The 69,973-nt window shown below is 51.5% G+C and overlaps 1 protein-coding gene across 3 annotated transcripts; it reads right to left on the bottom strand.

Moving 5' to 3' along the window:
• Nucleotides 1–12,725: 12,725 nt before the first annotated feature.
• Nucleotides 12,726–38,212, bottom strand: MASP1 (MBL associated serine protease 1). Of its 3 annotated transcripts, XM_074834557.1 has the most exons (11): nt 38,001–38,212; nt 35,924–36,149; nt 27,437–27,614; nt 27,041–27,172; nt 26,344–26,540; nt 25,880–26,027; nt 25,253–25,371; nt 24,314–24,392; nt 19,653–19,790; nt 18,546–18,620; nt 12,726–14,047 (listed from the first exon to the last, which is right to left on the bottom strand). In XM_074834557.1, the coding sequence occupies exons 1-11, from the start codon at nt 38,003–38,005 to the stop codon at nt 13,152–13,154; spliced, it is 2,193 nt and encodes a 730-aa protein (XP_074690658.1). In that variant the 5' UTR covers nt 38,006–38,212; the 3' UTR covers nt 12,726–13,151. The 3 variants fall into 3 exon arrangements, with proteins under 3 accessions (XP_074690658.1, XP_074690659.1, XP_074690661.1); XM_074834558.1 differs by lacking the exons at nt 12,726–14,047; nt 18,546–18,620; nt 19,653–19,790 and adding an exon at nt 22,484–22,692 and having other exon boundaries at nt 38,001–38,087; XM_074834560.1 differs by lacking the exons at nt 12,726–14,047; nt 18,546–18,620; nt 19,653–19,790 and adding an exon at nt 23,641–23,740 and having other exon boundaries at nt 38,001–38,087.
• Between the last annotated feature and the right edge of the window lie 31,761 nt (nt 38,213–69,973).

Below are 69,973 nucleotides of genomic sequence, written 5' to 3'. Positions count from 1 at the left end.
TCCCGCTTTGTGGTCCAGCCTGGGGACCGGGGTTGAATGTCCCTTTCTGACCCTTCCCATGACTGCTGGCAGGATGGAGCCACCTGGGTATGGGGTGACCCCAAAGGGAAGGGATGGATGGCCCAACAAGGATGGGGCACATGTGGGCCAAGCAGGGTCCTCATGGGCAGTGTGGGCACTTTGTCCCTGGGTTGGAGGGGTGGGGGACAGGGAGGCTGACACACAGCGAGAGATGGAGAGGAGGAGAAAGAACTTTGGGAAACCTTGCTCCTCTCACCTGGGCGGCTCACCTGGGGGTTGGAGCTGAAGTCAAAAATAATTTCAGGCTGTGCAAAAGTGACAGGGAAATTATCACCTGGGCTGTGCCTTGTGTTTGCCTCCTTCAATCATCCCATGGAGGAGCCAAGACCAGCATGCCAGGATGGAGAGGACTGGGAGGGTCTGTCCCCATCAGGGGCTGGCCAGCCCAGCGGGGTTGTGCTGGGACCAGGACAGGACTTGTCCCTGGTCCCTGCCGAGGCTGGGCTGCAGGGGGACCTGCAAGAGCAGGTTTTGTTTCCAGGTGGGTGCTGGTAAGCAGCAAGGTGCTCGGGCAGAGCCAGGAGGTGTGTGTGAAGTGGAACAGGACGTCAAAGCAGTTTCGGCTCTGTGGGTTGTTCTGGGAAAGTCCCTTTAGTAAAAGCAAGTCAAAGGCTTTAATAGAGGGACCAGCACTGGGCTCCTTCTCAGAGGTGACTGTGAGGGCTCGGCACATCGTGAGTCGTGATTTGAGTTGTGTTGCCATGACGCAACAGGGGGCTGGTTTCCATCACAGCTGGGTTTTGGAGGCAGGGGCCCATCCCTGCGCCAGAGGTGCCATCGGACCCCCATTGAGCAGTGTGCCTGAGGGGCAGCGTTTCACCCCCTGGGCCGGGCAGCGTGGGGAGCAGTGCCTGCCTTGTGGGCAGCATCCCTCCGGCCCGTGGCAGCAGCCTTGGGTAGGAAGGGCTGGGCTGAAACCACAGATCCCCCAGATGAAGTGATCGGTTTGTCTGGGTGAATATGAGAGTGCCAGGAGAGAGGGATGCCTCTCTGGGGGGCTCCTCTTCCTCAAAATAGGCTGCCCTAGAAGTAAAGGGGAGATGTCAAAACCCTTAGGTTTTTCCTGCGTTCAAACCCGCCAGGGTAAATCTCAGCCCCTAACACAGAAGGGTCTAAGGGGATGGGCAGATGCTGCAGGGTGGGTGGCCCCATCCTTGTCACTCTGCTGCTGGTGGCTCCTCACATCATGCTGGTCACCATGCTGCCAGGCACTGCAGGGTGCCAGCAGTGAGGACAGCTCTGCTCCCACTTAGGTCCCGCTTTCTGCACTGGGAGATTTGCAGCCCTGGAGACCCCTCTGTGGCGGGGTGCATGACGGGGTCTTCTATAATGAACCTATGGAAATGGGGGCCTGTGCTCTGGGAAAGAAGTGGGAGGGGGGCCAGGGACATCTGCTGCTCCCTCCCCCTCTCCACACACCAGACTAGAGCCAGGGATGCCCCCCAGTCACCACCTGCGAGCATCAGAAACGCTGGTGGGATGATCCCTCCTTCACTATCCTGCTTGCAGGCCACTGCCCCAGCACAAGTGGGACTTCATGTCCCCATAGCAGAGCTGTTGGGCAGGGTGTGACTCAGGTCCTATCCACAGGACAGGGCTTTGCTAGCTCTCCATAAGGATCCTGAAGACCTTTGCTTGGCTCTTCTGCTTCCAGGAAACCTTTCCTTCCTTCTAGTCCTGCTCCAGATCATAGCATCAAGGCATAATTAAGGGTGGAAGGACTTCAAAGCAGGGAAGAACCTCAAAGCTGAAGATGGGCTCTGCCCTGGGACCTTGTCACCTTCCTCCTCTCACAGGAGGGGCAGCACACATTGAGAAGGTGCTGGAGGGCTCTAGGTACCAATGACTCTCTGGATTTTTCCTTCCAGCAGCAAAGACTGGAGGCTCTCTGCCAACCTGTGGTTACTGAGACTTATCTACATAGCCTGCCTCCCTTTTGGGATCTGGAGGATGAGCCTGATGTGCTGGTGCCTCTTAAGATCTCACAGCCGCTGTCATGTACTGCCAGAAGCCACCATGCCCCTCTTGCAAGGCCACAAATGCCGTCACCTACATCCTCAGCAATCCCACGCCCCCAGCTGGCTCCAGGGCAGGGCCAGCCGCTGGCACTGCTGCCTGGGACACCTGGGCTTTTGGGGTGTCAAGCCAGAAAAGCTGCCACAGGGACATACTTCATTTGAAACCAGTGTGAAGTATTTTAAGCCTGATTCCTAGATTATTCTGCCCTTTTTTTAAACAGAGGTCTGTCCCACTGCAGCTTTTAATATCCTACAGTCTTTGTATTAAAACCTCCCTGTTTCTGGGTGCCTGAGTGCTGCTCTGGGTATTCAACACGAGGAGCTGCCATAACTTTCCACGGTGGCTTCATCCTCAGCAGCCACCCAGCACATTTCCTCCAAGACCAGGCATTTTGGGGCATTTTGTGTCCTCTCTGTGCACAGGAGTCTCCTCTGAAAACTTCATGCTAAATGAGATGATTTTATTTCCATGGCAAGCTGACCTTGCTTTATCAAGCTGCAGATCTTCCCCTAACTCAAGATCAGTTTTCATATGGCATCTTATCTAACCTGCTCCCCACCCTGCATCACTCTCCATGGGATGTCCTTGGGGTACCTGTGCACCCCAAGAGGGTGAGCTGGGGGCAGAGGGCTGCAGACAGCCCCAGCCCCACTGTTTATACCTTCTCTGGGTGCTCTCAACTCAGAGCACACCTCACCTCTTTCGGTTTTATGTGCGGTGCTATCCTCCCCGACTTTCCACCCTGCGGTTTCACATCAGGCCTTTTTCTGCTCGAGTTGGCTGAAAGTTGTTAAAAACAGCCAGTGCTTGGTGGCAGCTATCGAGAGAGATAAGACTACCTGGGGCTTTATCAGCTGCTGAGTCCTGCATTTTCAATGGGTTTTGCTTCCGTTACTTCTATGCTGGGTGCAATCTCTGCTGGTTCGCCCTCGTTGCTGTGATAGTTAGTGATGGGCACGGACAGCCTGGCAGGGGGTTTCGTTTCCAACCTCTCTGCCTACGGACAGAGTAGCACCATGAGAACATGGCTTCAGCAGGGTTGGGGGTTCATGTGTGGGGCTTAGGGAAACCCACCTTGTCCTTACTTTGGGGGACATTTCACCCGGCCAGGACCTGGTGCAACGTCAGCAGAGCCTGTTGACGCAAGGATTGGGATGGGGCGGTGACGCTCACGTGGGAGCAAAGGTTCTGCTCTCCAAGCACAAAGACATTGTGCAAAGAGGAAAAGTTGGGGGACAAGACAGTTGCACACCTGTATCAGCACTGAGAATCTGCAAGCTTGACCCACAAGCTTGGTCACTACCTCTTCCCCAGCTCCAGGTGGGACCATGAGGACCTGGCAGGACATTTTTGCGGTGAAGATTGCAGATATGCACTTAACAGAGCAGTGGACACTTCAGGAGGATGATACCCTGCAGGTCCACGTCCTAAAGGCTGGCTGGAAAGAGTTTGTGCAGCACCGTGCTCTTGGGAGGTAGGGGGCTGCCAGCTTGGTCCCTGTTGGAGCGGGACCAGGGACAATGGGCTGCCATGCGGACGTTTCCCTTTCTCAAAGTTTGCTTGTAGGAAACAGCTTTTGACATGAAAGAGGCAGTTTGGAGGTGGGTGTGGCTGGGAGGGGCTTTCCCATTTTGTTCCAAGCTTGGTAGGTTATTGCCAAACTTGAAAAAAAATCACAATAATTGGAGGGGAGGGGAGTGCAGAATCTCCACAGGGCCAAAGGGCAGCTGGTATTTGGCCAGAGTTTCTCCATGTTGGTGTCAAGTTACAAAGAGCTCCTCCAACGAGCAAGGGTAGTTATACCACTCTAGAGCTAAATCTTCTGGATTTGCACTCAGAGGATGAGGAGATGGGAGAGCTGCTGTCTGCTGGGACGTGGGGTGATGCCTCAGCAGTCCCTGCATCTGCACCAGGCTGCGGGGCCCTGGAGCAGAGAGAGGCTGTGGCTCTGCATTGCTGATGAGAGGCCCCATCCCAACCATTTCCACCCCAGGCAGGACCCTGGGCATCAACCAGACACTCTGCCTGGGTGGCAGCTAATGGAGATCTTGGCTGCCAGGCCCCATGAAGATTGTGCAAGACGAAGAGCTGAGGGTTACACACCTTTTGGCAACTCAAGATATCTCACCTGCCCTGCAGCCGCCACCCACACCTTCCTTCTACTTTTTTCTTGCTTTTGACTTCCCCATCCCTGGGCTTGACATTAGCTTTCCACTGAGCTGTGACGAGCTGGTATGGGTGAGGGGCTGGAGCCCCAAATAGATCTGGGGCCTGATGCTTCCCGCCCCAAGGACTGCTGCTCCTGGCAGTGGGGCTGGGATGGGCTAGGAAAGAGGACCAGGATGGTCCCAGCAGGCAGCCTGGGTCCTAAAATCTTTAATGTGGGGCTAGCCCTAAGTTCACATCTATGTTGAACTCCTCAGACTGGCATCATGCTGTTAGGGGGAGGACAGTTTATTGCAAAGCTTGCATGAGTGAAATTAAACCATCAGCCCTGGCTGCCCTGGTTCCTATTGACTGTGCAGAAAGCTGCCAGCCCAGCACAGGGAGCCTGGGTTGAACTGATCTCCTCTATGCCCTGGCAGGTTTCAGTGCTCCCAGTGCTTTCATGAGTGGTCTTTGGCCAAAGTGCACGTCTTGTTCCACATGTGCCGCCAGCGCCTGGGCCAGGGCATGGTGTGGATGCGAGCCTTTCGCCAGGCATGCAGGCAGTGCCCCAGCCCCTGGCTGGAGGAGCCCACGTTCAGCCAGGAGACTGTGGAGAGGCTTCTGCACAACCTGGTGCTAAAGATCCTCAAGTACTTCTACCATGTGCCCGTCCAGCCCTCTGACCTCCTGGAAGTTGTGGTGGATGCACTGGTGGCAGGGCCACATGGCAGTGCCCGCTGCGAGGGCTGCCAGCTCGGCATTTGCAGCAAGTCACGACTGGCCCCGGCATCAGATGTCTGGCAGCCCTTGATGGATGCGGACAAGGCCAGGACCCATCGCACCCCAAAACACAAGGGCATGAGGCCCTGTGCAAGCCGAACCCACCACCCCTCACCCTTTGATAACAACTTCCCCTGGAAGTGCTGCTGCTGCATCGGCAGCTCTTTGCTCTGTGTTCTGGCAGTGCTCCTCTTCATCCTGCTTTATTTCATCACGAAGTAGTGGGAGCTGGGGATCACAAAAAGCAATTGGAGTAATGGCTGGGGGTGGGTGATGGAGGACCTGGAAAATTGGGTGCTTAAGATTAGCCCTCACTCGTGACATGGTGAGGCTTCCCTGGTTCCTGGGGATATGGGGACACATCGGAGTGCCTCAGCCTTGTCCCACAGCCTTGGGGACCCTGGTGAGTCTGATGGTTTCTTATGGGACATATTCTGCATGAGGATGATCCTCAGCTGCCCCCATGCAAAGGATGAGTGTACTTATAAGAATAAAACAAGCTCTTTCTCTTCAGCTCAAGGATGCATTTGAGCTTTTTAATTTCTCCAAAGCCTTTTCTAAGAACATATGAGCAGCTTGGAGGGAAGCTGGAGGCTGCCTTTATCTACCAGCTGTGCTCAGCTTCCAGGGAGACACATCCCCATTCTCCCCCACCCTTGGCCTTGATGGAACTGGACACTCAACGCAGCTGAGGAGCATCTAGACCTGGAGGTTTGTAGCAAAGTCACGGGGAGCTGCCTCCTGTAAGCGGTGTACAGCAGAGTCTGCTCTGGCCCCGTGCACCAACAGATGTTCCTTGTGTCACCAGGGGCCCAGAGATTGCATCTTCCTCCAGAAACATCTGGGTACTGAGCTTTCACAAGGGGACTTTATCAGAGACTGTAGTGATAGGGCAAGGGGTAACGGTTTTAAACTGAAAGAGGGTAGATTTAGATTAGATATAAGGAGGAAATTCTTCCCTGTGAGGGTGGTGAGACACTGGCACAGGTTGCCCAGAGAAGCTGTGGCTGCCCCCTCCCTGGAAGGGTTCAAGGCCAGGTTGGACGGGGCTTTGAGCAACCTGGTCTAGTGGAAGGTGTCCCTGCCCATGGCAGAGGGGTTGGAACTTTAAGGTCCTTTCAACCCAAACCATTCTATGATTCTATGGCTATGAAATACACCCTGGCAAACACAAACCCTTCCCAGGTGGCTAGGCACCCTGTGGTGGGGGCAAAGGGTGCCCAAGGTTGGCAAGCACAAGAAGGCTGCAGGAACAAGTCCCAAGTCTCTGCCCTGTTAGGTCAATCATGGGGAAATTGCACTTATTGGACTACAAAGTCTGGGCAAAGGGGAGGATGCTGACTCCTGCCTGCCCCTGCAGGGCTCAGGGTACCTGATGGTCTGCATAAATTTGGGAGGAAAATTGTCTCTCTGCAGCCTGACACCCCTCAGCCTCTTACCTTCCTTACAGGACTTACCCATGGGGACAGCATGTCCTGTGGGCATGAATTTGGTGCAGAAAACCAAGGTGAAATTGGTCTGTAAATGCTTACAAAAGCTTTTGAAATAATCTGCACATCATAAGCCTCAAATACAGGTCCATCTGCCCTGGAGTCCTGGGGCAGGCAGGTAGTGGGGAAAATCAGAATTGAGGCAACAGAGATTGGGACTCTTCTGATACGATCTCCATGTGACCTCAGAGCCTCTCTTGCATTTATTTTTCATGTAAACAGCCTGATTGCTCTCCTGACCCCACTATGCATCCCAAATCGCCTGTGTCAGGGAGTGCCCCAGGGTAACCACGTTGCTGAAATGCTTCTTTTTGTTTCTTCCTCTTTGTGTGTTGTGGTTGCCTGAGTTTTTCTGTTAGGCAAGACTGCCCCCCCTCCTCTATCCCTGGTGGGTGATGCCCTGTGGGCAGCACCTGGGCAGGGCCAGGGACCCATTGCTCCTTGCTGTACACAGCAGGTGGAAAAAGACACACACAAGCTGGAGAAGAACCATTTGGGCACTGTGGGCAAAACTTGTTGTTTCATTTCTTGTTCTCAGGCTTTAGTTCCCTGCCTGGTGCCAACCTAGCCAGCCCAGCCCAGGATTCTGGCCCAGGGCAGGCAGCGGGGGCAAATGGGCATCCCTGGGCAGTCGCTGCCCCACACCTGAACAGTAAGCCCAGCCCCTAGGAGAGAAGGACTTGCTGCGGTTGGACACCTGGAGCAAGATATTTTATGAACCGATAGATGAGGTGAAGCCAGTGGATGAGTGGGACCTGAAGATGGACCAGGGTCTCACTCCTGAAGCGCTGCCCTGGGGCTGGACACAGGTGGTGGAGAAGCGTGGCTTGGCTGGACGATGGGGGCAGCCAGCCCCGGCTTCTAGCAAGGGACGGGTTCAGAGGGCAGGGGGAAATGCTGCCTGTACATGCAGAGCCACAGGAATTACCTCTTTTACCTGTGCACTGCACCAGACCCCTGTTTTGGAGGTGCACCCCTGCTGTCTCCAGGGGAAGCAGTCTGCCTGTGCTCATCTCTCTCTGCCTGCTTGCCTGGGGTTTAAGGGACAAAACTTTGGGTCTGGCAGGGTCTCACACTCTCTCATGAGCTGTAAAACCAGTGTGGTAATGGGAACCTTCCATCATCTCCCATGCCTGACCCAGCCTTAGAGACCATCACATCTCAGGCAGCACTAGGCAATATTGTGCAGCTGTGCTGTGCCTCCATTTCCTCATCTGTAAAATGGCTCACAACCCTACCTGAGCCCTGGGGAACTTGGATCCTGCAGTGCTGTCAGCCAGGGGAAGAGCTCAGGGTACAGCAGGGCTGACATTTGGCTCACACTAGGGCACCAAGACAACTGTTTCATCCCCTCTGTGGTAACCCTAACCCTGTGGGGACTCTTTTGAGATGGGGGTTGAATCAGGTCAGCCCCTCTATCTGCAGCCAGCCAGGGTTTCTGTGCTGGGTGAGGAATAACCTGGGGCTGAGCAGTGGCATCCTGAGTCCCTCCTTGGTACCCAGAGGTCAAGGTGGATTTTGGGAGCCTCTCACAGAGAGGCTGGCCAGGGGTGCTTGGCTGGTGAATGACTTTTAACTCCATCAGCTTCCTGGCTTGCTCTGCTTTAGTGGCCCCAGGCACCTGACTGTGCTGGGATGCCGGCTGCTGGGGTGTAGTGGGGGTTTCACACACACCAACACACCCCCCTCCCCCTCACTGAGCTGCATGGCTCACTCTTCTCAGTTCATACACTGCCTGGGTGCTTGAGAAGCAAAAACACAGACATTGGGGGACCTGTTGCTCACCGCGAGTAGCAAGAGTGAACACTGCCCAAACTACTCCAGGTACTGAAATAGTTTTTTTGGGCTGTCTGTTAAACAAGTCCAGTGAAGGTTAGACCTGCAGAGTTGCTGAGACAGCTGCATCTGTCTCCTCCTCACTTTGCAAATGATTTTGTGCTGAAGATGGACATGATAGAAAAGATTTCATGACTGAATTAATGGAAGAAAGATGGGCTGAAGGAAAGGCAATAACCAAACCCAGTGTCACCAGTGAAGCTTGCACAGCATCAAGCCCTGGCTACGCAGCTTCCAAAAGGTGTTCTCCTCCCTGCTGTGTCCTGCAGGGTCTTACACTGCTCAGTGTGGGTTTGCTTTTATTGCTGGTTTAATATTCTCCTGTATTTTCAGATATGCAACCTGCAGGCTATTGGTTAAAAAAAATCAAAACAACAAGAAAATCCTGTGTGATCCAGGGCCCATGTGGATTTTGTTTCTTAAGCACTCTGACCTGTTTGTCCCACCAACTCTCCCCTTTTCCCAGCACCTTCCCTCCTCCGCAGCCTCTGCAGCCCTGGCCATGGAGCCAGCAGATGGAGCTGCAAGATCTCTGGCACTGCACTGGGAAGCACTGGGATCAGTGACCCACCAGCACTGGGATGGGCCAGCGTTCCCCAGATGGGGGATGCCATTCCCTCCATCCCTGTGACCAGATGTTTCCCTGTAGTGAGGTCCCCCCAAACCATATCCTATGTGGGTAGGGTTCTGGTCTGTGGATGGACTGGTCTCTCGCTGTGATTTTCCAGTCTGAGAGCACTGGAGAAGCACACATGGTGCGAAGTGCGGAGCCTCAAACCCCTTCTGGTCCCCAACTCTGTCTGGGGGACAGTGGTGCCACGGCAGCAGGGCTGGGGACCAGCATGGTACCACCAGCAGGGACTTCCCCAGGAAGGAGAGCCAGCATGACCTGTGCTCCTTGGAGTGAGTATCAGTGATGTCCCGAGCATTTTTTGCAGGGAAACAGTTGCTGAGGGAGTGCTTGGGACCCAAAGGGCCTCATATCTGAATGGACCCATCTTTCTGGAGGAGGTGTCTCCTTGTTCGGGGAGTCCGGGGCTGAGTGGCTCTGCTGGGGAGGAGGAGGCTGATCCTGCAGCCTGGACCAACTCCCTTCCCCCCTGCGTGGCTCTCCCTGCTCCGGGAGCAGCCTGCCCTCTCCCCACCGGCATTATGTCATGAAGCAGAGACATGGCCAAGTTTCTTGCTGCCATTGCCCATAGCCCTCTTCTTTCCATGCTGAGGTTTTCCCAGCCCCAGTCATCACGTCTGGCTGTCTGCAGCCTCTCCAGCCACCCATCTGCTGAGGGGGAACTCCCTCGCCTCCGCCTGGGAAGCCAGCTCTGGTGGAGACCACATCCCTGTGGGTGTCCTTATTTTCTTGCTTGGGTCTCTCTCCAGTTTTACAAGGGCAGAACCATCCTTTGCTCCCCTGCAATGTCTTCTGCACACACCCCAGGCTCCCCCACGCACAGCCTTGTGTGCATACACTGCTTTTTCCTTGGTCCGCTCCCTTCCACTGTCTGCTTGCTGGTCTGTCTCCTCATGCTGTGCGTGCATGTCCTCTCCATCACGCAGCCCCTTCATCCCCTCCCCATTACTCAGAGACACCCATGCATACACGGGCTTCTCATCCACGGCCTTGTTTTTGGGGTCCTTCCAGGATACCCCTCTCTGTCATACAGTTGTGACACTCCCACTTGTTTCTTAGCAAACTGCCCTTAAAGTGCTGCTTTTCATGGCTCTTGGCACTTTTGGAGCCCAGAGCAAGCCCCCACGGCTCAGCATAGCCCCTAGGGATGGTGAGTAGTCACCAGCCCTCCAGCTGGTGTGGTGACAGCAAGCCCATCCTGGGGAAGGTGGCTGAGGGATGAAGGATGTTCTCTTTCCCCGTGGGTCCTGGGCAAGTCCTGGCTGTGCCCCCTGGTCCATCTGAGGTTGATCTCTGCTGCAGCCAACTCTCAGGTCATGCCTGGCACTCAAATGCAGCAAGGGACAGGCAAACCTCACCCAGGGACGTTTAGCTGGCCTTTCACTGCAGCCAGACTGATAAATTGCTCTCTCCATGCCTGTCTCCTTGGAGAGAAGCTCTCACCACCCCAGCAGGTCGTGAGGTGCCAGCAAATGCAAAGCCTGTTGTTTCTCTTGCTTTTCTTGTCTGCTGCCCATTCCCAGCCCTCCCTGCAGCCAGCCGCAGTGGCTGCAGGGCACAAGGGGTTGCCACTCAGCAGCACGGCAGCTTGGTGAGCAGGGCTGGATTGTGTTGGGGATTTCCCGGCAGAGCTATTGATGGGAGGCAGAGGAGAGTCTGTATTTATGACTGATCTATTATAGGGCAGCAATATTTTTTAACTTACCCCAGAGCTGTCTAGGCTCAGATGGTTTAATGCTCAGGGGACCATGCCTTAATTTTGCTTTTTCTCTCTCCTCCCCTTCATCCCTCTGATGTCTCTGGACATGTTAGCAGACCAATGAGAGAGTGAGCCAGACCCACTGCCCTCCTCCCTCCTGTCACCCCAGTGGAGCTTGATGCTGTTATTTCAGTTCTGTGCCATATGAAAATAGGGATCAATAACCCAACTCTCAGCCCTGGGTCCAGCCACATGGTAGAAAACGGTGCCCATGATTTTAAGCTCTCTCCAAAGGCTGGATTTTCATGGCCTGTGATGTGGTGAAGAGATGCCTGGCAGAGCTGTGTCCCTGCCTCAGCTCTCATCTGTGCTTGCTGCAGAGCCTCTGCTGTGAAGACACACTCTCTCAGTCCAACAGCTAGCGGGGGCAGGCTGATTTTTCACCCCTTTTAAAGCAAAACTCACATACCTGTTATTTTTGCTGCATGTCAGTTGACCCCAGATTGAATTGCTTATCTCAGCATACAGGTTGCTGCATTCTCCTCCTGCCACCGCCCCCGTCTTCAGTGATGTGCTAAGGCTATAAATAATTGAAGGGCAGGATCTCATCTGTTGCTGTTTTTTGCAATTTGTATTCATGGCTGGTTGGGGTCTGTCTCAGCCCATGAAGCTGCGGGGGCCATGGCTGAGCAGTCGTCAGGGTGAGGGACAGTGTGAGAATCCCCCTGGGAGTGCAGGCACGCGTGGCAGGGACTAGCAACCAGCCTTGACTATGCCTCTCCTGGAATAAAAGCCTCAGGGCACAAACTCCGTACATATCAAAGTTTTATTTTGTTCTCAAGAGGAAGATTACACAGAACCATCCCTACATGACATCGGATATTTTACAGAATGTAGTATCAAAAAAGAAATATATATATATATATATATAAAAACCCTTGCAGTTACATCACCTAGCCAAGAGTACAGTTCTCAGTGTGTCTGCAAGTTCAACCTTCCTTAGGCCTTCTACTCCTCTACATGCTCTACAAATGGCTTTTTGGACGATAGCAATATGGCAGAGTGGCTCATTCACTGTTCCTTGCATGGCAAAACCAAAGGAGGAGGTGGAGAACAGGCCCAAAGGAGGCTACAGGCATGCAGAGAGGACAGCAGGCAATTTTTGCATGTCACTTACAGTTATAGGAGGGCTTTGCTGGCAAGTGAAGGAGATGATGTCCCCACTGAAGGAAGGTAAGCTCACCTGACCTTGTTCCTTGGTAAGAGCTTCCTTGTCTGCATGGGCCATGGGGGAAGGCTGGGGAAATATGAATAATTCTGGTGTGTTAGGTGAGTTGGGGTCAGTCTAGGATGACTTGGGCACCTGTAGTAGGCCAGAAGAGCCATGAACAAACACTGAACACCATCAATAACCTGTAAATCAGCCAAATCAATGGCCTTAAAAGTAGTTTAAAAGAGACTAGGTTCTTGCAAGAATGAATGCACTGCCATGCAGGACTACGCAGGCCCCTAAAGAAGAGGTGAAACCCCAAGGAAGGGCATTTTATCTGAAATGATTCTGATGAAAATACGTATTGCTTAGGTACAGCAGATGTGATGTTATCTTGTGTGCTGGAAAACTTCCCTTGGGAGGTCTGCTGTGGCTGGAAACCATTCCAAGAGTTAGTCTAGGGGGAGGACTGGAGAGGGCTTGAAGTGATGGAGGGTTGAAGAAGTTTTGGTGGCTGGAGGTGAGTGTGACACTGAGTCCAAACCTCGCTCCCTGTCGTTGTGTCCTCTGTGGGGCACCCGTTCCACATGGTGGGGTGAGGGTAGCCCATTTGGCTTCGTGTTATCTTGGCAGCCATTAGCTTTCCAGCCATGGCTGAAGTTTAGGGCTAATGTGGGTGCATCCTCACATCCCCAGGGTCAAATGGACATCACCTGAGATGCCATTAGGCAGGGACATTTGCTTGCAAATAAAAATAATAGCAAATCCCCAGGGGTCTCTCACTATTCCTTGCACAGGAGAGGTGTTCCACAGTGTAGGGGGCCTGTGAGGTCCAGGTCTGCCCAGCTGGGTTTCCTGCGCTGTCTGTAGCCTCTGTAGCTCCTGCAGTTGCGTTGTCTGATGGGAAGATCTGGCCGGAGAGCCCTGGGGGTGGGAGCAATTCTCTGTGTACAGCCCAAAGCTTTGGTGGCACAGATCCTTGGGACTGTGGGTGAGGTTTCAAGATGGGCAGCACAAGCTGAGGATGCTGGCTGAGATCTTGCCTTTCGCTTCCTTCCCCCAGCTCCCTAGCAAGCATTTTCTAAGAGCGCAAGCAAAGGGATGCAGGAGCAAGCGAAACAAATGACGTGTAGGGCTGGCAAAGGTCTGGTGTGCGCTGAGCATCGTGGCTACTGCTTGCGAAAGACCAGAATCTGGAGCACATTAAACAACAACAACAACAAGAAAGGGAGGTGCGGCAGCAGGCTGCTTAGTCACTCATCTCTCCAGCTCTGGGTCCAGAAATGTCCACCTCTCTGAGGAGCCTGTTTTCTTCTCCACCCAGTCCACATAGTTGGAGACTTTGGTGTACACACCGTATACCTGCTTGCTGCCGCATTCCTCTGGGCCACCCCATGAGACCAGCCCTTGGGCGACCCACCTCCGGGTTCCCGGGTCCTGAATGACGAAGGCTCCCCCGCTGTCTCCCAAGCAAGTGTCCTTCCCACCTTCGTAGTAGCCAGCGCAGAACATATTCTCCGTCACGCTGTAGTTCCCCGACCGTGACTCGTAGCTGGTCTTGCACTCTGCGTGCAGCACCACTGGCAGTTTGACGTACTGCAGGATGTCGGACAGTGTCCTCATGCCCGAGCTGATGATCTCATCCACTGTGATGTTGGGGTTGGAGATACCCCAGCCAGCCACCAGCCCCAGCGTGTTGGGGTGAGGCCCCTCCAGCTCGTGCTCAAACTGGGGCAGGCAGACAGGCATGACGTAGTTCCCCATGGTCACCTTCTCCTTCAGCTTGACCAGAGCGATGTCGTGGTTATAGTTCTGGATGTCAAACTCCTCATGGAGGATGATCCTCTCCACTGTTCTGTTGACGGCCTCCATCTTGTTCCTCACATCATGAAGGGCCAGGTAGACAGTGACATGCTCCTTGGAGACAGGGATGACAGTCTTGTCTCGCCGCTGGGAGCGGAGCACGTGGGCAGCCGTCAGCACCCAGGAGTCTGAGAGCAGGGCCCCACTGCCAAACCATTTGTCATTGGGCACCCGGGACATGTCCTCCACCACAATCAGGGCCTGCCAGGGGAAGAAACCAGGCTCTGCATTTCGCCCACCAATGATGCGCTTGATGATCCCAGGCAGAGGACGAGCTGGCCGGCCACACACTGGGGACAAAAAGGACCAACAGTTACTCCCAGCACTTATCTAGGGAACAAATGAAATGGGTCATCCCTGTAGATTATGCCACATGGCTGGTTATCTTCAAACTTTTTTTTCCATAGAGGGCAACTCTTCTTCTTTTCTCAGTGGATAAAGCCCATCCTCCCTGATATGTTTACTTTCTCCTGGCAGAGTGTGCTTCAGAGCTTGGAGCAGGCTGTGGATTACACCCCGTCCCCTACGCTAACAGGTCTTTGGAGGTATGTCTGGGAAAGGAACGCATCTGTCCTTCTGAAGGGTTTTGCTTCCTAAAAGCAGCCCCACTTCCTTTTGTGTCTTCCTTGCCTGGTGGAACCATTTCTGGTGGCAGTGGTTTGCCCTTCTGGAAAACGGGCAGTCTATTGCTCTTCCATGAGCGTGGTGGGGTGACCTTTTTCAGCCCTTATGAAGCTAGTCATGGACAAAGAGACCAGTCTGAAGCCTGCATGTGTTGTCCAGTTTCTTCTGTGAAGCATGAGCCACCCTATGTTTTGCTAAACCTGAGGGTTAAACATGAAACCAGGAGACTTCAGTGCTAGTGCTGCCTCAGTCACCAGTCTGCTACATGACTTTGGGCTCTTTCCCTCTCTCTGGTGACTGAGCAATACTTTTGGAACACAGGGCATGTTTCTTCACTCACAGCCCCAGGACAATTGGTCCAGCTCTCCAAGAGTCAAAAATAGCCATATCAAGCCCTCTGGATGTCCCATGCTTTCCATGGCCGTGGACAATGAGACATAGATTAGAGAACTGTCTTATCTATGGGTCAGTAGAACCTGTTGGTTTCCAGGATTTGGGGCCCCTTTCCCCAGGTTCCCATGGGAACCTCAGTCTTGGCAATTGGTCCCACATGGCACACTAGGAGTCCCAAGAGAGGATCTCAGGCAGCTGTCCCAGGAGGTACTGCTAAGCTTGTGGCATAATCTACCTGCAATGATGAATGCACATTGCTCAGCACCATCCATCATTGCACCTTTGCGGCCTAAATACCTTTACTCTAGGACAAAGAGTCCAAACTCCCCTTGCATCACCTGGAGTGTGGCTGTGTGCCTCCCATGGTTATGGCAGCTTGTCCAGAACAGGCCATTCTTCTGCTGGCAATGAGACAGGACTCAAACCAAGTTGAGCCACTAGACCCCATGATGGACCAAGGAAGGAAGCATCTTCAGAGCCAGAAGCTGCCTGCTCCTGCTGTCCTGGTTCTGCAGGAGTCCATCATGGGTTTGGTCACGGGCAGTCAAGGCCCAGTTAGTCCCAAAAATTTGCTCAAAAAAAGTAGTCTCTCAGCTGCCTTCTCCTTTCTTACCCTTGCTATATGCTGTGAAAGGAGGATGTGAATTCTCTTGGCAATGAGACCATGGACTCTCTAGGCACACTTCTGGCTATCAGCCCAGGAGGGTCTCAGGCTCAAAGAGTCTCCACTGAGCTTGGGAAGGGTCAAGCTCTTGGTACCTGTCAGAACAGAGCTGCAGCACATGTGGCACTTTCATGAATGGAGGTGGAGAGCCCTTGATGAAAAGGGTAGGTTTGTGCCATGGTGCCTTGTGCTGGACCTCTACTCCAGAGAGGCTGGAGGATTTACCCTGCAAATAACAGGCTCATCTGATGTAAAGAGTGAGCTGTTGCCCACTGCGCATGAATATGGACAGTCAGAATTGTGTATAGCAACTATGGGGCCATGGAGGCTTTCATCCAGGGCTAGCTATCCCAAAGCTGTACCAGATCTCCTGACACTGAAGTCAGGCATGGATTCAGCAAAACATGCAAGCCAGGGTGGGACTTCAAGTGCTCTAGTATCAGACTTTAGTCTTGGTTTACATCTATGTGATATGTGCTCCAGATGGGTACCATGGTGCTACCAGATTCCTTAGGGAAGGGCAAGTGGAAGGATCCTTCTGCTATCTTGAAGACCTGGCAGATGCCATGATTTCTGTCAAGCCTGAATTGCAGTAAAACAGGGCTGTGACTTAAAGGGTTGTTGTATAGTTGAGCTGGTAGGTGGGACAAGGAGATGGCTTGAGGGCCAGCCTGCACTTTGCAATTCCTCACTTTGCAGTTCAGTTTCTGGAGTTATTTGGCTGGATCCACACCACTTCAGAAGCAGAAAGGCCAAGTGAGTAATCCTGCAGCCTCACCATGCCCCATGAGCTTGCTCAGCCCTTCTCAGACCATTCAGCCACTTGTCCAGCTCCTGCTCAGTGTGCCAAGAAACCCAGGGGAACACCAGTGGGAGGACTGGAGCCTGACATCAGCCCGGCCTCACCCTTCGCTCTGAGACCTGTCACAAGGTCTGTGGTCTCACAGCCATGGCATTTTCCCTCCTGGAGGAGCTGTGGCTGGAGAAGCCTCGTCCATGGGCTTTACTCCTGCATCTCAAGCCCTCACCACAATTCTGGCAGCCAAACCAACATCCCTTTTCGCAGCTCCTCAACAGACCCAGAATTAATGTCTGAAGAGCCCTGATGTGCAGCCTGGTTTGCTTCCAGGAGCTTTATCCAGGTTCTATGACACAGCATGAGGAAGAGGAGGGACTCAGCATGCTGAAGGTGGCTCTGAGAGGGTTGGACAGGGTGGGCAGGGACAATCTTGCCCCTGGAGAGTTTAAGCCTTGGAACATGGTTGGTGCTGATGCAAGTTGCTTGGGGGTGCTGATGTCACTGGGAGGTTGTGGGAGCTGATTTGGGCTTGCCCTTCTACAGCTGGAGGAGTCCTGAATCGCAGCACCTCAGGTGCTGGTCTCATCCCTCCAAGTCTGCCAGGGGAACACACATCTGCTGTGGAAAGTGCCAGGACTCTGCCCTGATGCTCATTGTGCTGTGAGGGGAGGATGCAAAGCCTCACAGAAAGAGGGTCTGACTCCCCACAGTGATGGGATCGGGGCTGAGAGTCAGCCTTGCAACCAGGGCAGGAGCACCAGGAGCTGCTAGGGTGGATTTGTTGTGGCTGGGGTCTGCTGCTAGGAAAACTGTGACTCCGGCAGGGAGCGATCATGGTGAGTGTCTCTGTGTGTGCTCTGCTCCCTTTCCTTTCCCAGTGCTGCAAGAAATGGAAAACGTGCTCAGGCAAATAATTCCTGCATCCCAGTCCAGCCCAGCTGGTCTGCTGCACTGAAGCTGACGGCTGTCCCAGGGAGATGGTTTTAGAGGAAGCACATCCAGCCAAATATTTATTCTATTAAATTACATATTAAAAACGCTGACCGGGCTGCAAATGCTCCCACTAATGACAGAGGCAGGCGCGGAGTGGCCTGGAAGAGGAGTTTCTATTGATGGGGAGGTGGCGTGAGACACAGGGGAAGATCTGAAGAGCAGCTGGCCAGCTGCTGCCTGCAGATCCTGATCTCAGGAGCGTCACCCTCTCTCTGGGATTTTCCATTTTCCTGAAGTCTCTCTGACTTCTGTCACTAATCAGGAGGTCTGGAAATGGCCCATGAAAGCAGCTATGGCCCCAAAAGATGTCCCCATATGCTCCCAGCTCAAATTAGTTCAGGCTGAAACATCAAGGAGAGATGCAGGGAGCAGCCACCGCAACATGAGCAGCCACAGCCCTGGTCTTGGAGCTCCATGGGATGCAGGGAACCTCAGGGGGTCCCTCCTCCGGCCTTGCAGTCACTCAGCATGTCTAGAAAGCAGATACCCTCCCTGGGGCTAGGCCAGCTCCTGAATCCTGGGGTGGTTGCAGCTGCAGTTGCTGCATGGGAGCTGGATCCCTGCACCTCTCTGGAGACCCATCCCTGCACGTCCGACCACAAGCGCACCCGGGGCTGCCTCCAGCCCCACTGCCTGGCAGCCAGACCTGGCCCCACGCTTGGCTATGGCCAGCCAACATCCCAGGGATTTCTGTTTAATCCTGAGTGGGCGCCTGGCCTGGAAACTTGCTGGCTGCAAACATTTCTGCCACTGCTCAAAGGCTTGGGACTTTTCCTTCCCTATGAAGCCTCTGGGTTTTTCTGCAAGGCTTGGAGAGGTGCTAATTGTTCTTGCATGTGGACACACTGCTAATGGGAGCTGACAGCCAGTGGCGATGGGCAGGTAATGCTCTGCCGTTGGCTGGAGCCATCTCTGGTGATGCTGGGGGCTGAACTTGGCCAGTGGGGTCTGCCCTGGGGCTGTTGGTTTCCTTGTCTGCTGGAGCGGGGAGCTCTGACAGCAGGGATGGCTGTGACCCCACTGCTGCTCTGTTCTGCCAGGGGGACATGCCCTCATCACTGCTTCCCAGTGCCACCACTGCACCCTGACCGTCTGGGCCAGCTGGGATAGCAGGAGGCCTCTGTCCCCATCACCCTCACGGGCATATATTGCAGCAGTTGGTTACATATACCCAAGGCGTATGGCATTGTCATCAGGGAGCAGGGTCCCTGCCTAGGGAAGCATCAGGTCAGATCAGGCATGGAGGCATCCCTCTTCCCGCACGTTCCTGCTCTGCACCCCTTGCTGTGGGAACCAGCTGCCCCAGCACTCATACCTGGTCGGCAGGATGGCAGCTTGGTCCCCAGCTCCTCGCTCCTCCATACCCCTGATGCATCACAGGTGTACGTGGCTGGAAGAGAGCAAAGCATTAGCTGGGCTGTGGCCCTGGCGTGAGGGGGTGTCTTTTGCAGCGAGGAGATGTTTCCCAGCTGTCAGAACCTTTTGAACCCTTTTCCAGAGCAGGAGGTGACCTCCCTTTTACACTCTCTGGGCTCCGTTCCCTGGGGGGCCCTGGAAGCTCTGCCCCCATGCAGGGGACATGCCACCATCCTCGGTTTCATTGCCTTGAGTTGTCTGGAGAGCTGTGCTGTGCCCTCAGCCTCGGCTGGCAGCTGCTGCCCCATTAATGTTTCCAGTGACTGTTCCACTAATGCATGCGGGATGCTGTGACCAGATGCATGGGGCCAGAGGGTGTGCAGGGGGATATGAGCAGGGAGACAGGAATGTGAGGAAATCCTTCGGCTTTGCTCACTGTCGGAGGAGGAGGAAGAAGGGCTTGGGGTGTGTGCACACTTTTCTGCTGCCCAGAGCTGGGTCTGAAGGGTGCAGAGACCTATGGTGCTTGGCAAAGCACCTTGTGGTGTCTCTGTGGTTGTGGACCAGGGGGATAAGGGGGAAACTCATTCTGCCATGATCACCCTGCTATCTGTTCAGCTTTGACTACGCTGAACATTTGGGTGCTGGGATGGGGAGCCTTGTGGAGCCCTTTCTAAGGCTGCTGGACCTGGTGTTCTCTCCAGCAGCAGCTCCTTTCACAGAGACAGGGAAAATTTCATGTGCTACAGAGAGCAGATGGCAGGGCGAGAAGGCAGAGCGCAGAACAACAACCACACTGCTCTGCCGAGGCTGTGAAACACTCAGGCAAAGCACCAGGCAGCGCTAACTCCATCCTACCTTGTTGTGGAGCAGGATGCAGCCAGTCTGACAATCAAGGCAGTGCAGATGCAGGGTACAATGTGTGCAGGCTACATCCATAGCCTGCTGCTCGCAGAGCATGCCGGAGCGGTCACGGCAAGCTCCCCTCACTTGCAAATGCACATGCACATGGCCACACACCCACCCGCACTATGCCATGGGGACGTGGCCAGGCCCCACTGCTCACCGGTGCTGTTGGGGGCCATGTGGTAGTAGGGGTGCTGGCAGTGGTACTGGATGGCTGCTCGATAGGTGGTCAGGTTGTTCCTGGAGGAGAAGGTGACAAAGCCGTGCTCCAGCTCCAGCGGCGCTTTGCAGTCAGCAACTGAAAGCCAACACAGAAGGGGGTTGAGCCCTGTGCTGTTTCTTGGGGTGTCCAGCCAGCCAGTGGGCAGGTAGTGCTGGGCTTTGGTATGTGACAGTGCTCCTATGGGGTAGAGTGAGGGCCTGTATAGTCCTGTATCCCCTTTCTCTAGGGCACTGCAGGGGGCACAGCCTGACAGGGGCCCAGATGGCAGCAGGAAGCTGTCCCCAGGCAGGGAAGCCTGTCCCCATGAAATCCCATGATGGCCACCCTGCAAAAAACAGGGCATGCGGGCAGCACTGCTGAACACAAGCAGCATGGCTCACCCATGGGCTGTACGGCCGATACCACTCATGCTGGTGGAGACCCCAGTCCTGGGAGCCCCTCCTGTGCACTTCATTTAGTGTGAGATCTCTCTGCTATGCCTTTGAGAGAGGAAGAAACCTGCTCTGGCAGGTGAGATCCGTTGAGAGATGGTCCCAGAGTATGTCTTTGCATCCTTTAGGAGTGGGCAGTGATTCACTAACCTACGCCATGCATCAGGGTGCTCCTCCATGCATAAGGCTTTGCTGAGTGTATGGTCCCATCCCTCTTGCTCTGGGTCTTGCTCACCAAGCAGTGCTGATAAGCATTTACAAATCAGGCTGAGCAACCCTAGGTCCTGGCTGTCCTGCGATGACAGGAGATGGGGGACACTGAGAGCGTGCTTGGCTGGTCTGCAGGCAGGGGGAAGGCAGAGGTGGGTGAGATCCCACCTGCTCCATCTCCCAGGACATGGGCAGGTTTGGCTCTGCTTCACCCATCCCTGGTGTGGGCTCAGGGTCTGGTGGCAGGAGAAGGACTTCCAGGGTGCCATTGCCCTTTCCCATGGCCTGTCCATGGTCTCCTTTCTTCCCCACATCCGTCACAGTGCCCTGCCCAGCCTCTCCTCCCCATCTTGTTCCCCAAATTGGGCTTGTGCCACCCACCCCAGGTCGGACCCCAGGCTGCAAGGTGGTTCCTCCGCCAAGGTCGAGTCATCTCGTGAGAGCTGCATCTCCCTGCTGTGTGGGCAGTTCACAGCACACTTAGATGGTGCTGTGCAGCCTCCCCCTGCCCGGTTCCGGGGAAACCTGCCCCAGGGGAGGGTAGGAAACAGGGTCTGATCCTGCCAGGAAATACAGTGCTTTGGAGCTGGGTTCTGCCATGTTTAAGATCAGGGGTTGAGTAGGGGATAGGTGACTTTGCAGAAAGCAGGTCCTTTGGATTGGAGATGATGTGAGCAATGTGGGTCTTCATGTGCTCCACGATGGGACGGGTGGAAGGACAGGAGTCCTAACTCCTCACGCAGTGATCAAGGCTAACAAAGAGAGAATTCACTAGAAGCAATAGCTGGCACCAGGGACATGTACTGATGCTCAGGGTTACCTCCCTGCTTGGGTGACAAAAGCCTGGTTTATGACAAAATGCTGCAGCTCACTTTTCACCAGGGTCCCCTCCACCTCCCCCCTGAGGACAACAGGTGATGGATGGGAGAGGAGTGTGGGTGCAGGCAGGTTGGATGGAGGCTCTGGGTACCTGTGCCTTGCAGAGGGGCAGAGGAGGAGACACAGACCCCTCTCACCAGCCCTGGGGTCTCCGGCTGGCCTGAGCTTTCCTGCTCTCTTCCTATGGTGCTTGGGTACACAGTGCTCCTGCACAGTGCCAGCAACTGTGGGACTTTTATAAGGCACCGGGGGATGCTGGGGCTTGCAGGAACGAGGGAATGGATGTTGGGGGACCAGCCTGGCTTGCACATCTGCTTTGGGGTTGTTTATGGTTACATCCACTGGCCTTCACAGCCTGTCCCCTCCCTGTGTGTCCCCCAGGCCTGGGGCAGGCTTCATGCCTAGAGAACAGGCTCTTGCACAGAGTTGTTGCCCCATCAGTGTCCCAGGTCCTGCTGAAAGGGTGAGGGGAGGGTGTTTGTGCTGTGAGCCATTCCAGACTTTTGCCTTGGGAAAGGGGCCATTTAGCATCTCCATCTTTATAGGACCAGAAGTGGACTGAGCTACCCTCCTCCTCTCCCAGACTCTGTTCCACATCTCAGCATCCTCTCAGTGAAGCCTCCAATGCCTTGAGGAGTCCAGGGTGCATGCCCTGGGCTCTTGGGGACATGAATGGGGCCAGACACCAGGCTCTGACCTCCTTCAGCTGCAATCAACATGAGGCCAGCCCGTCCTCACCTCCGCTGGGCCAGCAGTGGGGAGCAAAGGGGAGGTGGAGGAGCATTCATGTCTCTGTGCTGGTGCCAGGGCTTGGTGCCTGCAGGAAAGGGCTGGTGATGCCAACCCATCCGCCAGGCCTCCTTGCCCAGTGGGTGTGAAAGGCACCAGGACTCTCAGAGAGAGGAGAAGAAGGAGTGTTTCTTATTTGTGACGCTGGGCCAGGGAGGAAGGGCAGCGGGAGGCTGAATCCAAACAAACAAACAAACAAACAGGCGGCCATGCCGCGCTCCTTGCGCAACTGCTGGCTTGGAGCGGGAGCTGAGCCAGGCTGAGGCATCCGAGCGGAGAGGGAGGGATGCGGAGGACGTGCCGGGAGCTGGCAGCATCTCATGGTCCCCGGGCAGCGGTGCCGGGGTTGGGCAGGCACCCTTCCCGTGGGGTGGTGTGGCAGCGGGAAAGGGGGGCTTGTCTCCAAATTTCCTTCCCCCTTCTTGAGACGGATTTAAGAAAGCACCAGGCGCAGGGGGGTTAAGAGTGCCATGCCAGTTAGACAAGCCACGGAAATGGATTTGGCAGCTGGGTCAGGGGCAAAGGCGACCTGCCCTGGGTACCGGACAGATCAGAGAGGGGCATCGAGACAGGCTGCCCGTCGGGGCGGCGCGGCCGGCGCCAGCCTCACGCGGCCACTTGCTCCGAGCCGGCTCTTCCCTCTGTCTGGTTGTCGGCTCTATCTGCAGCTGCACCGAAAGCAGAGGGGAAGGAGGAGAGCAGAGAGAGAAAGCCCAATTAGTAGATGAGCAGAGAGAGGCATGCAGGAAACCCAGCCCCCTAAACACCAGAAATCGTTAATGAGCACCCGGCGAGCCGTGCCAGGGTGCTGCGGATGCCGGCGGAGCCATAGCCGTGCTGGGGACCCGCGTGCTCTGCTTGGCCGGGGCGACCTGGGGACAGTGGCTGGGAGAAGCCGTCACGGGTTTGTGTTTAGACTCGCCAGGCCACGGAGCTGGATTTTATCCGCCTTGGCTGAGAAGTTTTCTATTTTCTGCACTGCCTTCTAAAACCATTTTTGCTTGTGCCCTGCCTCTCCCAGACATCCCAGGGAGGTGGGAGGCATTGCAGTTTGGAGGCCTGAATTGCCCATTTAGGGGCTTCTTGGCTTTCCAGAAAAAGTCTTAGAAATTTAGTGTAGTGAGTCATATCACACAAGAAGGGATCAGTTCCAGCCTGGCTGGAATAATGCAGGTAATCATTTCAATTTTCTCAAAAAAATAATACTTTTTGGGGTTAAAAATATTTACGTAGATTTTTTGTTCTTTTTTTCTACACAATGCCAATCTTTATCTGATAACTGTTCAAGCTGGATAAAATCAATGGGAGACTGGTAGTGAGAATTGTAGGAGTGGGGAATTCCTTTGGTAGGACAGAGGCATCGCTGACCCCACACTTTTTAAGGAGCCCTTTCAGATATGGATCTATTTAACAGGTCTGGGACCCTCCCAATTTCCATTTTGAGTGAGAAAATGTGCATTAAAACTCCAGAAATACTCTTCTATGTTAAGATCCACAATATCATTAAAAGAAAAAAGATCTGCCCAGATGAGGAAAGCCTGGATCCCAACATCCCTTGAGAGTATCTTGTCTTGCCTCTCCTGGAAGGTCTTGGGACATTTCTGGGCATGTTTGCTGCTTTGCAGCAGACTGAGCAGCAGTGAGAGCCTCCCCAAGGGCTGAGGGTGTTTGGGGGAAAGGGGGAAGGTGTTATCTGGTACATCTCCCAAGCCTAAGCTGAGAGAGGAGCTGGATTAGATAAAAGAAGAGATGATGCAAATAGTCACCTGCCCTTTCAAATGTCATTTCCTTTCTTCTCCCCTTTTCTCTTGTTTTAAGGCTTGTAAATATTTGGGCAACTTTTCTTTCCCTCTCCACTTAGCTGAGCAGTGCCCAGTTTAGGCTAGTATGTGGGACCTCTCTAATGTCTTGGGTCTCAGTAGCCTCCATTGGGAAGGAAATTTGGACCAGGAACTAGATTATCCCAAATTGTCCCAGATTCATCCAACAGAGCCAGCTTTCAAGAGCCAGGCTTGCTCTTTCTTTGACAGGGAGACAGCAAAGCGGCTTGCAAATCAAGTTATATGAGTAATCTAAATAAAAGCATCAACCTCCTGCTTGTGGCATTTGGAGCGAGCCCCGTTATGTTATCCAAGAATGAGCCAAAGGAGCTTTGCAGAGTTACGTAGCCTCTCTGGCTGGGTTTGTGTCTCTGAGTAAGGAATTCCACTCTGGCAGGGCAGCTCTCTTTAGCATTAAATGATTTCAGCAGGAAAAAGACATTGGCAGGGTGGGGAAGGGTGTCCTTACTTTTACAGATAGGGATCTTGTTACTCCATGTCCCATCCTTTAGACACTCGATCTGGAAGGAGTCGCTTTCCAGGTTATCCTGCGCAGAAGATGCCAGCAAAAAAACCACCGTCAATGTACAATGCAAGGAAATTAATCTCTCCATAAAAAGTAATTTTTTTTGGTGATTTAGTCAAGATATATCCAGGCCCCCCTGGAAGAGGACTTTTCTAGCTGAAAATTGCAATAAAATCATAATGAAAAACTTGAAGAAGAGTTTTCTTGCCAGCAACTCAGCAGCATGCTGAATGCAAAAGAACCAGAGTAATTTATTCCTGTTCTAGGTGCTGGGATGGGTAACGAGGCAGCTCTGCATGAAGGATGAGTCTGGGAGATCAGAGAAATGCCCAGCTCCATGTCGGAAGTCAAAGCAGGCTACTGGTTTGGAGGGAAGACAGCCACCCCATGAGTCACCCGCGCTCCCTGTGGTTCTCAGCTGTTTCCCAGAAAGGGCCTGCCAAAATCCTGGCCCCCTTGACTTGCCGAAGCTGTCCCAAAGTCCCAGAGGACCTCCTGGTCTGTGGAGGCTGGCCTCCGCAGGGCTGCCTGGGAAGCTGAGCCAGCACCCACCAAGGTGGGGAGCAGGCAGAGCCCTGGCAGCTCCCCCAGGTCTTTTGCTGACTTTTTCTCTGGCAGAGGTGCCAAGCCTGGCCTCCTGTGAGCTGGCCAGATCTGGAGGGATGCTGAGAGGGTGGCTCAGGAAAGTGCCGTCTCCTTTCTTCCTTTGCATCTTTGGAAAGGAAGGCTGGTGCCTCTCAGAGGAGGCTTTTTCCTTGCCCCTGGGAAGTGGGTAAGGATGGTGTGTGTGTTGTGTTCACTCTCCCAGAGATGCAATGGCTCTGGGAGGAAGGATCCCCCCTTTCCTACCCAGGTGCCCAGCTCCACACTGTCATAACATACCTTCAGTACTTTGTACCCGGTGTTGCAGCTGATGACAACCTGGTCTTTGAAGGTGTACTTGGCTTGGGAAGGCTCAATTTTCCCATTGATCGGTGGTTGCACCAGTGGGCATGGGTTTCCTTTGAATAAAAAGCAAACAAAGCAAAACAAAACTCAGCTGAATAAATGGAGGATATTTAGAGTTCCAGCTCTGCCACCCAGCACCATGTAGCAGAATCTGAACATCCCTGCCTTGCTCTTGCTATTAGCCTACACAGGCATGGCTCAGCCAGGCTCTTCTCCTAGAAGGAGTGGAGGGTCCAGGTCTTTTCTCCAGTCTGTAATACCCTGGGTTTGGGCATTACAAAGCTGGGAGCTAATAACAGTAGCTTGTGCAATTATCCTTCCCAAAATGTCTTTGCTTTGCAATGTGGGCTTGTTTCAGGGCCCATCTGGTGTAGGGAAAAAAAGCACCCTTTGAAGGGAGGGCTCTGTGTTATTTTATTCTTCTTTTCTCGTGATTTCTGGAACAGACCCTTTCTGGAGACAGGATCATGGACCACCAAACTCATGGTCTCCACCTGCAGGGTTTATAAAGCCCTTCCCATTGCCCAAGCCCAGCAAACAGAGGAAAGCAGCAGGAGTTACCAATTGCTGTGTATGACAGCTTCCAGCCCCTGTTCTCTCCTGAGTTGTCACTGTGGAAGAGGATCTGCACGCTGTTGGTTTGGGTTTCAATGCGTCCTGGGGACTTCTCTCCACAGAAGGGGCCAAATTCCCTATGGGCAGCTTTGATCTGCCAATGCAAAGAAGAATGGGGGGTTTGAGGGGGATCTTTGAGGATCACTTCACCCTGAGACTAAAGGATGGGGCTGCAGTGGGGTCAGCGGGGCTTAAGCACCATGTGTTGGGGGGATGTGAACTGAAAGAGGGTCACTATTGGTTGAGAGGGTCAAAATCAGACATGGTAAGAGACATGGGGTCAATTGAGCACAGGGCTCCTGCTGGCCTCATCACCACTTTTTAGACTGGGGAAATTTTGGTCCAATCACCAGGACACCAGGAAAACAACAGGAGAGCAGGACAGGAGGAGTGTGCAGAACCCTGCTCACCTTGATGTAGTCATAAGGACAGGTCACCTCGGGGTGGTCTTCCACGTCAAAGCTGTCCTCGAAGCTCAGGGTGATGAAGAAACCCTCCTCCAGCTCAATGCGGTACAGGCAGTCCGAGCTCTTGGGGTAGGGGCTGGGGAAGTCGGCGCTGGCAACCACCCCACTCCTCTGGGTGTAGAGGTTGTCGCTGCACTCCACTGAAACACAGCCATGGCTCTCTCAAGACCCTGCCAGTCACATCCCAGCCCTGACCACTCTCAGGAGACCTCCCTGTAGAGTGGGATCTGCTGGGTGGTCCATGGACCCCAAATATGGGTCCATGCAAGGAGAACCTCACACAGCCAACCTTCAAATATGTCTGTGGTATAGAGGGTCCTGGGCTGAGAGCTAATCCCAGATAATCTACGTGATGCAGATTCAGAACAGAGACTAAACCTTTTCATTCCTCTAACCTGAGGAGGTCTATAGGGCTTAGCTGAGGAGCATAGCCCATGGGATAAACCACATCTTCCCTCACAAAAGGGCTGCAGGCCTTGGGTGCTCTCCAGTCCCAGGCTATTGGTTTGTAGGGGAAGAGGTACCTCATCCCTCCTGGCAGCGAGAGAGGGCAGTTTTGCCTATGTTTGGTAGGTCTGTTGCCTGCTCAGGGACCCCTCTGTGTGACCGTTCCCATGTCTGAGCTCTGCCTGGGTGGTACCTTTGCAGGTCCTGTTGTCAGAGTGGAGGATGTAGCCGAACCTGCAGGAGCAGTAGTACCCGCCGATGTAGTTATGGCAGTAGTGGTCACACGCCAGCTCCTCGTCACTTTTCTCCAGGCACTCGTCCACATCTAGGATGGAGATAACAAGGAAAGGAGGTCACCCTGTAGTCCCCCATGCATCACTCCTCGTGGGGACATTTGTCACAGCACTGAGAAATTAGTTGTCCCACATGGTGGGTCACACGAGCACCCAGCAAGTCCTGTATGGCCCAAGGGCTGCACACAAGGACTTCTCTTGTTAGGGTCCCCAGGGCTGACCTGGGATGATGTGATCCTAGCAAATCTGTTATGCTGCCTTAGCATGCTGGTCCTGCAGGCTTAACTGCTGCTTACCCACGGCAGTGTAATGGGCGTCGAAACCAGTGAAGCGTTCCTCATTGGAGAAGTCAGACCTGAATGTGAGTCCCATGTAGGGTCCCGGGGACAGGATCACTTGCTGCCCAGGAGCCTGCTCTGTGTCTGTTGTCTCCCTGCCACAGAAGGTTGCCAGCTCCTGGTCCTCAGCTTCAATCTGTTAGCAGAAAGAGTGGGTGAGTGCTCAGCAGGGCTTGGGACTGGGTCCCTGGGCTCTGCTGACCACTTGGAAAATGCAGGAGCTTGACAGGTCCCTGGGGTGCTCCCCAGTGCTGGTCACCTCTGAATTTTCTCTGCATGGGGCTGTAGGTGTCTGTGAGCCCAGAGAGCCCATGGTGCTTTCCTGGGGGAGGTCAGGCCGGGCTTGGAGTCATGCTCTGCACCCAAGAGTTCAGGTCTCTGCCTGCACTTGCCCAGCCTGTCTCCTGCCAGGGCTCAGCAGTGTCTCCGTGGGGCAGGCTGCCTGCCTGGCAGCCTTTCATGGCCACAGCCTAAGGATGCAGCTCTGCACCCCTGGGTGCCCCATCCTGCTCAGTCCTGTACTGCCTTGGCCCTAAAAATCAATTTCCAGCTATTTCTGCTGCATTCGCTTCACCTTCTGCAGCCAAGCATGACCCTGGGGATGCTCAGAGCATGGCAGGTCTGACTCCCACTGCTCCGTCTCTCTGAGATGCCATTACTGCAGTAAAGCAATTAAAAGTTTCCTGCAAAATGAACACAGGGACTCAGGTCTGCCTGCTCCTGCCTGTGGTCACCCTCTGAAGTAGATGCTGAGAGAGCAGGTAGCATCCAGGATGTAGGGAGGAGCTGGGGAGTATACGGGGAGGATGCAGGGAAGGAGCCTTTCTGGAAGGTGGGGTGAGGACGTGGGCAGGCAGTGCAGAAGAAGAGTTGTGAAAATCAGCCCCAAGCCATGTTGTTCCCACTCAGAGCTGTCGGTATCTGAAATGCTCCCCCTTGCCTCCTCCCTCAGCCCAAACACTGATCTGGGTGGCAGCATCAACATGAGGGCTGTGCTGCTGGGAGGGCACTGGGACCCCAGAGGAGCCCCTGCCCACTACGTTTGCATCAGCTCAAAGCAGCAGCTATAATTTGGATGGTGTTTCTGTCCCCTGGGCTGTCTTGGACAAGCTCGGTCCTGTATCCGCCACCCAGGGTCCCTGTCTGGTTCCAGACCTGCAGTACCAGGCACTGTTTGGACTCAGAGCCACATGCTCAGAGGGCTACAGGAGGGAACCAACTGGCCAATGTGCCTTGTCATCTCAGCATGCTTGCTAGCCTTTATGTGCATTCCTTTAAAGCACAGCCATGCCCATGCCTTCAAGCAGTGATACCTGTGAAAAACCCTGTGGTTTTCCCTGGAAACACCCCCCCTTCCTTTTTCCTCACTGTTTTCCCCAGGACCATTTCATCATTGACCCCATCTCCTGCAAATCCCACCCTCAGCCCCTGTCTTGACCACAACCTCTCCCAGCTCCTTCCCAGCACCCTGCATGCTTTCCCCCAGGAGATTTGAATATGAATAACCCCTCGGCTGAGGAATGCGATGAATACCACCATGCCAGCTCCCACTGCTCATGCCAAGCCAATGCTATTGAGGCTGTGATGAAGTGTGCAGCCCCCCAGCCCATGCCTGGGGAAAACAGTCGCCTGCTCGGGGACCCATGGGGTCCCGGAGGTGTTGCAATGCTGTCCCCATCTTGCGTGGCCTCAGCGAGACAAGACCCTCCTCTGGCTGCATCCCCCTCTCTTGGAGACCCTCGGGATGCACTGGCCGGGGAGGGTCTGGGGCTGAAAGGGAAATTTCCCAGGGCTGAACAAGCAGGCGGAAACTCGCTCACACCAGGGAAAGCCAACATGGAAATGGCAACTCAGCATGCCTTGACATTGCCTCCAGATATTTTCCATCCTCTCATACAAGCTGGAGCTGGCCAGAAAAGAGAGAGACTTTCCGATGATAAATTTTGAGAATTTGGAGAAAAAACACGCACCCCACGTTGGGACAAAAACCCAATTGAATTTTATTTTTTTTATGGAACAGCGTTCTGTAAGAAAAAAAAGGAAAACAAGTAATTTGGGATCCATCTGGTTTCAATCCCTTTGAAATATACTGTGGTGTTTTAGAATCTCTTTTAAATCTGAAAGAAAGATTGTTTTGAAATTAAATAGTGTTTCAGACTGAAAAACGGGAGCACCATCACCAAACGCGAAGGAAAACCGCATTTCGGCTGCAACACACAGCCTTGGGTGCGTGAGCGTGTGACATGCAGCCTTTTCTGCAGAAACTTCTTTTTCTTAAGGAAAGCTGTGGGAAGGAGCAATTTTCAGCTCCTCCATGTGAGTCTGGTGGCTGTCACCTCTGCAGGGACACACAAGCCACTGTGTGAGCTCCCATCCCTCTCCTCCAGCCCCGGCTGGTGCAGGACCCGCAGCACAGCATCACTGGAGTGTGGAAAAACCTCCGAGTGCCTCATGTCTTGGCCTGAGGATGCTCCTGCCATGGGGCCAGCCCCAACACTACTCCCAGCATCCCTGGGTACAGCCCTGGAGCAGCAGGATGAGGCCCGGGAGAGCTGTGCTCCCCTCGCCGAAGGTATCCATGGCCCCTTATCTGTGACGGGTCCCATGCCCCGAGCCACAGGGAGCAGAGACAGCCCTCCAGCAGTAAACTAAACAGAGAGGTCATCATCCCTGGTTAATATTTGCTGCTTCTGCTGAGGACTGTATACTTTTTCATAGATCATTTACATCCAGCGAGCAGGCTGGTAATTAAATCCTGGTTGTTTGTTTGGAGTTTCTCCCTCTCGGGTCACGATGTCGACGTTTTCACTAGAGAAGATGTGTCCCTGAGGGAAATATCAATTGCTGCAGAGAAATTCCCTATAAAAATACGCTGAAAGAATCCTCCTTTGAAAAGTAAAATATAGCGACACTCTCGTGCCTTAAATTTACCCTTGCCACTGCCTCCTGCCGTCTTCCCTGTTTCTCCTTGCCTCTTCATTCCCTTGTTAAGATTTCTGCCCATCTGGATGGAGGCAGATGGGTGTCCCTCCCCAGCTGTGGCTCTGTCCTCCTGCATTTTGGCTTGGGCTGTGGCTAAGAGAAGGGGTGACCTAAGCTGTGTGGCCTCTCTCTGCCCTATATTGATTTCCCCCTTTGGGGAAGGAGGCAGGAGCTGGGGTGCTCTAGTTTGGCAGCAAAGAAATGCTGCCCCAGGAAATGGGCTGCTGGGGATGCTGGGGCAGCGATGCTCTGGAGATGCCTTCTGCAGCAGGCGGGTTAACAAAACGCCACAAACACCAAGGAAAATTTGGCCCGGCGTTTCAGTGTCTGCCGCTGGAGAGAAGCAGGCAGCCGGCAATACGGAAACACAGCCACCATCCCCCCCTCTCCAGCCCTCCAGGAATGCACTAATTGGACTGATGAAGGCCAAACATACCACTTGTAATATATATAAATGGCTCATTAGGCAGAGGAATCGCAGTGCTGGGCTGAAGACACTGGGAACATGACATGGGGAGGAGACGCTCAGAGACCAGGAAGGGCATGAAACAGCTCCTGCCGAGCCGCCTTGCAGTTAGAGTGCACACAAGAATGCAACACCCAGATGAACAGGGGTTTTCTGCAAAATGACTGATGCTGCTGCTGCTGACTGTTGCAAATGAGGCAGGGGTGGGACAGCCCCAGCAGGAACCTCCATCTAGGTCTCCTGGAGATCCTCTCCCCACCATGCATGCATCTTCTCTCCAATATATGTTAAGGGTCCTTTCATGTGCAAACGTGCACCTGAATTTCCACAGGAACATATATGGTTGCTGTGCTGTGGGGGAAAGGGGAGGATGGATGGTTTCCCCTGCTGTGGATTTGGCTTGGTGTCTGGCGACCGTCCCCTCCTGTGGGTTGCTGAACCTACATGCCCTATTTCTGGGCCAGGCTTGTTCCCTGGAGGGGCTGGGGGTGCAACGAGAGCCTAGGCAGGATGCTGGGATGCTGAGGGAGATGCTGGCATGCTCCCATGCCTGATCCTCCTCCTTCCCCTGCACAGCGGGTGACTGTGATCCCCAGTGGTGCAGGGAGTGGCCAGTGCCACCATACTCCTCTGCTCAGAGCCAACAGGATGGGAAAGACGAGCAGCAAAGCCCTGGGCCCTCCTCTCCTCCCAGCTGCCTCCCGGGATTTGAAGTGGTCCTCTTAGGATGCCACACCCCTGGGGGAACAGATTATGCCCCCCCCCCCCGCTGAGGCCAGCTGATAGCACCAAGAGGATGCTCCTCTCCTGACCCCTAAGTTCATGTCAAGCTTTGATTTGTGCTTTTTCCCCCTCCTTTGAGCAGAGGAAGATGTAAATGGGTCCCATGCACCCTTCCCACAGCCCAGGCTGGGCATGCGCTGCCTTGAATGCAACATCGAGCTCCTTCCCTGGCCCTGTATGACCCCTGACAGCGCTGCATCGAGCACCGAGGGTGTCCCTGGGCACTGTGCCACCGAGTGCTCAGCATGGCGCAGCATGCAGCCCTGCCCCGTGCGAGTCACCCGTGGCAGGGGATGGCACACTGCGAGCCCAGGACGCTGCGTGCAAAGCCGATCTGCTATGCACCCTAAACACCCTGCCAAACTGTGGGGGCATGGCTCCATCACATCACAAATCTTTCATAATCCCCCTCCGTGAGCGCTGCTTCCCAGGGTGGTGGCACTAGCTGATGCTCTGCCTGGAGCTCTGCCTCCCCAGCTTGGCCCATACCCCTGTTTTCCCCTCACCAGGGCCGGCAAAAACTGCCTCCTGTGCTCAGTTGGGCCCCAGCCACTCTCCAGTAAATTTATTTGCAGCCACTGGTTTTTGACCGAGATGCCTGGCCAGCTCCTGGGCATGCACACAGGGGGTCAGTAGGAGTCCTGCCTCGGTAGGCACCCAATGGCACAGATCCTTCCTGGGGACATGGGTGTGAATAGCAGCTGCAGAAATGCCTCCCAAGTGGGCAGAAGTCTGAACTCAACACCAAGAGGTGCATCCAAGGGAGACTTGGGTTGTGTCAGGGGACATGGAACTCACTGGACCCACAAAATGTCCCTCTGCTCTCCTGCCCCCATGCACAGATGGAGAGATCCATCACAGATGGCCCCCGGGTTTGAAGGAGTTGAAGGGAAAACTCTGTGGTATGTGCTGAAACCTGCCAGGTCTCAAGCATGTGCCATCCTGAATCAGGACTCAGTGGTAGGGATTGGGGTGAAGAGAGGTAACTCCATGAGGACTGTGAGCCAGCAAGGACTTGCCATGGGCTGACGGGGGGGAAATCCTCTCACCACAGACCCTATCTTCAATCAAGGGGCTGGTCCCAAGCTGTCTGCCAAGCCCTCAGGGGCTGATTTCATTCCAGGACTTGACTGAGCAATGTGCAAAACCTCATGGTCAGGACCATAGCTTCAGATCTCCCTAATAAGCGTGGGGATTTACTCACGAAGGCCCCTCAGAAGTCAGGATTTCATCTCCCGTCTTGGGCCCTCTGCTGGGATTTCATCTCCCATGTCCCTGCCTCTGTGTGCTCCCCAGGACACTAGTCAGGTCACTTAACCTGATTTCCTGGCCATGGCTGTGGCTTTTGGGGTGCCCCAGGCCAGTGCTGGAGACATGTGCAAAAGTGCTCAGTGCTGGGTGACCCAAGAAGTGATCCAAGAAATGAGGAACCCCCAAATCAGCGATGAGATGGGCAGAGCCTGCCGAGGAACATGGCACAGGGCAGGAGCCAAAAGCCCAGCATGGATGGCTGCTGCTTCCCCATCCCCCTGGACCTGGCAGGTGGCTGAGGGTGGCCACCCAAAACCCAGGGAGAGGCTGTCTCCAGCACACCAGGGCCCGGAGCTCAGCTTCCCGAGGCAGCGTGTGGCTGGTGTTTCCTACCTGCATGGGGCTTCTTCAGGTGGGTATTTTGGGGGTGGTTGTTCCTCCCTTTCCTCCTGGCTCACTTCCTTATTGAAGTACCACTCCCACACTCTGCCATTCCCCTTTGCACAAACAAGCCTCCTGGCCTGCGAGCATTTCTTTAGGAGCCACGTTCTTTTTCTATATATACACACATGCATGCATATATGTGTATATATATATAAATAAACAGCTATTGTTTTAATTAGCCATTGTTTCAGAGCTCTGGAAACTGCTCCCTTCTGAAGACCACCCCGAAGGCAGAGATCTGCGTGGGTTTACAGCTCGGCTCGCCCTGAGCTTGCCACTCAGGATGATTTTCTACACTGCTCAAGAGCTTGGGTGTGTGGGCAGCCAAGGAGGTAGGGAAAGCAAAGGCCAGGGCATGGCGGCTGTCTGCCTGTCCTGAGCTGGGTCCCCACCTTGCATCAAGGCTGTTCAGCCCCCGTTTCGACCTCCTTCTTATATCAGTCAGGATGATGAAGACCCTGATGGAGAGCCCGGTCAGACCCATGGTCAGAACAAAGAAGAAGGTGTTTCTTCATACACACACAGAGGCATATAATTATATATTTAACCTGTGCAACTCTCTGCCACAGAATGCTGCAGAGATTAAAGTCACCCATGAGTTCAGAAAGCAGTGGTACAGGTTCATGGATGGGGAATCCATTGATCTCCATTAAATGCAGAGATACCACTTGTGGCTTTCTCAGCATCTTCACTGGGACTGGCAGAATATTACAGAGAAGCACCTATATATGTTGGGTCTACAATTATATTCTATAGCCATGCACTGTTGGCCTCTGTCAATGAGCAGGCTGATGCTGTTTTATGTCATGTGCTGATGCAGACAGAGGTTGGACACACAGACCCAAGGAGGAAAATAGCCATGGAATTATTTGCTGCTCTCCTTAATGTTTTCTAAGCTGGTGGTTTAGCAGTATCAAGATTGCACCCCTACCCAGCAGAGTAGCCTATGGACCTCATGTAATCCATCAATTTTCATGACTTTTCAAATGTAATTCTGTGGTGGAGTCTCTGCAAGCTGAGTTACAGCCCCAAGCAAATTTATACAGCTGAGATCTAAATCCCTGTGAAAAATACCGCCTTCTTATGGAAATCCAGGGGCAGGGAGAGCTATGGTGCCAAGTTGGCACCACGGCCAAATAACAGGGAGCCTTATGAAAAAGGAAAAATGAGCAGGGGGTGAAGGGTGGGAGGAGGGGTAAAGCTTGGAATGGGGAAAGTTTCCAAGAAATCCGCTCCTTGAGCTTATTGGGTTTTTAAAGCAATATATCTCTATATATGTCCCTGGTCCTTGTGCTTGGAGAAGATCCAGGAGAAGCAGAAAGAACTAATCAAACCTCAATGAGGGCTGTTAGTAGCAGAATGAGTGCCAGCACAAAGGGGAAATTAAAGCAGCGAACAACAGATCCTAGAGGAAAAAAAACCACAAAGGTTTGATTTGTTTTCTTAGGGTAAGAATAAAATAATAATTTCAATTAGTTGGCAACTAGCACCAGGGCTGAGTTCTGTGGTTCCAGACCTGGGTGCAACCTCTACCTGCCTTTGTGTGGAGGGGAGGGGTGAGGCTTGTGCTGGGCAATGGGGTAAGGCATGTTCAGCCAGGCAAAGCTAGAAAGCACCTGCTTGCTTCTGCTTGTCTGCTAGAAAGCACCAAATCTGACCAAGTTCAAAGATATGGAGAACCCAGCTTGTTCTGGATGTGGAGAGTCCTGCTCGGAGAGACCTGTGGTGCAAGAGGCAAAGATGCTCCGTGGCACTGCAATGTGTGGCCCACCACAGTTTCTGATGGGTTACTGCCCAGCAGTGAAGCAGATTGAAATCTTTTGTGTTTCTGGCCATGACAGCTCCCTTGGGAACTTCCATAGCTTGTTTGTGCTCCAGGTATTAGCCAGCAGCAGCCCCAAAATTTGTATCTCAGCAGTGAAATGGGTTTTCATTGAACCCAAGGGAGCCTTTGGGTCTGTGCCCTGCAGCTTGCGGGAGGCTCTGCTTTGCAGACCCCAAATTGCAGCCTCAAGCTCAGGTCTAACTTTTCCCTTTTGTTTCCTTGGGGTCTGGAAGGGTGTTCCAACAGCCTGCAAGCCACGGCCAGGGATCCAGGCTGGCTGCAAGGTGCAAGGTGCACCCAGGGCCATGGCTTGGCAAAGGGTGACTAACTTAGAGGTCCTCCTTGCATGTGGCTGGCATCAGAGTGACACAGGCTGGGGGTTTAGCCACAGGGGTTTCATCAGCCCACAGGTGTGTAAATCCCATTGGGTCCAATGAGAATTAGGTGCCCAAATACTTTCAGAAATCTGGTCCTCTGTGGGTAAGCTCTGAATCTGGTGTCCCACTCACTGTTAGTCCAATGGATGTTGTCAGTTTACCTGTGCTCTCCCTGTCTTCCACTGGACTGACAACTCCTGTGCCCAATAAACGGGGAAAACCAGCTTGTTCCCAGATTTTCCAGCACTACTTTCTCTCAGCTGGCCAAACAGATCTGCTGTCTACCCCACCATCTGCCCCGTGGTAACATAGCTCACCTTCACATAGTCGTATTCACAGAGGTAGGATGACTCCAAGTCAAAATGCATGAAGTACAGCTTGATTTTAAACCCGTCAGGCACAGAGATGTTCCACGTCACTTCTGAGTCGCTGGGATAGGAATCTGGGAAGTTGGGAGACTGGATCTCCCCAAACATGTCTGTCAGCTCGATGGCATCCGCCACACAGAGCAGCAAGGCACAAAAGGACCAGGTCAGGGGGTACCTGGAAAACACATGTGAGGAGATGAAATGAAACTCTGGCAATGCCAAAACCTGTTGAAGGCTCAGTCTTCTTTCCCAAGTGGGTTGTGTAAGGTCACACACTCAAAACAGCTGAGAGGAGGTGCAGCACTGTGTCACCATGAGCAACACCCCCACAAAGCCGAGGTGAGGGTGGGAGCTGGACGCGACTCCCAGGAGGCGAAAGCCCCTCTGAAAGGTGGGTGATGCAGGTGCCACGCGCGATGCAAAAGGCACCTCCACAGCTCCCAGCCAGCTCCGGGTGCCATCAGGAGCTTGGTGTTTCTCATGCTTCTGGGAGCAGCAGCTGCTGGCAACACATCCTTTAACTAATGGGGCTCTGATGGGCAAATCTTCATTTAACGGAAGAATAAACATAAGGGTGCTTAATAAAATAATGACTCTTTCTAAATCGGTTTAATGAAAGCATCATGGCAATAACTGCTAAGTATCGTTATTATTATTACTGCTTAGCCTCATCCTGCCAAATTGCGATCATTGACTCTCAACAAACAGCACACATCTTTGCAGCTGGGCAAGGATGGACCGGGGCCCCAGCAGTGTAACCCAGCATGTTACTCTCCTCTATTTTCTGGTTCTCTTATCTTCTTATCAAACCCAGCTTTTAAAAACTCTCAGCCTGAAGAGTTTGTCCCAACTTGTTACCAACTTCTCTGTCCCAGAGAAGGACAGAGAGGACAGGTAAATCAGTGGCAGTCCAGCTGACCTCACACCAGCCTCGAGCTCCATTTGAGCATGAAAGTGAGCATAAACTGAGTATTTCTCTGTGCAAGGGGAGAACGCTGCCTGTGCTGGAAGTGCAAACACAAAAGCCTGTGCCATTGCATGGGACCCTGAAAGAGGAGCAGAGCTCAGGCTTTTTAGGTCCATTGAAGTGCACAAAGGAAAAGAAACATTCAGGAAGTTAGAGCCATTAGAGGCAAAAATTTCCACTTTCTAAAATAGGTACTAAGGCCTGGCAAAGGCTTGTAGGTGTGTATTACAGGTGCTGGAACTATTCACATGTACACATACACCCGATTTCAAAATCAGGGCTTGATTTAGGTATGCTAGTGAGGAAACTAAGCTATATAAGTGGATTATTTTCAACCTGTCTCTGTTCTTTCAAAACCAGCACAGTAGATTTCTGGGTCTCGTTTGTGTAGTGCCATCACTTCTCCCAGCTCTTCATTACAAAGCAAAGTTAATGGGAGCTGAGAAATTTGGATCGATTTTTCTTTCAAGCAGAGTGAGGTTGAACATGCCTTTTTCTGACAGTTTGTCTGAAACCACAAAAATGTGTGAAGGGAAAATCTGTTTCTCCTCTGGTCAGAACACATGCATAGGGCTGGATGCTCAGCTGGTGTAAATGGGCATCACCTCCTCAACTTGAACAGGCCGTTTGCCGCTGCAACTCTGTTTTCCCTTTAAACAGAGGAGGCAAAACAACATCAAACTTCTTTCCCATGCCAGAAAAGTCTTAACCTCACATAGAAGTGACAAACGACCGTGGCGTGCACAGAAACCTGAAGGCTGTGCAGCACGTCCAGCCTCACTCGCACCTTTCGCCCATGGACCATGGCAGAGCGGTACGCCCTGGCTGCGCACCCGTCACCCGAGGCTCCCCTCGGCTCTGCCGGGATGCCGGCATGCGAGCTGGGCTGCAGCACGAAGCTGAGGCATGAGCAACGCCTCATCCACTGGCGGATGGGGAAACCGAAGCCACGGTCATCAGCGGGGAAACCTTCCTCAGTGGGATGGCCCCCCTGCTCGGCCGTGCCCCAAGACCACAGCCTGCGGGACCCGGGGGTCAGCCCGGTGGGGAGTTACTCACCTCATTTTGCTGCCGGGAGGGTTTGCCGGTGGGTTTGGTGTGGAGGATTGCTGGCTGGTTTGCGGGGGACTGCTTTGCCTCCTTCCAAATGCTCCGCTGTCCGCCTTATCTCTGTCCGGAGATTTGTGAGCGTGTGTGCGCCTATGTGTGTGTGCGTCTGGAGTTGTCTGGCATTTTCCATGCAGGTCACGCCTTCCCCTGCCTGCAACCGTTCCCCACATCCCCACAGGCACGCAGGCAGACCTGCCCGCATTGGAACCGTCCTCCCCGCCGCCGCCGCTCCCGCCTCTCCCGCCGCGGGGCTGCCCGTGCGCTCCAGCAAAAGCCGCGGCATTCAGCGGAGTTTTTGTCTTCCCTAATCTCCAGAGTTTTGTGTGTGTGTGTGTGTGTGTGCCCATGCACATTGTGTTTTCTGTCTTTTTTTTTTTTTCCTTCCCCCCCCCCCTACAGCCAGCTTTGCCAGATGGCTAAAATTTGCCTCTCAATAGAGTTTTTGCTCCAGCAAAAACAGAAGGCAAGAACGTGTGAAAAAAAACCAAAACCAAAAACCTGTGCGGGGATAAATAACTTTAGTAGTGGTGCTGCAGCTGGGATCGGTGCTCCGGACTTGCTTTCGGCTTCTCTGCTCAGTGTCATGCAGTGTTTGAGACGGGAATCTGGTTTCCAAGAAACTTTTGAGTTGTGACAGTCCGAATAAAATCAAGATCTAGTTTCCAGCCTCCTGCAGAACTGAGGAATTGCTGGGTTCAACATTTGGTCCCAGGGCAAAAGAGCAGCTTTAGATGTGGACTCTGCTCAGGAGTAAGAACTTTAAACACTGAAGTTACAGGTCTTGAGCCTGACTCCCTCATGTCAAGAAAACAGGTAAAAACATGAACACTCCCCACTAAGCCACAGGAGATTAATTTCCCCTCCCCGTGCCAGGCACAAACCAACCCAAACCCCTCTTGTCTGCATAGCAAAGTGAGAAGAAGATCTATCTGGGCTGCAAACAAGGGAATAGCCCGTAGGAAGACAAGGGATGCAAGTGACTCCCTCGTCCAGAAATGACACCCTTGGAGACATGAAAAGCAAAACTTTAAATAGCTGTTTACCAACTTCAGCTTGAGCTGGTTAACGTAAACCCTGCAGACATCCACTGGCAGGCACGGATACATATGCGGCGTGTTAAAAGGCACACACAAACAAGAGCGGGGAAGAGGCAGGGAAACAGGGATGTGTTGGCACCACTCCTGGAGCAGCAGCTCCCAGCCCTCCCCGGACTCCCCAGCTCGCTGATGTCAGGCTGCGGCGCTGCCGTTAAAGGGGCGATGTTAACTCCAGCCTCTGCAGGGGCTGCTGCCCTTCCAACCATCCCGGAGAAGCTGGGAGGGAAGGGGATAGAGTGAAGAAAATAGAGTTTTCCTCTTTTTCCATTTCTTGTCTTTGTGCTCTGGGGGGTGATGGTTCCTTGGCTTCTCATGCAGAAGCTGCTTCTCTTGCTCCTGTGGGTCTCTGGTTCTGTACTGGGGAAGAAATGGTACCTAGGAGACTCAGTCAAGTAAAATAGAAAAATATGAGTGGAAAAGCACTAGAAAAATAGCAGAAAGGCTCTGGGCAAAGTGAAGATCTCAGTCTGCCATTATTTGTAGCTCTATTTGGGAAGTTTTAACAGCTCATCGCTGCACAGACACGAGCTCTCACTCATGTTAACACACCCAGGCAAGCTGATCAAACTAATTAATATGTAAGCAATGTGTCAAATGCAAGGCTTTATTTTTGCAGGCAAGTGTGGTCTTGTCTGAGCCCTGAATTCATTGTGATCTATTTTTTCCCTGCTGTTCTACAGGGTGGGTCCTTCATACACTCATTTTTCCGTCATGACAGCCTTCTATAGCTTTTTGGAACAGCTCCTCCAATTCAGGGGCAACTTTAATTCTGAAGTGACATTTTCTTTGCCACCTGATGCATCTTTCAAGTCAGATCACTGGGGGTCAAAGTCGATGTTTACACGGGGAGGATGGACTGGGATACGTGAAGTGGCAACAGAAGCTCCACATGGTTTTGGCCCATGTTGCTGGGTGTAGCATGGACTTAAAGCATCCATGCTGACTCTGTAGGCTCTGGAGGGCAGGAGAGGATGCCCAAGAGGCACGTCACTGTAGATCCCATCAGCAGCCCTCTGAGCTGATTTCCCTGCCAGACTGCCATATCCTGGGGGTTTCCTTGCTCTATTCACCAGCCTCCCAAACCCCTTGGTGTGCAGAATCATAGCTCTCTGCAGGCTCACATGGACCAGTTCAGGGATCAGAGTTTTCTGGCCAAATATGACCCGAGACAGTGTGGGCTCCTAAATAAAGCTGAGAGGCAGTGGCTGAATGGCCACAACCTCATTTCTGCTGTCCCCAAGTGTCTAAAGCTATCTGCAGCCTCATGCATCCCCATTCCCTCCTACTCCAAACCCCAGCCCTAATATCTGCAGTGTCCCAGTCCTCTACTGAGTGGCTCAGGTCTCCAAACCAGTTCTATCAGACCCCTAATTAGCTGGCCTGGGTAATTGCACTGACTCCCTTGGTTACAGCAGATCAGCCCCAAGGGACTCTGCACCCAGTGCTGCAGAGTCTACTGGTGGGGAGATGGACAGGGGCCTGCAAAGGGAATGGGGTGGAGAATCTGCCCCAGCTGCATTACCTTCTCTGGTGTTATCCCCACCTGTCCAAAAGCAGAATCTGCCATGGCCAGGCCTGGCCACTCACATGGCTGTGTGAAGTGTCCACTGAGAGTAAAGGCAAAAAAAGGCCACTGAGAGGAGGATCTGGTGCTGGCTGGGCAGGGTGCCAGGCAAAGGTCACCTTGTCTTATGTACGCTGTTACCTGCTCTTTGCCTAAAACATCCAGCTAACACATAGCTACCTCAGTGATGCCAGGGGTGTTGAGTCTCGTGCCCACTTTACTGGGGCACTTGCAAAAATGTTATCTGAGGCCTCACCGTGCAGTAACAGAAGTGGGCATGCTGAGTCCTTAATGAGGAGTGTTTTCTTCCCCCAGTGTTGATGGGACAGTGCAGTTAGACTGTGACAAACCAGCAGACAGACTTGGACCTGCTTTCTCACCAATAACTCCCATACTTGAAGAGGTCATCCTGGAGTTACTTCTGCATGTCCATGATGCTCACCAAGGAGAGTGAGCTCAGTCATGTTATCCAAAGCATTTCTTTAATGCTGGTGTCAAATTCACACTCAGTGAAGTTAGACAGGGATAAAACATCTGTGAGGCATAAATGTGGGCCTGCAGGAATAAGACTGTGGGATGAATCCACAGCTGGTGTAAATGATCATACACTGAAGACCAGCATCCTGCGAGAGCTTGTGGCCCTTGGGTCAGACCAGCACAGCCCACGCCACAGCCTCTCTCAGGCCCTGTATTGGGCACATTGCGACACGCGCACTGCTCCTTGTCGTGATGTATGTGACAGGGACAAAAGTTCTTGCAGATCCTGCTCCTCGACAGAGCTGTGACATCTCTCCTGCTCTCCCCCACCCTGGATGCTGAAGGAGACCCCACCCTCCAGGAGATGTGAGCTCTGCTCCTGGCATGTCTCCTCTGGCTCAGATGGGTTCCTGGAGCCCCCTCGTGGCTCTTACCGCTGACGAGGTCCCACCAAAGCCACCCTTGGGGAGCTGCCAGTGGGGCCCACAGCACCTTGCTGCAGGGTCTCTGCAGTCCCAGTGCTAGAGAGGCAGCAGGACCCACCGTGGGGGGTGACATCCCACTGGGGGACAGGACACGGAGGTGACGACAAGGACACTCAGGAGTCTGAACAGGGCCAGTAGTCCCACTGCAAATCTATCTCCCTGCTTTGTGAGCTTGGGATGAGACAAGTCCTTCGGAGGCTTTGCTGTCCCCTTCCCTTGGAGTCTGCTGCAATGGTCCCTGGCAGAGATGGCCCAGACCTGGAGGGATGGAGAGTAAAGATGTACAGGCATGGAAAAAGGGGGAAAAGAAAACACATGGAGATGGGGAAGGGAAGATACACAGAGGTGGGAAGAGGAGGCAGAGGGAGGCTTTGAGGAGACGAGGGGATTGCAGCTTGGAGGCAGCGTGCGCAGAGGCGGTGCGCAGGGGAAGGCTTGCTGCCCGGGACGTGGGGACGTCCGTGTGTCCCACGGGGCCCCGCATGCCACTAGATGGCACTTGAATCTCTGCTTGGGGACAGCGGCCCGAGCGCGGTGCGACACGGGGGTCCCCGGAATCGCCGGGGCAGATTGGGGAGTGCTGGGCTCCCGGAGGCTTTCAAAACTGCTCCTTACAGGCAGTTCCCACGGGTAATTCTGCCCTGTTGGGCTGGATAAGAAGAAGTTTTAGAGGTGGGATGGCTTTTTGGGATAGATGGGTTGCACCCAGCTTTCCCTCCCTGCCCCTGGACCATGCTGGATCTCCTCTGGCTTCTGCCCTGCAGTAAGGCTCATGCCTCAGCCCTTTGCAGAGGTAACTTGCTGAGGTAGCACACAGCATCGACTAGAAGGTACCTAAAAGAAAATAATCTAGTGCACTATCAGCACAGCCCAGTGGCTATTTGCAATAAATTGATGCTTTATTTGGCTGCAAGAGAAAATCAGATCCATAATGGTGTGGATGGAAATATTGAGCACTCTTTTTCCCCTTTTCAGCCCCATCCTCTGCCCCTACATGCACACTCTGAGACACGGGTCATGGGATGCATCCTGACTATCAGAGCATGTTCATGACTGATATGAGATGATCTGAATTGTTTCAGCAACCTGGCATTCCCTCCTGTGCTGAGACTGGAGGATGCTTGAGGGATCCCAAAAGGGTACAGAGAGGAAAAAATGCATATAACGCTGAAACAAAACCAGGAAATCAGGATATTGTGTCATATATTGGCCCAGTCAAATATATCTTCTCCTACTGCTGGGTCCCAGCCACTGCATCCCTGGCTCCTGACAGCTCCCAGACCTGTTGGCTTTGTGCTGGTATTTAAACATGTGTGCTGGCCCTGACTTTGATGGGTGTTTTGGCATTGCTCCCCTCTGCATTTCACTGGAAGAGAAGCTCCTAAATGCTGTTGAGAGTGTGAGATTTGAGGTGCTGAGATAGCATCCATCATGACAGGATACAGGCTTGGCTGTGCCTACGCCACTGTTGAAGGACAGGCACAAGACTTGTGAAGGGTTTAGGCATTTAACACCCACAGAGGCAGGCAGTAGAACATCCTTTGCACACCTTTGAGAGAAAAAGACCTCTGAAACTTTATTTGAGCTGTGCAGAGGAAATCTGGGGGACAGGCTTCGAAGCCTATGGTCCTACCTCACAACCTGATGCCCCACGCTCTCCCCAGTCCAGGGGAGCTCTTGGCATGGGAAGGGGTCTGTTTCCATCTGCAAGTGCCCAGATCCAGCACCCTTTGCTTGTCCAAGCCCTTTTCTCAGTGGCAAGTGAGTCACGGGGAGCTCTGGACCCTACGAGGGTCCCACCTGGCCAATCCCTCTCCATACAAACCAGTGTCCTTTTAAAAGGCAGAGTGCAGTTGAATGCTTTCAGACAAGCCCAAATCCCTGTGATTTCCCCTGACAGAGCGGCCGTGAAATTGCAGTGGGGGCAGAGTGTGGCATGACTGATGTGATTACACGGGTGGCAGGGGATGATAGCAAATCCATGGCATTGGAGGGGACTGCACGCTGTGCCATGCTCCTGAGCACAGATAACGTGAGCTGACTGAGCTCAATCAACAGTTTGTTTGCAGGACCTTGCTTCCCTGGAAAAAAAAAAAAAAAACCAAACCCCAGAAAAATCTCAGAGCATTGTTTCCTGCTCTTTTTTCATTTCCGAAAAGTTGGCTTGGCTGAAGCTGGTGGGTGCTGAACCATGATGTGAGTCATTGCTGGCCCTGATAGCACCAGCCCCTGCTCACATGCCCAGGGTTCACTGCAATTCCCCTAGCTCGTAGTTCCCAACATTTGGGCCTGCAGCCCCTGTTCTGGGTGTGTAACTCTCTGCCCTAAATGCAACCTCTTTCTCTTCTTGGGAAGCCTGAAAACCAACAGCTTGGGGAACCCAAAGCTTCCTGCTACCAGAGAAGACAGATGTCTATTTCCTCTGGGGGTCAGTAGACCCTTAAAGCTCCCCCAAAGGGAAGCCCTCTCTACTGGGTTGCTGCAATCATTTCTAGACCTGGTGGTGGCGACGCTGTAATGGACATGGAAGCCTGCAGGTCTTTGCTAGTTGCAATGATGAACAATCCCATCCCTGCAGGTTGCCTGCTCGCTTGCATCTAGATTATGGCGGCATGAGGTAGGATGGTGACCAGGAAGCCATTCACCATGAGCGGTGGGTCTTAGTGGTGCCATTAGGTCCTTGGTGGAGCTGGGGTGAGCAGGTAATTTGCTGTGTGTCACTGGCACTAGGGACACTGCACACGTGTGCCATGACCAATGCATATTTATGCTTCAGGCCCCTCCCTGTATCCTTGGTATGAAGCATTTTCAAGGCTGGTGGTGGTGTCCTTATGATGTTGGCTACCTCAAGCAACACGGCCTGGAAAGAAAAGGACCCAAGGAAGGTCTGGTGTATGGAGAAATGCCACTGCGACATCCAGTACTTCTGGACTTGGTGAGGCCAAAACTGATGCCAAACCCTTGGTGCTGGACTGGTTCAGTGATGAGGCAGCTCCTCCTGTACAGGCGCCAGTGCCAAGTGACTCATTTGCTCCCAGCCAGGAGTGGAAACATCTCCTATTGCCGCCAGCATGGAAAACACATTTGCAGTGCCTTTCAGTCGCTCCAGGAATCGTCCCTCTTGCTTCTGACATGTGGCCACCTCTGAGGTGGTACGTGACAGCTGAGTTGTTGTAGAGCTGCTAAGGCCAGAAGGTCATACAGATGTATGGGGGAGGTTGCAAGAGAAAGGTGTCTCAGACAAGTCCTTTGACTGTTGATGCTAATGCACACCCTGTTATTGCTGGGCCCCACAGCCACAGCTGGATGTGTGCCTTGCCTGACAAGCTGCACCTCACACACAGTGTGGCATCCATGGTGGGGGCCCTACCTCAGTTCCCCTCAGTGTCACTATCTCACAGTGAGGATGACTGTCAAGGCATGTGAGATGCTTTGGTGTTGGAAGGGCCTAGCCATTAATCATAGTGGCCATACAAATGTTGAAGTCATTGCTTCACTGACTGATAAATATAATTCCCAGAGCTGCTACCTTTAATGTGGCCAGATGAAGGGCCAGCTGTCCCAGCCCTCTGAGCACCCTCACCCAAGGAAGGTCTGGTTGTTTAACCCTTCCACTGACCATCCCTTGGAGCAGCAATATGAAGACTGAAAACTTGTGGCAATGCACAGACAGGGGAGGAGGAGAGGACTCAGTGAAGGAGGGATGCGGGGAGGGGACTGCAGGCTGTTTGCTTGCTGCTGTGCATAACTCCAAACCAGCCCTGGAGCAGTCATTCTTCATGTGAGCTGCCTGGGTCTTGCTGTGGAGTATTATCGACAAACACCAGCTCTGCTCTCATTAACAACCTGTTAATCATCCGCCGCCTGTCGTTAGGAGGTGTGCAGAGACCCCGTGAATGGCAGGCAATGCATAACGTGTTCTGTAGGCTGGAGGGGGAACACAGTTTATAGATCACATAGCTGGAGACAGGAGTGCTGGGTGGATTTTAACAACCCACCTGCATTTATGAGACCCAGCAATGGGCCATTAGTTATCTTCAAAATCTGCTGTGGCTTGTGCTTTTATGCACAACCGCATTTACAATGTCATTCAAGTCACGTTTTGGTTCTTACTCATGCCCCAACCAACCCCTCCAAGACTGAAAAACTGAGCTGACGATGAGCCATAGGTTTGGGAGAAGCAGAAGATTGTTAGTCCTGAGGGCAGCAGCGGGCAGAGAGGGATGTTGCCCTGGGCTGCATTTGTGGAGAGCAATTTCTGCATTATTCATGAGTGAGTGAGCTCTTTGGGGGTGTCTCTGCAATTTGATACCAAATATTTCTAGCATTGCAAAACAATTTGCACACAAGTGATTTCACACACTGTCAGGATGCGGCCATTTCTGGGGCAGAGTACATGTACCAAGAGCACATTACCAGTGCAGAAATTAAACGGGGGCAGGCTGGTGAAGAGAGAAGTCTGAAGCCAGTCTGTCTGAGACACCATCAGGCAGTGACCCAGATACACCTGTGCCCTTACTTACAGATAGAAGAAATTTAAACATCAGTTTTACACCTCAGACAAAGCTCTGCAGCCTCAAGGCAGGGCTCAAGACTGCTCAGAGCATGGTGCTGAGGGTGGCTGGAAATCGGAGGTTAATGCTGATCACTGGTCTGACTCAGGTGCACTGGATTTGCCTGGGGAACTGTTAGAGGGAGCCTGGAAATTGCATAAATAGCTACAGAGCAGCTGGGGCTTGTGTTGTTATATTGAGCTGTGGAGGGAAGCTTCCTTTGTCCCTGATCCTCTGCTCTTTCCCTTGGCACCGGATTTAGGACACCTAAGAGTGTGAGTAGCTGCTCAGAAAGCTGAGGGATGTGGTCTGGGTGAGGTGCGGTGTGCCTAGTTCTTGAGAAAGCCTGGTGGTGGAGGTGGGGACACCTGTGACCTCCTCCAGGAGAAGGATGTAGGCTTGTCTTGCTATGGAGGATTTTTTTGCAAGCCAGTTATGTCCATTTTCTCCTTAATGGTATTTTTATAGTGCTTGTGGGGTGCTGAGCTGGGACGTACAAGCCTTTACTCAGCTCCCAGTCTGGGGTCCCTGGGGAAAGCCAGTCTATGATGACTGAAGGCTGGAGGGTGCAATGTGTAAGGGATGAGCTGTATCTATAGCCACTGTAGGTGAGTGAAGATGCTGTGTGTTACCATGTTATGAACAGTGATAAAGTTACCAAATCTGCACAAACAGGTCACTGATGGGACTCTATCAGCCTTAACAAGAGCCTGAAGGACTGTCCAGCTCCACTGCTTGCAGCAGCTGCTAGTGGTGAGCATTGCATGTCTCCAATGCTGGGGGAGTGCTGGAAAAGAGAAGCAAAAGGTGAAACGAGGGATGGAGAGGGAGATGTTGGACAGAAAAAGTGACTTAGATCCATTTCTAAGTGAGAAAATCTTGAACATACTATGGGATTGCGAGGGGATGGGTTGGCTCACTCAGCAGGTTTTGAGTGGCCCCCCCCCAGCAGCACTGGAGCACGATGGGCTATCGGTGTAGTCAATAAGAGCACCCAGTTTGAACTAGACATCTATGAAGTGACTCTAACAAACATTTGTGCATCAGTGCTGTGAGCAAAGGTGAGATGAATCCCAGCTCCTGGGCCACTTAGTGCTGGAACTGTCAACCTGTGAATGTCCTGTACCTTCCTCTGAAACAACTAACTTTGGGGACAGGGTGATGAGGAAGGACATGGTATGGGGTGGCTGCCAATTCCAGCCCATCCCAGCTGCTTTATGCCAAGGTCATTATTGTTTTGTGGGGTTTTTGTCTGGTTTTTTCCCCTAGCTGCGTAATTTCATTTATAAAATGCTGAAATGTCAGCTGGGATCAAGTCCTGCCTTTCATTTTCTGTTTCTGCTTAAATGAATATTGATGTAGTGTTTATCTTTCTTTAATATTCATGATGATAAAGGACTTGGAGCCATTCACTTTTAATTACACCCTTCTCCAGGAAACAGTCTATTGCAATTAGAGAGCTTCCAGTGCATGAAAGAAAAACAAACAAACTTTTTGCCTCCCCCTCCAGAAGTGCCAAGCAGGGTTCCTGAGGCATCCCCTTTCCCTCTGCTGTGGTGGTTTGGGAGCAGGAACTTGTGTGAAGGACTCCTTTGGGCTGTGCCACCTCCCTGCTGTGCTGTTAAGGAGCCAGAGTCCACAAAACTTGGTGACCATTTGCAGCCCTCCAACGTGGATCAGTGGCCTGGAGGGGTGAGGAGGAGGCAAATGTGCAGCTCCAGTGGATGGGAGTAGGAAGGTGGCTTGGAAAGGAAGGAAAAGCAGTTGGGTTTCCCAGGTCGGGGGCTGTGAAAGGGGATTTCCATTTCTACCCTTTCAGCAGCCTCCCTGTGTGACAGTAAACAAGTCACTGTCTCTCCATGCCTCAGTTCTCCAAGCAATGAGGAGGAATTAGACCATGTGTGCTGCCTGCCCTCCCTTTTGACTGGATGTGGTCTTCCTGCCCTCGTGCAGCTCAGAGTCTCTCTTCTACTGCAGCAGTAATTGGCCATTTAAATCAAATCTGGCAAAATGATCACAGAGTAATGCCTTGATGGCAAGGCAATGACCAGCTCTCCTTTTTAGTACTCAGACAGCATTGCTTCTCCCTCCCCTAACATTATCCATGAGCAAATTGTTATATTGAGCTGTGCAAATTGCCCAGGAGCTTCTGCTGGGAGCCTGAACCTTCTCTGACACATAAAACAAATCTGTCTGAGCATGCCTGATGATCAAACCTGGTCTGGTGAGGAGATGAGCTCTCCCCTATCAATGTCTCTAGGCAGCTGGAGCAGTGGTGGGTGCTGCTCTTGCTGTGGTTGGTGACAGGAGGCAGCAAGCCTGGGGACTTCCTGTGGATAGTAATGACTCTCCTGCTGTCTCAGAGCTGGGTTTTCACAAGTCTTTGAAAATCAGAGCCCTTAAGAGTTAGATGTCAGCACCCTATGTGGAAACATCCCATGTTACAACTCTAGAGACTCCTGTGCCAAACAACTTTCTGTTCTTGAGCTGCCTGTTGATGAGCAATCAGACTTATTGGTCACGTTGTGCTCAAAACCAGCTGAGTGTTACATGGGGCTTTCTCACATTTAGTGGTTGCTTTCAGCAGCAATGACCTTAGGCTGAGACAACACCTTAATGGAACGCTCTCTTCATGTCTGTTCTGTCACATGCGTGTAGGACTGAGTAATGAAACAGGCTGATCATTTTCATCCTGTAAAATATACATAATTCTATTTTACATGGGGAATAATCATTGCAGAACTGACTCTTTTTTTCATCCTTTTCCTGCTGTAATTACTATCCTCCTGCTGAATGCCTGTGCATGATGAAATGAGTGAAAATTTAAACTGCCCTGGGTGATGGGACATAGACCTTGCTGAAAAATTTAAACGTCTCTTATCCGGAGGAGGCTGGTCCATAAATAAAGAATGAAGTCCCCGCTGCAGGAGGGGGAGAGCTAGTGCAGCTCCAGACTTAACGCCTTCCTGCCCACCTCCAGCCATGCCTAGAGCTGTGGTTCTTCTCCATGCTGGAGCCTGGGAGCATGTAGGAGCCCCAGGGCTAGGCAGCTTGGCGGGGTCACTGGGTGTTGGGAGGAAGCTTTGAAGTTAGGAATAAATTGAAAGCAACCATCCAGAGCCTAAGTGAGCCTGTTGATCCATTTAGCCTAAGAGCTAAAGCCACTGGTACCTGTGGAGCAGAGAGGCTTAGCTAGAGCAGAAGCAATAAGCCAGTTTTCTCCATTGAAAAATAAGGGATACAAGTAATTAATCTCCTTGCAACATGGAGGGGATGCTGGGGGTAAAGAGATTATAACATGCTATAACTGCTAACATGAATAAACCACTACCCCTTAAAAGGTCGGTGATTTTTAGTTTTCCAGTGGAGGACTGTTTCTATTCCTGTATTTCTTTGAACGTATTTTACAGTTCTCTTTTGTGGATCAGCCCTGACAGTCACAGATGAAACGACAGTTTGGTGAAAAATCTCTCCCAGTAGTAAGTTGCTATTTCTGTCTGTTACTGACTGTGCTGCTGAGTTCACTGTGGAGCACAGCGGTTAGAGGCCTACGGTGTCATCAGCTCTGACTTCCTTCTGTCACGTGCACAACATCACATAGACTTCACGGATCCCTCTTCCATCTTCTGCTGCTGGCAAAGGCTCATCTAGCACGCAGACACAAGGCTCAGTCTCCCCCTGGACCTTTGCTCTCAGTCCACACTGATTTAAGCAGTTACATGGAGGAGAAAATTGTGTGGGATGGACCAGTGTTTTGGGAGGAAGCAGTGACACTTCTTGTTTCTCAGGTGGTAATTTGCTCTGGATGTGAAATCTCTCATTTTCCAGCTTCATGTGCCAGGAATGAGATGAGGAGCTTGGCTCCCTGTCTCTCACCCCAGCCCCAGGCATCTTGAGCCAATTGCCCCACTTCAGCCAAAGCTGTCATGGGGCAGAGTGTCAAAGATGTTAAGCTCCTCTTCAGGTCAACGAAAGGGGGAGGAGAAAGACCCAAATTGGTGTCTCCAAGGGGTGAACTCATCAGCATCAGACATACAAGAATCCACGTGGGAAAGTCCCGAAAAAACCACCTTCGTGGGCTCTGTTGCCTGTGGAAGAATGGGTGTGAACAAGTGGGATGCAGATGCAGGCAGGTCGAAAGCTGTGCTTAGACGGCACCTTCCTGCCACTGGCCGTCAGGGGTGGAGAGATGGCAGCAAGGCAAGCAGGACAGAGTATCTGCTTCCATTAATGTGGGTAATTCCTTGTTAATTCCCTTTTCAGAGATGGGTGCAGTGAGCTGTGCAGAGTGGATGGAAATTGCATCAGCACAATTTGGGGGTGATGCAGAAATTAGCTGAGCTGCCAGGGCATCCTTGCTGGGGTCCCATGGAGGTGGGTGCCCTCCAGTGTAGTGGGTGTGCAGCGACAGCTAATGAACCCTTTGGGGGTTGCAGAGCATGGGGTGGGATGAGGCAGCAGGGGTGGGGGGAGCTCATTCCTGAGGCTTGCTCCTTAGGGAGGTCTGTGTGGGTTTTTCCAACTAACCCACTGTGCTTAAATGGCAGGAGCTCCCTGTGGAGGCACATAACTATGTAACAGACGTGAGGGTTGGTCCTTATTAACTCTGGTTTAGGATATTGGATGGGGAAGTGCAGGGGGGTCTGGGATCTGCTGTCTGAGCCCTGGAGAAACTCATGTCCCACCTCCTGAGTGTCCCTTTCCTCAAGGAGGACAGTGTCATGCAGCCCCTGTGAGCACTGTGTTCTCTGCAAGGTGTTTCCACGAGGTGGCCCATCTGCTTCCCAGGACCCATGGGGCTGTGGGTTTTGCAGGATTACTTCATCGGCCACAGATGCCTGTTTGCAGGGCTTCTTTAGAGGGAAGCTCCCAGAGATGGAGCATTGCCCTCAGGGTGCAACCAGCAAAGCCTCCTGTTGGTGGCTTGGGGCCTCTGATGAGGAGACGTTCAGTAACAGCCAGGTGCAGGTGACCAGAGACCCCTTCCTGTCCTGTCTTCCCGTGTTCTGTCTATTGCCTGTGCTGGAGACTTTGGAGGGTGGTTTGCAAAGGCACTCTGGCTCTATCCAGCTCTATTCTGGCTATATTCTGCCTCTAGCAAGTAGTTTGTGATAGCTGTTGCCTCTAACAGTATCTAGCCTTCTAATGCCTGTTCCCATCTCCCTCGGGGTGGCCCACCCTCCCCCATGTGCAGTGAGGCAGCCTTTTCATTTTGCAGCTGCACCATGGAGAAACAAGGAGCTCTGGGTTTTTATTAACGTTGAAGAAACAGATATTTTGATTGTCAAGTCAATCCCAGATTATTTTGAGCAAATGCAGTTTGACAGACCATTATTTTGAAGGGACATGGATCATTTAACCAAGCCTAATTGCCTCTGTGTCACAATTAGTCACTCGGGCTGAGGAGGAATTGGTGTCACCATCATTTTGTACTGGGAGCCAGTGACTAAATCTAATGAAAGTGTTTGAATCAGAACTTTTATGTATGTACATTCATTACACTGCTAAATTGGCCATATCTCCTCACAAGACTGGAGAAGGCTGTGTGTGAGAGTGTGGTAGCTGCTGCATGGGTGAGATGAAGTGCTGAGGGTTTGGGAGAGGTAAGAGAGGAGACAGATTTTCAAGTGCCTCCTTGGCTGGAGTGATGCAGAGCTGCTCCCACAGATATGGAGAATGGTGCTGAGTACAAGTCTTGGGGATGCCCTCTGAGATGCAGTTAACCTCCTGGCAAAGGTTGTGAGCTCCTGTCTGCAGGACAGACCTAGGGGTTGAAGGAAAATATCCAAAGGTCTGGAGAAGGGAAAGGCTCAAAAATCCTTGGGCTGCTCCATCACCTGGTGGAGTCACCCTGAAAAACAAGTCATGGGGCTTGACATCAAGGATGCAAGGCTGTTCCTCAGGATGGGGTGAAAGGTCTGTCCCCCTTAATTTCCAGGGGGTAAATGGTGCTCTGTGGTTGTGTCCTGGCAGCGGACAGGGTTACACGTCAGGAGGAAGGGCTCACAAGCCTCCGCTCCCACCACCATAGCACAGGCTTGTGTGATGCTGAGGGTGTTTTATTTGCTACTTACATTTTAAATGTACTGGGTAAATCTTGCCAAACTTTAAGGCTGTCAGTCATCTGATGTGTTGAGTTCAGTGATAGGGATGTTGTGAGAAGGAAAGCTGGGAGCCTACTGGAAGGCCAGGAAAACACTCCTGTGCTCCAGATACCACAGGCACCAAGATGCCACTGCAAAATTGGAGGGCAGCAGGAAGGTGCTGGGAACTTGACCTTCCAGGCCACAAAGCCCAAAGTTTCAAGTCTTTAAATGTTTCAGAAAACATGCAGACTGTCAGCTGAACGTTGCAAGCAAGCAAAGGAGCCAGGAAATGAACTTCTTCATGAAACAAAAATCAAACTGACTCATTTGTTTCCAAGGTTCTCTACCCTAGTGAAATGAAAGACATAATCATACAGGGGAAATAGGAAGACAAATTGGGTGTTATTTCAAGTATCGCTGGCTCACATAATTTTATTGTGATGTTTGCAAGAATGGGCGTTTGTTCTAAAGCTTTGGATTCTGGATTCACATGGATTCTTGCGACTCTAAGCTTTTAGTGAAGAAAAGGACCTTTTATGCTTCATAATCATGAAAACCAGCTTGAAAATCATGGCCTGAGACTGACTCCAGAAGTTCATCAATGACAAAGCAAGTAAGGAGAACTCAGAGGGCACATTTCATCTGGTTCAGTCCAGGAAGTCTTGTCTTTGAATGCCTCTGCCCACAGTGCAGTACAGATAACGAACACGGAGCCAAATATGCTGTGTCTCGATGTCTGGAGACATTTAGGTGTTGGATATGTGAGTTGATCGTGACAGAATCAGCCTCTTGGGAAGCTCATTTGTCTACAGCATTTCTGCAGGTTGAGCTTACTGGGAAGTGGGGAATGGGGTGCATGGGTGATTTGTCTCACTGAGTGGGGGAAGGAGTTGGTACTGATGTCAGGGGAAGACGTTGTGGGAGCTGACAGTCCCTATGACCACCAGCTTTCTGATTTTATTCTGCCCTGATGCTGTTGTCAGATGGACGGGGTGAGCTGGATGCAGCTCCTGCTCCTCTGAACAGCTTTGACAGCCTCTCTGATGGAAACAAAACTGCATTGGCCCCTTTCCTGTTTTGATCAAGACAAATTTTTCTGTACTTTCAAACAGCTGAGCACACAGCCTTGGAAGGAGAGCAAATTTTGGGGACAGATCAGGTAATATGTGTGACTTGGAAAGCTGTGGAACATCAGGGGAGATGAGGATCCAACGGAAAATCTTTCCATGCTCTTGAGAAACCAAATACCTGGACCCACTGTGGCTTTGGGGAAAGGGAGTGAGGGGGAGACAGGATCAGTTGGGTACAGCTAAGGTAAGATTAGCCCAGGCTTTCTCACATCTCCATCCCACTCCCAGTAGATGGGTCCCCATCACAAGAGGACCCTTGCGTTACACATGCCATTTTCATGATCATCCGAGGCGAATGAAATCTCAAATGACTGCTAATGTGCCTTGCGGAGCTATGTCCCCTCTTCATTATTAACGTTTAAATCCCTTTCAGAAGCACAGCCATTAATTTTGCCATTGCCTTGGTGTTGAAGAGTCAGCAGAGGCAATGTCAAGTGTTCCTGGTGGCAGAATGCCGAGGTCTGGCTGAGAACGGCCTCTCCCTCCACTTAGCTGCCTTTCTCATCCACACTGTCCCAGTGGAGCGGGGTTCAGATTGTTTGGTGTGGATGCTGCTGGTCAGAGAAGGTCTGCTTCAATGAAGAAGGGACAAAGTCTTGGTGAATGCAGAGGATAGCTTGTCCCTGTCCTCCTCTTATCTCCTCCCCTATAACGCCGTTGGCTTGTTCAGCAGCTTGTTTGGCCATTGTCCTGCCTTATCTTGCCTATGATACATGTTCTGAGGAGGGCAGCTGTAATCTGTCACTCTGAAGCATCATACCTTTGAAACCATAAAAGATTTCAGAAAAGGATAGTTATAGAGTAGCAAAAAGAAGGATCTGGGGTTTTAAGAAATAATCCCACAAGGCTTTTGGGACAATTCCAGCCCTATTTTGTCTAGACAAAAAGGACAAACAGTCAAAAGGAACAAGGTGATATTCGGCAGGGAGAAGAAAAAATTTCTCTGATATGTCCATGTTTCCTGGCTGGTTTTGACCAAGTGATTCATGTTACACAGATGCAGCCCAGCCTGTCTGGACTCTAAGCCTCTAACAGAGGATGTTCTCAGCCCTGTAACAATTCAGTCCCAGCTGATAATCACCTTTGTCCTCTTTGCAGTATTTCAAACCTGAACTTGACTGACTTCTGTTCCTAACTAGGAGACCCTGTGCTTTCTCCCCCTGCAAGATTAGGGTCTCTTCTGTAGTTGGGGAATGACAATATGCATTAAAATGTGTAGACTGGGAACTGTTCATCCCATAACCTAAATATTGAGTGTCTGGGAGCTAAACAGCCTGGTCCTGCTGCAGCTCAGGACTTTTCATGTGATGTCCAGAGCAGCAGGAAAGTCTCTGATGCTCTGCATGGCTGCCTGTGGGCCAATGCTGCTTAGCTAGGAGACTGCATCCCCTAGTGAAACGGTCAAAGCCAAAGGTGGGGAGGAAAACTTTCTTGCATTCATGAGTGGGATTTATCTGCCCTATTTCCAGTCCTTGAGGCATTTCATTGCTTCTGCTTTTGGATGTACCCTTTGCCCTGTCCCTGAATCTTATGCCACAGCCTGAGCTCTCCAAGAAAAATGTAGTGGGGCAGGTTGATGGTGGATGTGGGTTTCCCAGCAGCTGCAGTAGAAACACAGCAGGAGGATGGGTGCTGGGTCCTTGGGTGCATGCAACTTAAGATGAAGTATGGGGCTCCTTGCTGTGGAGAGATGTCTTTGATTGATTTCTCTTCCCACCCTTTTTTCATTTTAAGCTGTTCTAAAAGTAAAGCCACTGCCTGAATTATTGACGTAAATGGTGTTTAAATTGCTTGTATAATTGATGAATCGGCAGCCAGTGGTTAGCCAGCCCCTTGTGCTGATGCTGTGCTGTGTTACCTGTCATTGCCCTGAAACATGGGGCAGGAAAACATTCTGTCCAACTTGTGGCAAGTGTCCATCCCTCACTGATGTGTAAAAGGCTCCTCTTCTGCTTTATCCACTATCCAATTGATTTATATGTCTGTCTGTCTAGGTGTCTGTCCTCTGATGTCCCACAAACAGCCTGGTCCCTGGTTGCCTTTCTTATCTCATCCCCACCCTGATGCTCAACCATTAGCTGGAAAGCTCTGAATCACCAGTAAAATCAGGATGAGGCAGGGAGTAGGGATGCACTGAGGTGAAGCCAAATGGCTCTTGGAGGCAGCCAGGAGAATTTTTGACTCACTTGGCTTGTTCTACTCTTATGTCCTGTGGGAGGGGAAGCTGAAGACTTGTGATGAAGCTGTGGGATAGTTGCAGAGCATGAGCCTTTGACCTGGAAGACAAAGTTTTGTTGATAGGGGGGGTCAGGACAACAAAGGAGGCCTTGGTGGTTTTGGCCATAGGTGCAGTGTTGGGAGTAGGGCTGGTCTTTCAGTTCCTGACCATCCGTTCCTAGGACAGGCCTGGGGAGCCTTCTTCCCTACGCAATGGAAGCCACTGTGCATACCCTAGGGCCAGAGCACCCTGCAGCAGAAATGTCTGTGCTTCTGCAGACGGGGTATTCATGAATTTGGGTGAATCCACTGTGAACAGTCAGCTCCAGTGATTAGAGACTGTGCTGCAGATCCGCAATCAGCTGGGTGGCCAAATCTGTGCTGCGGCTGGAGCTATTTCCAGCAATGCTAACGAGCTCTGTGGCTGTGTTGTGTGGCACATCCGTGAGGTCTGGGACACGTGTCTCTTGGTACCTGTGGCTGCATGGACAGAGCAGAAGCCCGTGGGGTCAGAGGCTTTTGGAGGAGTGAATGGAAGCAGCGTGCAAGAGATGGCTGTGGCAGCAGGGAGGCAAAGATGTAAACCAGGGAGGGGGAGTCCAAGGACTAATATTTATGGGGCAATGTAGCAGCACAGGCTGTGGTTTATTCAAGCTGGCTGCTTTTGGAGAACAAACATCCCCTAAATACGGGTTTGGGGACCGGTATTTCCTGGCTTGCAGCCACTAGAGGCTGCCCTGCTCCAGCTCCTGAGCCTTCGCTCCTTAGGGCTAACAGCAGCTTTGCTGCCTGTGTGTTAGGCACTAAGAGAAGCTGGTAGGAAAAGCCCTGAAAGTCTTTTCCCCCTTTCTTCTGTGGGTGGATTGAGCAGGTGTTGCACAAAACCTGGGCTCTCAGGGATGTAACTTGTGTCGCTGCTCATAGAAGGAGAAACAGAGGCACAAGGAGCTGGAAATGGCTGGCCTGGCTGATGGGGAGCCAGCTCTGAAGCTCAGGGCGAGGGGGATGTTAACAGGCAGAGCCCAGCACCTGGCTCTGGCTGCTGCCACACGAAGGGACAGGAGCAAACCCTGTGTGTGTGGGGAATAGTTGCAAAATCCACACACTTGCTGAGAGAGCTTGGAGGGACCCGATTCTGGGTACAGCTGGGCAGAGCTGATGGCTGGCAACTAGCCTGAAGCAGCAGAGCTGCTTTGGGAGAACTGTAGTGTCTCTTGGTGCACATGCACCCTTGATTGCACAGCTCTACAAGCCCAGTGCCCGTGCTGGCATTTGCTGAGATTCCTGTGCTGGGGGGAACTTGGCCTCTTCTTAACTCCTTGCTGGGCATCCACTGTCAGCACACCAGCTGCAATGTCCTATTGCATGGAAATCCTGCCTGTACGGTGCCTAACATTTGTTCCCCACATGGTGGCACATGTAGAGATGTAGATGTAGAAAGGTAAGACCTGAGCTGTGCTGAGTTGGTTGAATACATCCCTGAGACAGTCCTGCTGCCTGAGAGAAAGTCATGGTGATGGAGCCATGAATTACAGGCAGGATGCACAAGCTGATTCCATGGGGATGCTGGATGCCAGAGCAGATTATCTTGATGGTCCCTCGCAGCCTTCAGATGGCTCAAGTGCTTCTGAGCTAGTATTGCCAAATGCTCAGCACCAAATGTTCCTGTCTGCTCCCTTCTTGTAGGGTGTGTGTGGGTCCCAGCTCTGCCTACCAAACTTGCTTTGTGTGGTGCTTCATGAGACAGTGGGTTTGGCTCATGGACCAGATTTAGTCTCATTGGATCTGGCACCTTTCTTCCGTGTCCCAGCCCCAGCAGGAGCTGTTTGCAGGCATGGACCCACGTGCTCCACCGCATGACAGCAGGCGAGGCAGTGGTAGGGATGGGGTAGTACCCAGGGCGTCAGGCAGCTTTGGTGGTGCTCATGGGTCAGAGCCCTCCATTTCTCCTCTGTTTCTCCTTTGATCCCGCTAATTGCCGCTCTTTCCTCTTCTCCCTGCCCTAGAGAGGTTGTCATAAATCTCCACTTCTGCCCTTTTGCTAATGGGCTGCTTTGTCCAGAGCGAGCAGGATCCTTGGATGATGTAAATCAGTGTAGCTGCCCTGTGATCAGGGCCCTGGCACTGAATTAGCCCAGGTGAGGATTGGCCCCATAATCTCTATTTCATTGTTATCAAAGTCCAAGCATTGCTTCTAGTGCCTGAAAATCGCTGCCTTCTATCACACTTGGTCTTTGGCAGACCGATGTGTTGACAAAGATGTCTTCGTTTATCTTCTCAATGCATCCGTTGCAGCCGGATGCTTCTCTGACCCTCATGTTTTCAATAATCTTTCCCTTCTTCCCTCTGGCATTACAAAGCCTCTTATTCATTTGAGAGATAAGTATTTACGTATGTGTTGGTGAGGAAAACTTAATCAATAATGCCCATGAATAACATTTCTTTGTGTTTTAGATCCACCAAATTTCCCCCCCCCTCCCATTGTTTTGCCGGGTTTTTGTTGGGTTTTTTTTTTTTTCCTTTCCAGACAGGATTCACATTCTGCTTTGGCTCTTTTTTTCAAAGTCCAATTGTCAGAGAGAGAAAGCAAACTCCAAGTAAAAGCTGTCATTTTAGAGAGACATCAGTCTTATCAGTCCCCTTCACCCACATCTTGCACATCCAGAGGGGCTGCCCATGCCACTCTCCCCAGCCTCTCTGTGAGGGACAGGACAGTCTCTCCCTGCAAATTCAGGGTCGCATCTTCTGGGCACAGACTCTGCTGCTGGGAAGTGGTTCCCCAGTTGTACTGGTTTCAGAACTGACCACTATAATACAGCTGCAAAATCCTCATACATAGATTTTTTTTTTTTTCCCCCCCAACTGATTTAAAAATAAGGTCAGATTGCATCTTCCATCCCAGTGAAGGGATCTCATATGAGGCTTCGTCTGCTCTCTGCAAGGGCAGGATGCTGCGAGCACTGTGATCGACCTGTTGGCTGCTCTGGGCGAGCTGCTGAGAGCTGGGGCAGCCCAGAGGTTCCTCTGGCTGGGGAGTCTGATGAATTGCTCCAGCTCCTGCTCTAACTGCGGGGCTGGCTGGTGGGGAAACCCCTTCTGCCATGCTCTCCCAGATGTATTTTCTATGCAGTGCTCCTGCCAGATGGGTGTCATGCAACTCTCCCTGTGCCAGGGCATTGGCAATCTGTGCCAGTCCTCACCCATTGGTTCAGCTCAGCAATTGCATGCCTGCATTTAGCACGTACCAACTGCGGTGGACATCAGCATTCCCGGGGATTCTGCTCTGCACTGCCCTGGACACGGGTGAGCTGCTCTTCCCGCAACCCCGGAGCAACCGTGACTGCTACATGTGTAGTCAGCCCAGTGCCTGTGCTAGTGAGGAAGCTGATACACCATGGCGAGGTGTGTGTGTGTGTGTGTGTGTGTTTGCTGGGAGCAGCTACAGGAAACTAATGGACCATGAAATTATCAAGGAAAGGAAAAAAAAAAAAGAGGCTGTTAGAGCAAACTGCACTGCATCTACAACCCTGCTCCCCTCTCAGCCAGCTTAATGTGGTGGCAAATAAGATATAGTAGTTTTTATATTGAAGACAGGAGGGGCTGGCAAATGGCTCTTACCAGGTTATCTGGGTGACCTAGTGTGAAGTTACGCACTGGAAACAGCAATTACCTGGGGGAAGCTACAAGGAAGTGTTATTGCATTAAAAAAAAAAAAAAAAAGGCTTTGGAAATTGCTAGCCTGGCTTTCAGGGGAGAATAGGATAGTCATCAGCATCCTCATAATAGTAAAGTGCACTGATCCAGCAAGCTTTATCCCAAGGGATCCCAAAGTGTGTTGCCAAACTATGTATACAGCAATTCCCTTCTGTTTTTCTGGAGCTCCACCTCTGGCGGGGGAAGCACACACGGGCAAAATGTGCTTGAAAACCAAGGCTGCAGGAAGAAATTGAGAGACATGGTGCAGCTACTTAGAGCAGAATTCAACAGTGAGGCAGCATCCCCGGGTGAGAGGGGAGGAGGGTGCTAATGGCCCTGAATGGGCACAGAGAAAGTGGCAGCAGGTTTTCATCACCAGACTCCCTATCTAACCTAATCTGGTCTAATCAATTCTGCTTTCTATGTTCCTGCCACGGCAGTGTCTGAGATGGGAAATGAAGTTGTCTGCAGTAACTAGAGCTGTTTGGGAAATGTGTTATTTTTTTCCGTCAAAAAAAGTCCGGTGAGAACATATGTTTTTGTTGAAGCAAGGGAAAACCCCTCTGATTTTTATTTATTTTTGTCTATTCAAAGTTTGGAGCTCAGGGTTTCAGGTTTCTGGAGCATCTGTTGGAATAAGTGTATTTCTCAACTGCCTGGGGGAATGTAAGTGTCCATTTGATCAAAAAGCTATGTCATTTCTGTGCTGCTTCAGGAGTAGAGCATGACTGGTTTGACTCTGCCAAAGAAACAGTCAGAGATCATTCATCCACCCTGCTGCAAGCTCTTTGTGTGATGATGGCCCGTTATGCCTGCACTTTTCTTGCCATCTTCATAGCATCATAGAAGACCAGGTTGGAGGGGACCTTAAGGATCATCTGGTCCAACCTTGGCAAAAGCATGGTCTAGACAAGGTGGCCCAGCACCCTGTCCAGCTGAATCTTAAAAGTGTCCAGTGTTGAGGAATCCACCACTTCCTTGGGGAGATTATTCCAGTGGCTCTCACTGTGAAAAATTTTCCTCGTGTCCAATAATCTTATTCCTCCCCAGGTTTTGTATCCTCCAAAACAGAGCCTGTGGCAGGAACCTGGCCCAGGGCTCAGCATCAACCCCCAGCCTGGCTGCAATTCCCTGTTGCCAGGTCTGAAAGGGACTTCAGAATCCATCTGCTCAGGGGCTTTTCTTTATCCTGCTAGAAATAACTAGAGAGTGAATTTTGACTGATAAGAGAGAGCTGTAAACTCTGGGCCTGTTTCGTGCTGCTTGAACCTGTGTGGTAATTTGATTTCTCCAGTGCAATGTTAGTTTTATACTGTCTGAGGATCTGAAATGTGTTTGCCGAGTTAATTCGCTTGCAAACAAGAGATAATTGAAACCAATGCTGCAGCTTAAATGTTACATGAGAGAATGTAAGCACATGTGGAAGGATAAATACCTCCTCAAAATAAAGGATGGTGACTGCTCTTCTAAATACAAACCTGGCTGGGATGCAGAAAGGGGAAAAACATGTAGATAAGAAGGAGGTGGAATTGCCTGATGTGGCTGCTTTGAGTCATGCACAAAGGCAGCTGCGGGAGGTGGACAGGCAACCAGCACACGTGGGTTTTCCTCTACCTCTTCTGTTTTTTCTTTTGCTAAATGTTTTGTGGGGAGAACAAAAAAAGTCCATGACAAGTGAAGCTGTGATGGGGGTCTCTGTGGTCCTGAGGTGGGATGAAGGTCTCCCAGAGCTCTTCTGAAGTCCTCTCATCTTGCCCGGCCAGGAGGGCCAGCCTGGCTTGGCAGTGCTGGTCCCCTGTGCCTGCAGGAGAACCACCCCAAAGTCCCCCCAGGCACAAGGGACGTCCTTGGCCACTGCCTCTACCCTGTCCACATCCCAGCCCAGCTGGTGGCCCCAGCTGGTCGGTCTGAGGTCAGTGAATGCCTTCCAGCTATCTGCTGTGGCTGTGTCCCCCAGGTGCAGACGAGCTCTCTTCCCCTCATGGGTCTGCCTAAGATTAGTCCTCTTGATTTCGGATAGGCGGTGGGTCCTGCTGTGCCACTGCTCTGGAAACAGCCTGGAGCAATGCCGGGTTATACTGGCAGTCTGGCACTGCTCAGCCAAGCACGGAGCCCTGCTCTCTGCTTATGAAAAGAAAGTTACATTAGAAAGGCCTTTTACCCAGATACTTAATTAAAATAATATTGAAACAAGCAAGACACACTGTGTGCTAAGCGCACGGTCACAGCTTCCCACAGCTCATTTGCAAGAGTGCTCAATAATGGCTGCGGGTAATTATTTTTTAATCAGCCAGTGTAAAGAACGATTGGCATATTAACAAATGGTACTTATTTTCTCTTGCTCCAGCGGGGCAAGATCACAGGCGATGCGGTGCCAGCCAACGAATATCCCCTGGCACAACAAAATCCTGCAGCTCGCCAGGGCTGGATCTTGTGTTTGGAGATGCAAGGAAGTGGCTGGCATTAGGGATAGTGGGGGGGCAGGCAGGAGTGGGCTGCAGGTGTAGGGCAGCCCAAAAGCACCGAGGTGCTTGGGATTGAGGCTGTTTGTGCAAAGACAGATGGAGGAGAGCTGGACAGAGATGCCTTTGCAGCTATTAGGCTCCTATCCTCCCTCCTGTGTTAGCCGGGAGATAATTCAGGACAGTTTTGGGATACTGGTTTCTGCCTGACCAGAACTAATACTTCAATTCGGGAGAGTTGGGCTGGTTTTATCATTAATTAGCTGAGATGTCACCAAAGCTCAGATGTGATTTCAAGGGCAGGAGCAGCGTTGCAGCCAGTGGCAAGCTCTACCCCTTGTGAATATTTAGCCCTTCCTAATTGCCTGCTGCCCCACTCCTTGGAAGCCTGGGGTGGCTCAGAAGGAGGAAAGCCCCAAACTAGTACAATTAGACAATTTTCTCCCTTTCTAAAAGCTAAATGTCTATGCTATTTTTTCCCTTCTGAACAGCAGAGGCATTGAGAGGGCACAGGACCTTTTCTCCAAGGTTTCTGCTTTTCTCCCTCTGCCTGCCTCTGAGGACAAGCCCGGCTGAGCCCTGAAGGATGCACCCACTCAATTCTGGCTTTTTCTTCCCCAATTTGTCAGCCCCCCTTTTGACTCTCAGAGGGCCTTGTGTTCCTGACAGTGCTCGGGTAACTTTGAACATTAATAATTCTGCTTGTTCTAAAACCACACTGTGGGTGCCATGAAAATTAATGAGGGAGCCTCTGGAAATCAATTTCCTGCTGTAAAATCTCTTTTCTGGAGAGTTGGGTGCTGTGGGCCTTTGGGGGTTATTTTAGGCAGGCAGGGTTACGTATCCTTGGCTAAAGGATGTGCTGTCTTGGACTTTTGCTGTTTACCTGCCTCCTTTACGTGACAAGGGAGTGGTGCAGGGTTTGCCAAGCCTGTCTCCGACTCTTTTGCTCTAGATTTACTCAGTCTGTTTGGACTTGGGTGAGTGTCGGCAGTGTCTCCTCATCTTTGCAGCCTTTCCACATGGCTCTGACTCTTTCTGCTGCTGTTCTCTGCTCATCCTACAGCCTCCTAGGTTTTCAGGTTTTGCTCCCCTTAAGAGACAGCAGCATCCAGGTCAGGAGGAGAAGGACTCCATCCAGAGTCCCCTGAGATCACTGCTGAGCTGAGCAAGAAGTTGCCTTTTTGTAGCTCAGTGGCCATGCATTCCTGAAACCTCAGCCCCAGAGTCTGGAGAAAGTTCAAAGACGTTTCTTCACTTGGAGAATCTGTTGTCATCACCCCAAGGGTGGCTCCGAAGTCTTCCAGACAAGATCTCGGCTTCCCGGCAGCTGGTTTCATGTGGCCTTTGTGTTCCCACGAGACTGTGTGGGCTCATCTTCATCTCTTCTTTCCATCTGGTTGATTTATTTAATTAAGTTACAAAATTGCAACTGACACATTCCTCCCACAATTGAGTTGTTTTTCGGGGTGCAAAAAAATTGCTTGTCATACCACCCAAGTGTGGTAACTATAATTTTCCCATCTGTGCAGATGTGCTTGGTGCCTCTGGAATTTCAATATTCACATTGCAACAGGTAGTTTTATATTAGCCTCTGTCTCCAACATCTCCATTGCAGAGTGTTGTCCAGTGGGGAATGGAGATTTCCCATTCTTTTGGTGCATGTTTAATTTATTTTCTCTGTTGTTGTTGCTAATTATTTTGGCTGGTTCCTCAGGTGCAGTGCGTTCTCATGTTTGTCCTTCCGTGCAGAGCCTCCAACACAAATAAGCCCAAGCACAGAGTATGATCACAGCAGGGAGCTGGCTAAGGGGATGCTGAGGTCCAGATGAAAGCTGCTCCCACTGGGGATGACTTACAGGTTCCATTTGGAGCCATCATGCCTTGAGATGGGTTTGAATCCAACTCTACCAGGCAGCAGATGATCTGTCCTCTTCCCTCCTTTACATTCCACCTCCAAAATGAGACTCTGTTTCCACCCCCTTTTCTTTCCTCTGAGTCAGTATACCACACAGTTTGTGCCCTCATCTTTGAGGTGCCCAAGGGTCAGACTTCTCGGAGAGCTTTTCCCTTTCTGCTTTTTAAGAGCAATTTGATTAAAACAGGTTTCTAAACCGTGCCCCAGCCCAGGCTCAGGGGACCCAGCCAGAGCTCTTTTTCTTGCAAATCGATTTTCCCTCCTGCTCAGTGCATTAAAACCCTTTCCCCTGCCGGAGGTGTTCTGGGTGAGAGCACTTCACTTTATTAACACGGCCATGTTTGTTTGGGAATTGGAAAAGGGGGATTTCTAAGTGGATTTTATCCTTTGAAACAACTCAGTGGTTCTGGCTGTATGCAGTTTATTTTCCCAGAGAGGAGATAAGATGGCTTTGCTGGGGAACTGACCCATTAGGACTCTGCTCAGGTGACTGAGGGGAGATGGTCAGGGAAGTAGAATACCAGTAGCTGTGTCCCTGGTCCCAGCCATACCCACTCCGTCCAAACTGCATGGAAAGGTGCCCAGGCTGCTTCTTTCCAGAAGTGGGTTTACTCAGGTGTCCCTTAGCAAATATACATGGCAGGGAAAGGGTAAGCTGGGTTGTGACCCATGTCAGACTGAGTGTGCAGACAGAAACATGTTGAGGGATGCTGTGTGCTCACCTGGCTCATGGGGTAGTTGCTAAAGGGGGGGCTCCACTGTAGTCCAGCAAAGGTCTTTCAGAGATGGTCACCGAATACATGGAGCAAGCTCAACCATACAGCAACCGGGGCACACCCCCCAATCCTTGCTTTAAAGAGTCATGGGCAGAATCAGTCCCTGCTCCCCAGCTGGCACCCAAGCTCTCAGCAACATCTAATCTCCTCCTGTTGTTAGTGATGTTTGCCATAAATACCCACGACATGAATGCGACTTCAGCCAGGCAGTTAAATTCTGTTTGTTTTCCCATGATTTAAATCCCACCAACCTTGACTGTGTTAAAAAGTATAATTGTTCTGCCTTTCCCCACAGCCCTCTGCTCTTCTCCACAAGGAGATTATGAGCTGGAGGAAAGTAAATGCCTTATTTGAAGTAAAAAAAGAAAGATAATGTTGAAATAACTGCTGTCAGAGGAAGATACATTTTTCAAACACATTCTCTCTGCTCAGCGTGAGGCAGTGGCTGCCTGTGTTTCAGAGCATTATGGTACATTAGCCTCCGCACACAGTGTTGCTTGCTTGTTTATTATTTTAATTTCCAAGTCTCTAGCAGGGGTAGATGGTGCTGAGGTGACAGCAAGGGAGGAATGAAAGCCTCTCTCTCGCCATGCTGAGGGGATGGGGACAGCAGAGGCATCACTCCCCAGGCAGCTGGCTTATCAGGGATGGTGGGGAGTAGGGCACTGCCACCCCAGCAACGAATGTGTCAATTCCTTCTCTTTTCCTGAAAACCTGATGAACTGATGACTCCAAACTTTGCTTGTACAAACACCCCGGAGTCCTAGTAATAGGGGTCTTTGATAGGACATTGTTCCAGCTACTCTATGCTATCTACTAACAGAGTGGTAAGGTCAGTGTCTGGCTGTGGAGAGTGATTTGGGTGAGCTAAAAAGGAGGGGTTTTTCCTCTTTATGAGAGCAGCCCCCTCTCCCCGAGTCCCCTGTGCTCCCCAAGTAAAAACAAAGATAGGAAAATGTGATTTCCAGTCAGCCCCAGTCTTCTGCTCAATCCTGTGCAGATGGGTTTGTTTGTGTTTTGTTTTAGTGTCTTCAGAAAATTAGGGCAATTTTTGAAGAAAAAAAAAAAAAATTACTTTGTAACAGGGGGGGAAAAAAAGAGAGAAAATGTTTTGACATTCTCTCTCAAAACGCCCTCCTTTCGTCTCCACCAAGACTCCTTGCTGTATTTGACCTGAATTCTCAAACAGCTCCAGCCCTCCTGGAAGTCTGGTTTTCAGCAAAAACATCCCTCTCGATTCACTGAAAAAAAGTTGCCCAGCTCCACTCAGAAGACCACCCACAGGGTGCTGTCTGGGTGCTCTGGGGTGTCAGGACCTCACAGGGCTGCTGGCTTCCCCATCAGCCTGGTGAATTAAACTGAATATTTGTGAATCTGCCTCTGCCATCATCCCTGGGCTGTGCTAACGGCTGATGGCTGCATCTGTCCCCCTCCATCTCCCAGAGAACCCCAGAAGACAAGAAGCTTTCTCCTCTGAGAAGCTATTTGCAAATATTAACATAAAGCCTATTTGTATGCATTCAAGGCCGAGAACGGTTAAGCTGAGTTCCTCTTATCTGATGCACAACTAAGAGCATCTCCCAAACCCTGGTGAGCTCAGGGGGGTGTATACAGCATCAGATGGTGGGTGGATGGGGATGAAATGTTGGATTAATTAATAGCACTTTTCACTTTTTGCCCTGGTTCTGATACCAGCACAGATTTACATAGGAATGTAGTCAGTGGGTAGTGGAGATGCTTGGAAAACAGTGTCTGTTTGCCTCTGCAAACACAAAAAGGAAGTATAAATCAAAATAAACCAATTCTAACAGCTGTAGAAATGGACTTGACTTCAGATAACAAAATCAAACTGGAAGAAAAAATTGTCTTCAAAGCCAAACGGTTTGACAGAAAAGGGCTGAACAGCTCTAGCAGCCAGGTAAGCAGCTGCTGACATGTTGACCACTGCCTTGCATCGAATGGCCCTGATGAGCTGTTCTGGCCATTCCCCGTGAGCGCCAGCTGCCCGAGGGCATGGCTGTGGTCACCCAGCCTGACCCCCAGTGTCACAGCTTGCCAGTATTCAGCATGGTTGCACTGAGCTGTGCCTTATCAAAACCCAGTGGATCCTGATCAGGGTCCAGCTCTCTTGACTTCAGCCCCTGACAGTGAGGAGTCTGATCTGAGCTGGTCCTGCAGGTGTTGACGGGAGAAAGTGGTCTCAGCACATTGTTCCACCTGCCTTACAGCCCCTTCCTGTAGCCGAGCAGAGCATCCTCTGGAAACGCCTCTCTCCCCTCTGCAGGGAGGACAGGACAGCTCATATAGGTGGCATGCTCAATTCCAAGGCAGCCAAATTTCAGGGAGCAGGGTCTCTCCCTGTGTTTAGTAGCTTTTGTGTACCCCAAGAGAATGTCTGGGAAAGGGATCTAGGGGTGCCAATGTGAAAGGTTCAGGATCCATCCTGCAGTACAGGGCTGAGAGATGCCTGCATACCGGTACTGCTGGCTGCTGAATGCTGGTTCATAGCAACCGCTGCAGGTGAAGAGATAAAGAAAAGGAACAAGACGATCGTTGCGATCCCAGCACATGGCAAAACGCTTGCTAACAAAGAGTGCTATTGATCTCATTTATTCACTGCTCCCATCAACTGGAATGGGGAAAGCAACTGCTCAATCCCACTTTGTAAGAAAAGCCTGCTCTGAATATTAGTTTCAGCTCATCCCAAAGAGCCTGACACTAAATATAAATCACAGTCAGAGAGGGATGAAACAATACATGTGTATGTGTCCTTACTGTGGTATTATTATACATCCCAAAGCTGGGACTTTGGAGCCAAATGCTTCAAGTTCAGACACAAAACTTCGAGTCTAATCTCACTACAATGTTTCTGAATTGAGCTGGCATTTCAAAACCAGGAGGGACAGCTCTGTCCAGTCTTTATTTTTGGTAGAGCTGAAATTTGGAAACATGAAATGAAATCACATGGCCTCGCCAGACAGCTGGCTCTCAAAATAAAATCTGTGTTTCCATGGGGAAAGGGGAGAATTTTTAGCAAATGTATTAAGGTTTGCAAATCTCAAGTCTCTGTTTCGCTTTCTTTACAAAGTCATGTAATTGCAGAGAGGATCTGGAGGAGTTGCAGCCACTTTAGATGAGTGATTTGTAAGTAGAAACTAGTCTGAATTTCACTTTTTGGAACTGATGGTGAAGGGGCAGGGTTTGCTGGTTTCTAATGCAGTGTTTCCCAGGTATGTTGTATAACTTTTTTTCTTCCAAATCTCTCGAGTGGCCCATAATGAGCAATTATAAAAGGCTAATCTCATTAAAAGGAAAATCTCCTCATTCATTTGATTCTTAAATCTCTTTCTATTGGGAGGGGAATATTTAAATGAGCTTCCTCCCATTATAAAGTTACTTCATGGTCTGTTTTTCATCACAGTTAAATCAGAACAGGGGCATGAGGTGCTTTTACTTTAATCTGTTTTTAATCTGATTTTCCTTAAATGAAGTTGGATCATTTCTGGTGCAGAGTCCTAGAAACCAGGGAGACAATGACTAGCAAGAGGTCATTTACTCTGCTCCATGGTCCCTACAGGGACCCTAAAGTTTCATTAATGATCATTGCAGTCATAAAGAAACCTGTTCATTTTACCAATAAATGCTTTATAGTATTTAAAAGGACCTTATTTTTTCAAAGATGAGGAGGACAAGAGCTCTTTGTAGAAGCAGGATCCCAGAGCTGGCATGGGGAGGGAGGAATGCTGTCTGCACATCAAAGGGGGCCTGGAGAGTGTGACCCGGAGCTGGAGTGGCATTTTGGCATCCCCCAGAAGCCATGGCTGTGAATGGGGATGCTGGGAAGCGATGGAGGGTACAGCAGCATCCTAACACCGCATGGGAGGTGGTCGCACTGTGCGTGCATGTGGCGCTTCGTTATCTGGGCTGTGCACTCCAACGGCTGCCAGCCTGCATGCCTGGATAGCGATTCATTGTCTGGACCAGGTTCGTCATCGGGCCTTTCTTCTGCTCCCCTCCTGTCCCTTATCAGCCAGCCCCTCGCCTCTTTCCCCATGGGTGCTTTCGGGAGACAAGGCTGTGCCTTCATGGCCGCCCCCTCCTCTCCACAGGGCAGGACTTGGCCTCTCCCGATGCTTGGCGGGGGAAGGCAGAGCTCGACAGGACAAAAATCAATCCTAATAATCAAGTAACAAACTGCTTCAGAAGGAGAGTACCTGGAATCACTTTTAATTCAGAAGTCAGCCTGAGATAAGGTGCCAGCCCAAATGCCAATATGCTAATGTGGCTCCTTTAGCAATGTGCACTGCCAGTTACTACTCTGCTTGTTCCACATCTGTGACAACCTGTCTCTCCTCAGCACCAAAGATATGTATTTTGCTTAGAAATTAGGGCAAATCATGCCAATGTTTCAATGTGAATGACTAAAAAAGGCCAACCCCCTTATGACATCTTCTTACATGTCCTCTTTCTCTCTTCCACACCCCCCCCCCCCCCCCCCCCCAAGCTTACCATCACATTGTATTTGGAGGTGATTCCACATTTTTGGGTTTGATCCCCACCTTCCACCTTGTCCAGTCTCCAGCTTTCCAAAGGGAAATTTCCAGAGTTTGACATGGAGGGATGGAAAATGTTTTGCCAAGGAGAGAGCAAAAAAGAATAGAGGGTTTATTCAAAAAGAGAAACTTCAGCATGATGAGGACATTGTTTAAAATGGTCCAAAGCAAAACATGAGGTTGGGACATCATCAGAAAATGGCCAGCATGAAAACTGGGACCTGGACCAAAGGGTCAGAAATGGTTTCTGTGGCAATGAGCCGGGGTTGATTGGGACCAGGGCACTGGGTACAGCCGTCCTCCCTTCATGAAGGATCCAGGTGCCCAGTGATAGGCAGGTCTGTTCCCCCACAACACACCAAGCCCTGACCCCATCAGTTGTGTGGGTTTTATTCAAAGCTTAAGCCCTGGCTCTTTCCAAGAACAAGGGTTAACCTGTCTGCCTTTTCCTTTCTCTGTATTGTTTCATGTCTTAGGCTACTCTTCCTTTCTGCAGTGACAGTCCACGGATGCTCTGCCCTCATCCCTGTAGGAAGAGAGGAAACTTGTGCAGAGGCCAGGTTCAATCTTTATCTTGTCTAAAAGCATTCACAGATAGTCAATCCTGCCTCTCAATAAATGAAATATTTCCTCTCTAGTTATCTCCCTGGACTCCAGCAGCCCAGATTGCTAATTGGCAACAACCTCCTCCCTCAGCAGAACAATCCATTGTTCTCCTTAAATTTGGTCATGACAGAAGTGGAAATACATTTTTACACCTCTTGGTTTTTCTAGAAGAAAACCCTTTCATGTTGTTGAAATGAGTCCTGTTTTTAAATGTGCAGACAGATCTCTTTCTCTCTTTGGGCTTGATTAATTTAAACTGAAAGTTTAGGTGAGTAGTTCATTGCAGGACAAGGCTGGCTGTG

This window comes from Strix aluco, chromosome 9 (assembly GCF_031877795.1).
Source record: "Strix aluco isolate bStrAlu1 chromosome 9, bStrAlu1.hap1, whole genome shotgun sequence".
NCBI classification, from domain to species: domain Eukaryota; kingdom Metazoa; phylum Chordata; class Aves; order Strigiformes; family Strigidae; genus Strix; species Strix aluco.
This window is presented reverse-complemented; position numbering and strand designations above follow the sequence as displayed.

Bases quoted from the DNA above. Each gene is read 5' to 3' on its own strand.
- MASP1 (XM_074834557.1), bottom strand. The intron at 18,621-19,652 runs GTGAGCAGTGGG...GCTCTCTTCCAG, and splicing joins CATGGCCCCCAACAGCACCG to CCACGTACACCTGTGATGCA. The intron at 14,048-18,545 runs GTATGAGTGCTG...TTTTGTCCCCAG, and splicing joins GCTGCCATCCTGCCGACCAG to TGTGTGGCCGGCCAGCTCGT.